The sequence below is a fragment of the Gossypium raimondii genome, chromosome 7 (assembly GCF_025698545.1).
Source record: "Gossypium raimondii isolate GPD5lz chromosome 7, ASM2569854v1, whole genome shotgun sequence".
Taxonomy (NCBI): domain Eukaryota; kingdom Viridiplantae; phylum Streptophyta; class Magnoliopsida; order Malvales; family Malvaceae; genus Gossypium; species Gossypium raimondii.
Window position 1 is genome coordinate 33384717 of NC_068571.1, and position 72089 is coordinate 33456805.

Consider the following 72089-nt stretch of genomic DNA (forward strand, 5'->3'; position numbering starts at 1 on the left):
AAAAAATTATTCTACAGATAAAAATCAAAAGGAAACTGAAGGAATACACCCAAACCATTATCGTAATAACCTAAAACAAAAAAAAAATTGGGAGCAAATAATAGAGCAAAAATTAGAAACACAATTGTCACGCTTAGTTTTTTTAAAGGCCTGGAATCAAGAAAAGAATTGGGACTAAATTGAAAGAAACCTTAAGTTGGGTGACCTATGCTGTAAAGTTTGAAATGTTGGTGGCTGAATGGTAATTAGTTGGGTCCCAAATCTGGTTTAGTTAAGTTGGAACCGGTTGGTTCCTTAGTGGGAGATGGAATGATTATTGAAGAATGGTTATTTACGGAGGTGGTGACCAGCATAAGGGGATATATATAAGGAGGATTATTATGTAGGTAGAATTCTTCTCCTCTTTGTTTTATTTTCTTCTCTTTCGCATCATCTTATTTAATTGTTCGAGATAAGAGAAAGTTAAGGAAAGCTCTGCAGGGGGCAGTGACCATGAGGTTTGAGCTCTACATCGAAAACCATATACAAATTTTGGCATGGTAGGCAGCCGAGTCTTAATCATTTTAGGATTTGGGGATGCCCGACCCACGTATTGGACAAAGATGCAAGAAAGTTGGACTCACAAACAGAATTGTGCATGTTTGTAGGATATCCAAAGGGAACAAAAGGTGGATTGTTTTATAACCTGAAAGAGCAAACAATTATAGTGTCAACTCATTTTACTTTTCTTGAAGAAAGTTACATGAATGACTTTAAACCTCAGAGTAAAGAGGTACTTGAGGAAATTTCAGGAAATATACAAAATCTTACTGAAACGGTTCCAGAACCAACTCCTAATAGTAGACCTATAAACGACCAACAACATAGAGTGCTTCGTCGCAGTGGGAAGGTCTCTCGTAGGCTAAGTTCTTTCAATCTGCAGACATATTTTTAACATTGAATCTACTGAATAGGAAGATGCTAACCCACTTACATATGACGAAAGGATGCATAGTGTTAATTCCAAGCTCTAGGAAATAACTATGAAAGCTAACGTGGACTCTATGTATTCCAACTCAGTATGGGAGCCTGTAGACTTACCAGAAGGGATAAAATAAAAATGGTGTAATTTGAACTACATAAGGAAAAGAAATGCAGATGGATGAGTGAAAACTTATAAGGCCAGGCTTGTAACAAAAGGTTATACTCTGAAAAAAGATATCGGTTGCAAAGAAACCTTCTCTCTAGTTGTTATACTCAAGTCAATGCGCATAATGTTATCCACGAGTTGCGTGAACGGGTCGGGTCGACCCTGCAAAAAATTGCAGCGATGCCGCGACACAGGGGTTCCGTCTCACGACATCTCTGGCAGTTTGATGTTGTTGCAACATCGGGGTTCGATACAGTGACACACTTTGACATTTTTGAATTTTGGGTCTACTATCTTCTGTGTCACAACATAGAGGTTCTGTGTTACAACATCATATGATGATTTTCTCAATTATTCAATTTTAGCCTTGGTGTTGCGATACGTGGTTATCGTGTTGCAACGTTGACTCTGTTTTTGTCCAAAATTTTAATTTCCAAAGTGTTTCAGTTCCTATAAAACGTAAATCTGATAAAAATTAGAATTTAGACTAAACAGTTAGTTACATATGCAATAATTTACATAAAATTAGAGGTCAATCCAAATTTTTAGGTTTTACTACTGAATTCGTCCAACAGCTCATTTGATGCACACGATGATGCTTTTCTATTTCTTTCAGTGTTAGTCCATTCACCATCATGCCACTCCACCTGCTCTCGCTTGTCTCGTTCTTTAAACCTATTCTTTCAACCCGCACTATTATCGAAAATATTTCCCTTGACTTAGGGTAGTTAGGTTTAAGGATAGATATTTTATTACGATGCTCCCTTAACTTCCTCCTATTTTCCTCACTCTATTGGTGACCACATTTAAAAAAATTGTTTTACCATTGATCTTCATAGTTAGTTCATTTTTTTTAGATCGATGGTGAACCTTGATGTAGCTAGAAAAGGTCTACCTAACACAATGGGTATCTCATGATCTTCTTCAGAGTGAAGGATCACAAAGTTAGCGAGAATTATGAAATTACGCACCTTAACCAAAACATTTTCCAATGCTCGCTGAGGTTGTACTAACGACCTATCGGCTAAATGTAATGTAATCTAAATATTTTTAAGGTCCCCTAACCCAAGTTTTTCGTATATTAATAGAGGCGTTAGGTTTATGCTAGCTCCTAGATCACATAGAGCTTTGTTGAAACGCATATCCTCTATCTCTATAGGTATTGTAAAACTCCCCAGGTCTTATAACTTCAGGGGAACCTGTCTAGATATTAACACGCCACAGGTTGCGTCTATATTATCCTACTCTCTAATTTTAATTTTTCTACACCTCGACATAATTTTTTAAGGTACATGGCGTACTTCAGAACTTTTTCAATTAATTCTATCAATGGTAGGTTAACATTTAATGATTTAAATAAATTTAGAAAACCTACAAAATCATCTTTATCCCATCTTTGTCTTCTTGCAACCGTGATGGGAATGTTACCTTTGCGATTGTAGGTTCCTTTTTTAGTTCTTCCTCCAACTCAACTGCCAGTTCAGCTACTTCTTCCAGCTCTGGTTAGTTATCGACTTCTGAAGGTTCTTCATGAAGATCATCAATATTCCCCTTATTTGTCTCCTGAGTTGGGTTTTCTACGCTACTCAACACTTTACCCAATCAGAGTGTGATTGCTTTCACATACTCCTTCCTCTCTCTCCAAGGATTATCTTCAATGTTACTAGGGCTACCGGTGCCAATTTGTCTCTTGGTATCTCCCAACATACTCATTAATTGACTTATCTGATCTTCAAGCTTAATCAATGTTTTTGCTGAATTTGTGAACTTAGACTGCAACTGCTTCACATTCGTCCTTATTGACTACATTTCCCCTTCGATTCGATCCAAACATTGACCACATAGAATATGATCATTTGGATTGGCCCTGACCTAAGGTTTCTACAAATAAAGAGGTTGATAGTTAACATTTTTAAACTGATTAGAACTATTACCTTCTCCTTGATTTCCACCCCATCTCAAGTTCGGGTGATCTCTCCATCCGAGATTGTAAGTATTTGAATAGGTGATCCCAACCCTATTCCCGATGTAATTCACATCCTCAGTGGGATTGTTAATATAGTGGAAGAGAGGTTTGTCTATTGTTAATATAGTAGAAGAGCGGTTCGTCTCCTCCATATACAGATGGTGCATTATTTGAGGATTTTATGCGGTTGAGTCTGTCCACTAACTGTTGATATCTATCATCATCTTGGACAACCTTCACCGTAGATGGTCTTTGGCCATATGTGTAGCGTTCAGTTGGCTATTAGCAGGATTTCATCGCCATATTCTCTATTAATTCCTACGCATCCTCGTACGTTTTGTTCATTAAGGCTCATTCTACGAATCCATCCAATCCTGACCTTGCATGTGCATTCAACCCATTGTAGAACATTTACAATTGTAACCATTCAAGTAGTCCGTGATGTGGGCATTTTCTAATTAGTGCCTTAAAATTGTCCCAAGCAAGAAACTCTCTCCCTCTAATTTCTTGAATGTAGCAAATTCTCTTCTTAGTTAGACCATTTTGCTAATAGGGAAAAATTTCCACAAGAATTTTCCTACAAGTTTGTGTCATGTCATAATGGACCCTAGTATTTGTGAATCTAACTAAGAAAAGACATTATCTATTAAGGAGAAAGGGAACAGCCAAACATGAATAGTGTCATCGGTGACCCCATTATATTTAAATGTGTCGTAAAGCTGAAGAAACCATTTTAAATGTTGGTTCAGATCCTCCATCATCGTGCCTCTAAATTGCAGACTGTTTTGAATCATCTGGATCATTGCTGGTTTGATTTCAAAATTATTAGCCGTAACGGTTGGCCTCGTTATACTCCCCTGAACCATGTCCAAATTTGGTACTGCATATTCTCTTAGAGTTCTCTTGTTGCGCACCATATGTCTATTAGCGGGTAGCTATGGTGGTGGTTTTAGATGTCCAGGGTTATTATTATTAGATTCATCAAACAACGGATTATCTCGTGGTGGAAAATTTCCTGTAACAAGTGGTAGATTATGCATCTGCTACCTAGTAATTATTCTTTCTAGATTTGTGGCTAGCTCTATAGGTGTGCTCCCCTACTATGAGTCACACACTAAAACCAAAGAGAAAAAAAACAAGGTCGTAGATATGATTTAGAAATTTCCTAAGCATTCCATTAAGATGCAAAAATTAAAATCAATCTAGTAACGCTACCTCTCCGGCAACGGCGCCAACAACTAGATCACCTCCGGATATATCAACGTCCAGAGTAAAAATCCAGCACAAAATATGTTAAAAAGGCGGTATCCACAAGTATACAAGTTAGGTTTTAATATAGTTACAACGGAGTAGGCAAGTACTTTGAGGATATTACCCAAGCGCGGGAAGCTTTAAATTAATCCTAACCTAAGCACAAATAGAACTAATAAGTACTTTAAATAAATTATATTACGACTAAACATAAAAATAGAGTTTTTAATAACTAAATAACTAAAATAATATAAATAGAAAAACTTGGAAGATTTGCTTTAGAAACTTAGTCAGATCTGAGCATGGGTGATTAGCTCGCTTTGGTAATCCTAATTAACTGTATCTTCGGGTTTCTTGTTTAATCAACTAGTCGATACCCTATCAAGATCTTTCGATCTTCCACTAGAATAACGAGTCAGCATGAACTACTTATCTCTCGACCTCACAATCCAGGCTGGTTCGGGGCTAAAATGTCCATGGATAAGCCATATCAATTTTGGGTTAATTCCCACCTGAATGACTTCCTAGGGTCGTCAAGCCTAGGGTTTATGTTCTTCCTCTCCCAAATAGCTGATTCGTTAAGAGAACCTTACAAAAAATTTAATTAATCATACTTCCACTCGCTAATCCCCCCATAAGAGGATTATTTCCTCATTGATCTCATAAACATGATAAACTTGATGTACAAAATAGACATGAATAATGAATCAAGAGAATAAGGTTTAGAAGAAGCTTGAATTCTATTAAAGATAATGTCGAATACACACAGAGTTTGATTGAGTTCCATATATCAGATCTCCCAATAAAAACAAATAACAGAAGTAGAAATAAGCCTAAAACCTAATAAAAGAGAAAACTAAAGACTAAAACTATGAAAAAATTTATACAATATGAAAGTTGTTCATAACATGTGTTAAATGAGTGTATTTATAGACTTAGAATGGTCATCGTCCTTAACCCTTCGTCAGCTTCCGCTCTCATGCTTAATGTTTGATTGTAGGAGCCAAAACACCCCTAACTCGTGATTATTTCCCGTACAGAGTCGATGTCACGACACATGACCTAATGTCTCGCGACATCGAAGGCAGTATGCTCATTCTTCCAGGTATCTTTAGGGGTGTGTCATGGCATCCTCAGCCTACGTCGTGATACCGAAGGTAATCTTGAAATTATGCTATTCTGCTCCCTATGTTGCAACATTCAACTCCCCCTGTTGCAACATGTCGATTAGTATTAAGTTAACACACCTTCTAATGTTATCCTGCACACTCCCAAAGTATATTAGCTCACCTTTAGGCCTCATTCGGCCCCTAAGGTCAATAAAAGGCTCGAATTACACGTTTTATTGAATTAAAATAAAGTAACAAAAGCTTACCTAAAACCTAACTAAAGTGTTTGTATTCAAGCTCCTCAAATGCGAAAACTTATTTAATTTGCTACACTGAATTACAACAGATCAATAGATAGAGATTGAAGCAATATTTTGGAGGCACTTTCAAATCCAAAGTCGAGAAGCAAGCCTTAGAATGTGAAGTTATATAAAAAAAATCTAAGGCAAGGCATGAGAAATTGAGGAGCATTGGAATCAAACATTGGACAACTCCGATAACATGACTTAGATCAACCACTAGAAGTTAATTAAGTTATACGTATTGTAAATTATTCTTTTGTAGTTAGATTTTAGAATTCCATTGTTAAATTGCACGTTAGAATTAGGAGAAAAAAGGTTTTTAGGAGCAATGGGAGATATCGAAGCCAATTGAGGACAATAATTGATGATCAGAGAACATCGACAAAACTCAAAAGGATGGAAACAAGTTTGTGACGCAACACACCAAAGCTATAGCACAACACAACCGTTTCAAAAGTAAAACCATAGAAATCAATCATAATGGCATGACATAGGACCTCTATGACGCGACACAACCATCTCACAGCCAATTTGGGAAATATTTTTCGTTGTGTCACACTATGCACATGCTATAGGACGACACGCTAACAATTTTCAATAGGGCTCAACCCATCATTCGGTTAAAAACTCGTCAGAAGTTCTATTTATACACACCGACCCTAACACTAAATATACACTTTTCAAATGCCCTATAAGAGTGAAAAACTCCCTTCATCTCAAATTTTAGCTTCAATCTTTCACACCCCCAATCCTCAAATCCTATAAATAATCTATCCATCTTTCTCTTCTTCCTTAAATCATTGTCTACTCGTCTTCTATTATACTCCACATCTGTTGAGGAACAATCTTCGTCAGCAATAACCCGAGATTTTGTAATCTAACTTTTTTTATTAATTTTAACCATTTGGATTGTTTTTATTTTGTCGTGATGGCATCAAGGAAACAACAACACACCACCGAGGCACTGATCAACTTCGATGTCAATCGCTTCATTAAGCTAGAAGTGGAAAGGTTTACCTCCAAATGAGTGATCGATCATTCATTCAAAAACATTGATTCGACCCCACCATGTCTGCCTACAACAAGATTTGGGATTTGGTACGAGATTACTGTTGCAATAACTGTTTCGCAACCCCAATTGAACTAGCGATCAACACAATAGTTTATGAATTCTATGCTACCCTAAAAGATCAAAAAAATCATAGACAGCAAGGTGAGACGATTACCCACGTCACTATTTGAGGGAAAGAGGTGTTAATTTCACCGCACGAATTATACAGATTTTATGATGCCCTATATTATTCCCACGATTATCTTGAAAATATAGATTGATTTGCATTTGAACAACTAGATATGGAGTGAATTATTAATTATTTAACGGAGGATCATGGCGAGTGGACTCACAATACCAACATCGAGGTGCCCTTAAATTCAACACAGCCATCATGTTTCCGATGGCGAAAATGTGGATGCAATCTATTTGCACCCGCTTGGCACCTACACACAATGCTTCTGACGTCACCGCGTATAGAGTGGTAATGTTTTATCTAATTTTATAGAAAGACCAAATTTGCATCGGCCATTAGATCTACAAAGAGATGCTGAAGTGCATACGGAGTCACAAAAAATGTTTGTATTTTCCACACTTGATCACAGCCCTATGTAGATAAGTGAAAGATGTCTCCTGTCGAACCATTCAGGCGACCGACAAGGAGAACATGTACAACCAGTTCGTTAAACTCCAAAGAAAGCAAAATCAGGAAGTCAAATAGTGAACAAAGCATAGGAGGAATACCTAAAGGCCTGGTAAAAGGAAGACTGAAGCACAAACGTCATGGATGACGGGATTGACAGACATGTCAATTTTCAAATGGAAAACACGTTGGATGCAAGACATAGGCTATATTCTGAGTCGCCTTGTGCAAAAAATGGATGGACAACAGTAACACCACTACCATACATGTTAATGAGATTTTTACCATCGGGCAAGGAAGAAGACAATGAGTAGGAGACAAAACTTGATACTGACTAGTTCTACACAATTTTTCATTTCTTTTTAATTTAGACAATTTTCTCTCTTTTTTATTCAGGATGATTGTTATTTGTTTATTTTGATTTTTATTATTTAGAATTTTGGTATTATATATATTTCATTTAGTTTTTCTTAGTAGAAACCCCAATTTCGTTGCATGAATCACGTCATTCGAGTAATCTCTTTCTTTTATCTATTGTTGCACATTAAAGGCAATGTGTCGAATAAAGTGTGGGGTGACAGAACATTTTTAAATTTTGTTTTCTTAGTTTTAGTAGTTTTTAAAATTTTTATTTTACATGTTTTCTGTTTGCTTGAGCTTGCAGAAATACAAGTGATTGGTTAGGAACATGTCAATAGGATTTTGTGAATAAATTATAAATTTAGTTTGACAATAATTTATTCTAAATTTCTAATTGTAGACTACTTAGTTCAATTTACTACAATGTAAATAGATTTAAGATGTTAAGTATACCACATGATAAATAGGTATATAAATAGCATGCATTCTTAATTAACTTATAGGTTGTAGAAATTGATAGACTTGGCTAGTTTAATCCATGAATAGAATTATTTAGGAATGATCTAAGGCATTGTTGTTAGACAATTTTTTGAGCCAAAAAGCTATCTCGTAAATATTTCTCCTAGTACCTATTTTAAGCCTTAATCCATTTTCTTGATGAACCAAAAATAAAACCCTAAGCCTAAAGAATTTTCTATTTGATCCTTTATTTCTTTGTCCTTGTGTCACGGGGCTAGATCTTTCGTCTCGTGATCCGTGTGGCCTTAGGCGATCCATTCACTCCAAACTCGCCTAAGTCAACCTTTCCTCCCAAAAGTGAGGATTCCTTTAGAATTCCTCTAAGGCACCAATTTGTATAGCAGAAGCGATTATGCCAAAAGAAGCTACAAATGAACAACCAAAAGTCAAAGAAAGAATGCACACAAAGTGTTTAAGTAAATGCTCAAAGAATTCTATTACTCTTAAGAATTCAACATACAATGAATGATTTACAAGTAAGGGGAGGCTCTCTATTTATAGTTGAGCTCCCCCAAAACCGAAGGTCAAAATCCAATTACATCGATGGATGAGATTAGTCTATCCCTTAATTTTTGGGATTTACAATATTACATTATATCATATCAAATCTACAATACATGATTCCCCTATTTACTAAAAATAGCCTATGTTGTCATATCTTCATTATCGGGCCAAACAGGCTTATATCTGACAGGCTTCTCCAACAGTTCTTGGAATCGGGCCAATTCCCGTGGGCTAAATGATCCCCATCTAATCAATCAACCTCCATAGGGCGTATCTTGTGCCATGGTCATGATCTTTGTATTTTGGCCCTTGACATTCTCCCCCACCCATTCTCGTAACGCCCTCGTTGCGGCTTTCAAATGGCACTAACTTGATTCACCTTGGAACTCTCTCGTTGCCTTGGCCTCTTCCTAACTTGTCTTATGATTAGGTTGTCCCTTCTTTCGAAACTTTTGCCTCTGCTTTCGTCACCTCTTAACTTGAACCGTTGTACTCGTTGGTACATCACGTTGGCAAGAAGTCTCCGCTCTAACTTACCCTAATTTTGACTTGTTCCCATTAGAATTTCCTTCATTCTCACATCATGGCTTCGTACTGCCCATAGTCCCTCGGCCTCCTTGCTTAAGAACTTTGAAAGGGGCCTACGACCTTTCCAAGCTAACAAGTTAGAATTCAAAACACTATTAGAGTGTTCACAATGTACCTTACTCGCAACATTTATTCGTTTCAATTGCTTTTGCATCGCTTCTTTCTCCTCGAAGTCTGATACACAACCCACATTTTCCGAAGGTGGCCACTCCACAGTCGAATTCACAGGCCTCAAATTGGTCTCATGCTCCACTAACTTTTCCGAAGGGGCTTCCGTAGCATTCTGTTCTTTCGAGTTAATTTTTCTCTCGTACGAAACATGTTCAACTAGTTGGATTAACGACAGCACCTTGGTCCCAACCTTCATATCCCGATGCACCGACAAAACAATCTTTGATAACGGACTAGTGACACTATGAATTTGATCAGCCTATGGATACAGAACTATCTGAATCCTGTCAAGGAATTTTAAGCCAAGTACATAATCATAATGAGCCAATAGCTCAAATACCACTTGTCACAGGGCTAGATCATTCGTCTCGCGATATGCGCAGCCTTAGGCGATCTGTTTGCTCCAAACTCGCCTAAGTCATCCTTTCTTCCCAAAAGTGAGGATTCCTTTAAAATTCCTCTAAGGAATCAATTTGTATAGCGAAAGTGATTGTGCCAAAAGAAGCTACAAATGAACAATAGAAAGCCAAAGAAAGAATGCACACAAAGTGTTTGAGTAAATCCTTAAAGAATTCTATTACTCTTAAGAATTCAACATACAATGGATGATTTACAAGTGAGGCGAAGGCTTTCTATTTATAGTTGAGCTCTCCCAAAATCGACAGTCAAAATCTAATTACATCGACGGATGAGATTAGCCTGTTCTTTAATTTTAGGGATTTACAAGATTATATCATATCATATCAAATCTACAAGATATGATTCCCCTATCTACTAAAAATAGCCTATGTTGTCATATCTTCATTATCGGACCAACCAGGCTTCAATCTAACAGGCTTCTCCAATAGTTTTTGGAATCAGGCCAGTTCCCGTGGGCTAAATGATCCCTAACTAATCAATTGACCTCCATAGAGTGCATCTTGTGCCATGGTCATGGGCTTTATACTTTGGCCCGTGAAACTTGCACAGATTTAGACGTTTGGCTATTGATATTAAGGGATTAGCTAGATACATCCCGGTGGTTTCAAAAAAAGAGAAAAAATTTGAGTGAACTAAGGAATTGTATAGTATAATGAGTATAAGATTTTTGAGCTTGTAGAAAAATAAGGCAAAATGCCAAGTCGAGAAAATCTCAAAAAAAAAATAAAGTGAGTTGGAAAAAAAGTATGCTCACAAGAAAAAAAAATTACAAGCTTGAATGATTGTTCTCATTAATACTATACAATGCCTTAGTAAAAGGAGAGATAAAGAAGGTGAGAGAAGTGGATATAACATGGTGAGTTATATGTATACTCGGGGGAGTATCGGGGACAATATAATGTGCAAAACTACTTTCATGCTTACCCGTTTTGTCAAGCCTGTTCTTTGAATTCCAACCCAACCTAGTCGCAGAATATTATAAGCTGAAAAGTCCTATGTGACTTACGTAGTGCTCTATATGAATGAAATTGTGCCAAGAATTCATATTTTTACCGATTATATTCATTTGAACATAATTGTATATTTATATATTTGTTTTGATAGAAATCTATACTTAACATTCTTTTATTTGTTTGTTTTGTAATTTAGTGAACTAAACCATCTAGTTTTAAGAATTGTGAGTTAATTGTATATCATGCTAGAGTTATATGTTTATTTGCATTACCTTGTTAATATACTTTTGTCCAATTTCCTGTAACAAGCTAGTTCAAGTATATTTTCTTTTCGTTGCATGTTTATTTCTTGTTTTCAATTTAGTTTGTTTTTATTTTTTATTTTGTTTTGTTTAATTTGCTTGAGGACAAACAAAGACTTAAGTGTGGGGGTATTTGACTTGTTGTCAAATGTAGTAGTTATTTTGGTATATTTCCACACTTAAGGAGCTTGCTTTCTAGGCAATTTAGTATTTAATATTATATTTTTTATATTTAGTAGTTAGGATTAAACATTAATAAAAATAAGTGTTTTAAACACATTTTGTGAGTGTTGTGACCTATTAGGCCAACACAGGTCTTAGGTAGTGCTTATATGTGTAATTGAGTGTGTAGGATGATGATTTATATGCCCAATTGACGTGGGAGCAATGGACAAGTGATGCACAATCTTCTCAAGCCGGCAAAACATGAAATGAAACAAAATAGGCGTGGAACACCTACTTTTTCGCGCCATGCAAGGCCTATGGCACGACATAGTTTGACGTGCTACCCAAGTCTTCCAAGGCTATTTTTGGCTGAACAATTAACCTTATACGAATATATAGGACGTGTCGAAAACCTAATACGGGATACCAACACTTCCGTAAATAAGACCTTAGGGTTTGATGTAATTAAGTCATCTTAGATGCACTTAAAAGCCCTAATAGTTTATGAGTAGGATTAGATTTAGTTTTCTTTCAGTTTTCATAAACTTTTGTTTTTCATCTTGGAATCAGTTTCGATTCAAGATTTCTTTTATAATATTTAAGTATTTTAGTTACTTCTTCTTCGCAAATGACAATTGTTGATTATTCCAAACGAGAGATTCATTACTCCGTGCTCTACTCGACATAAAATCTAGGATTATTCTAATCTCTTTTCTCTTTTGACTCAATCGTGTTTTTTACAAGTTTTATTCAATTAAGATGAAGATTATGAATAACATGAATGGCTAAATCCCTTAGGGGAGATTAATGAGTGGATGGGGACGTGATTAACGGAGAATTTAGGATTTCTCGAGAAGACTAATTGGTATAGATTACATGTTTCTAAACCCTAAGCTTGACAACCCTAGGAAGTTATCATAGGTTAAACGAGATCGGGAGATAAATTTAGTCAAATAAAATGTAGTTTATCATGGTTAAGAAAGTGAGGTCAGGATAAGCGAGTATCAACCAATCGATTAATTAGTTAAAGACCAGGAGGTAATAATTGGTTAATTGATAGGTAATCCACCCTAAAACCTTAATCCGCAGTTAATTTCAAACTCTAAAATGAGTTAATCTTCTTGATTGGTCTTATCTGTTTAGTCATTTGTTTATTTATTTTAGTTATTTAATTTCTCTTATTAATCTCTTTTATGATCCGTCGTAATATAGGATTTAAATTTTTACTATTTATACTTATTACTGTAAAAAGATTTTCTATATATTTATTTCATCCTCCCTTGGGTACAATCCTCAGAATACTTTCTATGTTCCGTTGTACATTACTATCATATTACAAATTGACCTGTATACTTACGGACACCATCGATTTATACTATAAACAATAACATGTTTATAGGTAGATAGTATGGTATTCAACATTTTGACTAACTATGGTTTTTTGAGCTTTGAGCTCCCTTTATGTTGCAAATTTCCTTTTTTTTCTTGGATAGATTGTAGAGGTGTTTGATCTTTAAGGCTTAAATCTTTATATTTAATATTTTCATTCAAGTTGTGAATTTTAGAAAATTCAAAGTCAGCCCCTTTTTATTTTTGTACAAAAAATGATTATTTATTCTATATAGATATTTAAGGTCATTCTTTTGAAATTGGAAAAATTTTGAAGTGGAATGATGATGATGATGATGATGATAACTGTTATTGTTAAGTAAGCAGTAGGTGGAAAAGAGAGAGTTTGGGAGGAAATCAACTTGTTTATTCAATACGCAAAAGTCTTTTAAATAGGTTGTATAGCTAACAAAGAAAAACAGAAATATGCAAAACTAACTCTTAAAATCTTAGAAAGCATATCAACTTAAATCAAATACTAACTACTACCTATAAATAAGGTCATAATAAACTACTGTAAATATCTAACAAACCCTTTACACTAATATTAATTTCTAATATTAGTTTAAACTAAGAACTTTTTGTCTTACTAACTTCAAGTATTTGTCGCAGCTTCTGAAATGCTTTAATTTTAAGAGCCTTCGTAAATATGTCTGCGATTTGATCCTCACTCCTTCAGTAGACCATATGATTCTCTTCATTATTCACATGATCTCTCCAAAAGTGATATCGTACATCAATATGTTTAGTTCTCCCATGCAAAATAGGATTCTTGGACAGCTTTATGGTTGAAATATTGTCACAATAAATAAGAGTAGGCCTTTTTTGTTTGAAATGAACTTCCTCAAGAAGCTTTCTCAGCCAAATGGCTTAACAGACACATGCTAATATAGCTGCAAGTTTTGCTTCAATTGTTGACAGAATAATTGGTTGTTTTCGTGATGACCATGAAACAGCTCCTGACCCTATCTTAAAGACATAACCAGATGTACTTTTCCTATCATCTTGGTCTCCTGTGTAGTCACTATCTGTAAACCCAATCAAATTTGATTTTTCTCATCTCTTGTATAGAATTCAATAGTCAGTTGTACCTTGCAAATATCTAAGGATTCTTTTTACTACTTGGAGATGCATTTCCTTTGGATGTTCCATGAATCTACAAAAGACATACAACATACATTATATTTAGCCTTGTCGTAGTAAGATACATCAAGCTTCCCATAATTTGCTTGTACAAAATACTGTCAACGTCTCTTCCAATGTCATCTTTTACCAAATTTAAACTTGTCTTTGCTTGTGTATAAACTGGATTACAGTCCACCATTTGAAACCTCCTTAGAATATCTTGCACATACCTCCTTTGAGAAATAAAAATACATGCATCTGATTGAACAACCTGTATACCCAGGAAATAATGCATTCTTCCAAGATTAGACATATCAAATTCAGCCATCATGGATTTTTTAAAATTTTCAAACATAGTTTGATCGTTCCCAGTAAACAACAAATCATCAACATACAAGCAGACCGTCAACATTTTCCATTTTTACAAAAAAACGTACACTCATAAGGACACTTTTGAAAATCATCTTTGAGAAAATAAAGCCTCAATACAACTATATCAAGCTCGAGGGGCTTGTTTAAGTCCATACAAAGCCTTTTTTAACTCATACACTTTATGCTCTTCCCCAATCTTAATATAGCCAGGAGGTTGTTTAACAAATATCAACTCATTCAAATCTCCATGCAAGAATGGCAACTTGACATCTAGTTGAAAAATTGGCCAAGAATTTTGAACAGCCAAAGCGATCACCAACCTAATTGTGTCATGCCTAGCAACTGCAACGAATACCTCCTTGTAATCAATGCCTAGCTCCTAGCTAAAGCTTTTTGCTACCAAGCGTGCTTTGCATTTTTCAAATTCACCATTCTCCTTCAATTTCGTCTTATAGACCCACTTTACATCAGTAGTTTTATGTCCTTCTGGAAGCTCAGCTAACTCCCAAGTTTTGTTTCTTCCAATGGTAGCAATTTCATCATCCATTACTCTCATCCATTTAGACTATTTAACTACATCTTCAAAAGTTACAAGATCACAATCTGTAAAAAAGTAAAATACGTAAGTGGGTCTTCAAATTGGTTGATCCTTGTCACTTCATAGTCCCTCATCCATGCGGGTCTTCTTCTTAGACGTGGTGATGTTGGTTCTATTGCAGCTTCAGATGAGCTTTGAATTTTTGCTTGCTCATGAGGTGGTTGCAAATTATCCTCAACTTGCATCTCTAAACCTTCTCTATCAAAATCTAATGTAATATTCTGTTGAACTTCTATTGTATCCCAATCTTAGAAATTTTCTTGATCAAAAATTACGTCTCAAATGATGACAATATTCTTAGTGCTAAGATTATACAATTTGAAAGCTTTAATACAAACACTAACACCAAGAAAGATGCATTTTTCTCCTTTGTCTTCCAACTTCTTTCTTTTCTGATCAGGAACACGGGCATAAGCAATACACCCAAAAATTCTAAAATGACTGACATTAGGTTTTCTTCTGCTCCATGCCTCTTCCGGTATCATATTTTGGACGAAAAAAGTTAGATTCTTACTTAGAATATGAATGCTCCAGTTGACAGCTTCTAGCCAAAACATCTTTGGAACTTTGCCCCGTTGCAACAAACTTTGCACCATGTTAAAGATCGTTCGATTCTTTCTCTCTGATACACCATTCTACTGCGGTGTGTAGGCTACTGCTAATTTCTTTTTAATGCATTGCTCTTCAAAAAAAATTTTGAATTTATGCAAATTATATTCTCCTCCACAATCAGTCCACAGTACTTGTATCGGATGTCCTGCTTCTTTCTCAACTATTTTTTTATAGGTTTTGAAAGTTTTTAAAGCTTCAAACTTTTCCTGCAAGAAGTAAACCCAAGTTTTTCTACTCAAGTCATCAATGAAGGTGATATGATATCGTTTACCTCTATTAGAAATGGGATTAATTGGCCTACAAATATCATAGTGCATTATCTCCAATGGTTTTCTTGCTCTCTCAGATTTCTTGTTTGAAAATGGTTCTCGATGTTGCTTACTGAGAACACATTCCTCATATACATATGCAAGACTAGAAAGATGTGGGAGACCAGCTACCATTTTCTTTTGTTGAAGCATTTGTAAACCTCCAAAAATAAGATGACCATAACGAAAATGTCATAGCTGCACTGGATGGGTCGAACTTGTTGCATAACATGGACTGAGTAGAATGATTGATATAGAGAGAAAACATTCGATTCGCTGTCATATTAACTTGAGCGATTAATCCTAATTTGTCATTTAGGACTCGGCACACCCCATTCTTGATTATGATCTCGTAACCCTTCTCTTGCAGCTGGCCAATACAGCAAAACAATACAGTATTGAACAAACCACATAATTTAACTTTGGTGTCAATGAGCAGAGAATTGTTTTGACTACAACCACATCCTCTATTCTCTCCCCAAATGTTCTCATCTTGCTGATGATGGCCATCGTTCTTGAAAAGAAGTCAGAGACGGACTCCCCAAATTTCATCCAATGAATTTAAAACTCTGAGCGAAGTGCTTGAAACTGTTGCCTCCTTGCTGTAGCTGATCCTTGGAATTTCTTTTCCATCGAATCCCAAATTCCCTTTGATGTATGTTTGCAAAGGATGGTTTCCAAGGCTAAACGGTCAATCGCTTGGAAAATATAATTCTTTGCCTTAAGATCCTTCAATTTCAAAGCGTCAATTTCTGTTTTCTATGCATCCGTTATTGTTGTGCCCTCAACCAACTCTGGTATTCCTACAGAAAGAACTTGCCAGTACTCCTTAGATCTAAGAAAATTTTCCATCAACATATTCCAATGATTATAGTGACCATCGAAGCAGGGAATCATTGGTTGTACAAAATTATCAGAGACCATTTTTTTAAACTATCGTTCACCTTTTTTTTTACACAGCTTTGATATCACTATTACTGTTAAGTGAGCAGCAAATATAACAATAGATGAAAGAGAGAGTATTTGGAAGGAAATCAACTTGTTTGTTCAATAAGCAAAAAGCCTTTTTAAATAGGCTATACAGCTAACAAAGAAAATAGAAATATGCAAAACTAACTCCTATAATCTTGGAAAGTATATCAACTTAAATCAAATACTAACTATTGTCTGTAGACTAGGGCATAATAAACTAGTGCAAATATCTAACAATAACTTTTTATTTGTAGTTTATATTTGTTGGGTTGAATAATAATAATAGAAAGATAAGGCTTAGATTCTGGAAGTTGAGTTGTGGGTGAATTAGTTGATAAGATGAATATGGAGAAGATGAAGAAGAAAAGAGAGGAGAGATGAGATTTTATTTTAGTTTAATTTAATTTTTATTTAATATTAATTTTAAATGTTCTTATTTGATTGAAAATGTTGCATATCATAATTTGATTGATTCAAGGGTTTTTTTTTATGAGAGTTAATAGTTAGACTAAAAGTGGCAATAGTATCATAGTTTAAGTATCACTTTTGACAGAAAAAGTTTATGTACCAACTTGAGAAAAATGATATAATTTGAGTACCAATTGATGGATTAAGCCAAATAAAAATAAAAATAAAAAAGATATATTTTAAAATTTAAAAATAAATATCAATCATATAATTTTATTTTTCAAATCCTGCATATTTTTTAATCACAATTAATTATTTCTTTTATATATTTTTAATTTTTATTTCCTACTTCAAGTTATATATCAAAAGAAAAGATATTTTTTATGCGAAAAAGATTATTTATTAAACCTAAAAAATAGTAGATGGAGTAACTTCTTCAAAGATTTTTCTTTTGTTATTTCTTTTAATCCAAATTCTTTTGTTACTTAAAAGAATACTAGAAAATCTTAGTATTTGAGTTTTTTTAATATGGTATTTGTGTTGTTATTTTTGTCTAGTGTGGTACTTATATTTAACAAAAGTTATATATTTTAGTACATAAAGATAACAATGTTAATTTTTTTTGTGTTTAATTCGGGTTTTAGGGTTAATTTGATGAAAGTTAATTGTTAATATTATTATCTTTGTATTTTCATGATTTTTTAATAGAATAAATTTAACATTAATTGCGAATCTGTTTAATTTTGCATTTAATTTGTCAAATACTGATAGAAGTACTTTTATTTTAGTTTTATGGTTGATTTGATAAAAATTAATTGCTAACATTATTAGCTAATTATGAATTTTATCAAATATACTCTACCACAAATTGAAAATTAAAAACTTAACAATGTTCGCTTAAGTACCAAAACATATATTTTCTGTCAAATATAAGTACTATGTTGGACTAAAAATAACATAAGTAGCACATTTAAAAGTGCTAAACTTAAGTACCAAATTATGTATTAGATTATTTATATATTCAATTTGTATTATGTAGTATTTAAATAATTTTTTGACAAATTGATGTTTAATCCATTTATTTTCAGTAAAAAAATCTTTATTATTAGTGTAAATTAAAATTAGAGTAATTTGAAAATCGCGGGCAGTGCGTGGAGGGGGATGGGCAAGGTCCACTCATTGGCCTGGCTTACATTCCGCCTCAGGATGTCTGTATAAAGTTTTTATTTGTAACTAATTGGTCCAAATTTTTAATTCAAAGCCTAATCCAGCTCACTTCTACTATCTCAAACATTGCCTATTGAATTAAATACCACACATTTAGAGGAATTAAAGAACGGCCTAACTCTCATGAGCAGCTTTTACCCAGGGATTGGAACTTTCTTAATACCGAAATAATGTTAGGAAGAGCAGTTGTTGGAGGAATGGTACGCGATGGTTATAGTAGATTCTTACGGAATTATTCAATTTTTGACGCAAAATTTTAGGGGCTTAAAAATAATCCAACGTAGAAGTCATAGCAATGTGGTTATTTAATCAGATAATTTGGAGATAGTCAAAGTTATTTATGGCAATATTTCGAAGATCTCAAACTCTACCATGATCAGAAAAATATACCGTATTTTGCCCAAGAAAGTCAATGAACTTTAAGATGTATCCTGAGGGGGCAGAATCAATTTGCTGCCTATCTTATCAAATTAGCCTTTAAAAGAAAGGAGGATTTACAGCTGGTTGACACCCCTCCAAATGCAGTGTTAAATTTCCTTAAATCAAATAAATAGATGAATATTTGTACCTCTTGAATATTTCATGTAATTTAATTTTATTAGGTCTCTTTTCACCAAAAAAAACCGCCAAACTCAAACAACTTGACTAGTAAAACTTCACAAATTGAGATTTATTATAGTATATGGATTTGTCAAATTTAAAATAACTTAATAAATTGATTACAACATATTTAATTATTTATCATGTATTTACGTTTTTAAATAGTTTTACGGTTATTTTGTAATTCAAATCTAAATTCTACCGTGGATACCCATAAATATCAAAGTTTAATAATAATAAAACAAAGCATTCTGAAAATTAACTTTTGAAAACAAGTATTTTGAAATATAATTAAAATAGCTAGAAACCTAACTTTCTGTATGGGTCTAAGGTTCTTGCTTAGTGACGGTAGGAGAGGTATCTTTGTAACCATTATTTTATCTCTTTTGGTGGGGTTAAATTATAGAATAAAACACTTTAAATATTTCTTTTGTATATTTGGAATTTAATCTTCTTATTTTTATTTTCATGAATTTAGTCATTTGACGTTTGAATCTAAAAATTCAGTTTCAGTTGCTAATACTATTAAAATTCTTTTGTGAAATCTGCTAGTATGACATTTAGAAATTAAAACGATACTCACTTGATAGTCATATAACAAAAAATAACAATGGACTTGAGTTTAACAAAAAAATTTAACAATTCATAAACATTTATGTTAACATTATAATCAGAATAAAACATTTAGGCTAACTCATAACATTACAAAAATTAAATCTCAAATTTAAACGTAGTATAATAAACAAAACAATGGACAAGTGTTATGTGATCGCCAAAAGCAATGGGCACATGTAGTGTTAGAAGATCAAAACGTTGGATTGTAGCACAGTTTCATTTGGAATTTTTACAAGCAAATATGGAGCATATTGCATATTGCATATTGCAAGTGTAATTACTTTTGAATTATTTTCCCGCTTCATAAAAAATTTTAAGTTACAAATACTGAACCATAAATTTAAATACAGTAAAATGATTCTTACTATTATTTGTTGTATATAGATAACACAGTTCACTTATTAAATAAATATTTTTCATTTAACAGAAAATAACAATTTCAATAAACATCTCATAAATAAATTTGAATCCTCTACATTGTTAGTAGTTGATTGAGATTTTACTTTAATGGCATGAACATTATTGCTAATACAAGATAATATGGGTTAAGTGTGTTTTAATGGGAAAAAGGCTAGTGTTTGCTAATTTGCTATGTAAATCTTGAAGAGCAAATTCTTATGCAAGATCAACTTTATTTTAACATGAGTTTATAGATAAAGATGTCTCGGAATTTAGAAGGTAGCAATAGCATGACGTTATTTACAGTTCACCTCCTTTGGAAGTTTAGCTTAGCCATAAAATATGTAAAAATAGAGGCAAAGAAAATCGGGTAAGCACACAGTAAAATAGCTGTAAGGGGCAGATCCTCATGTTTGAACCCATAGTGATTTTCTAAGAACGTACTGATAGTTTTGCGTTCTCCAAATGCTATGATTTCCTTATTTATATCTCCATATTGAGAAGTAAGGAGACCTCTCAGTGCCCAAGAAGTTGGAACCATCCAATAGAACCAAACCCACCATTTAGGCAACACCTGCAAGAGTCAAATGCATCATATTTCAAAGTAGACCTCTTAATTTCACTTTGTACTATTTCAAATTCTTATTTGCATATCAAAATGTAGCCAACAGATGAGCTTATATTTGAAAGGACAAAAAAAAAAAAAAAAAAGGGAAAGAATTGCAGTTTTGGTTTAGCAAAATATGAAATAGGCTTACAGGTTGTGGTATGAGAAAACCAGAGAACAAATTCACAATCATGATCCAGTAACTCCCAAATACTGAGGCCATTTTGTAAGTTGGAGACAAAGAAACAATGGCCATGCCCATGTATTTGTAGGTGAGCAAAGTACAGAAAATGTTATAGCAATACCAAGATACTTTGAAAGCTGATCCATACAAGTTGACTGTCGGATATGAAATTATCAAGAACAAAGTTGCTTCAAGGAAAACATATGGTATTTCAATTATGACCTGCAATTGCAAAAGTGAAATTCTTTATCAACCTATTGGGAACCCAAAATAAGTAGGATGTAGGAGTAGTTTTGGACCTGTGCTAACGAATGTACTTTAGACGAGTACATTCCAACAAACCGTTCTCTGTACTCGATAGTCCGCTGACTAGTTATGATTGGAAGAGCCGAAAACAAGTTGCTTGCTCCAATGCAAACCATAAAAACATATGTTGATCCCATTATGTTGAACAAATCCTGGTCATTATCTCTTCAAGAAAGAGGATCATGATTTCAACACAATGTCATATGCTTAAATTTAAAAAGTAATAACTCAGCTTTTGGATAAACTCTCTATGCATATTCTTTAACCAAATTCAAACACTAAAATAAGTGATAAGAAATCATTGTAACAGTGATTTTGGTTGTATATTTTAGGGGTAGAAAGAAAATCTTGATGATGATGATCCAGGGATGAAAAAAAAAGAAGTATATTTCTGAATTATCTTTCGTGGGGAGTTTAAGTGTTTAACAGAGAGGAGATATATAAATACCAAAATTTAGAGAAATTTTCAAGTAGCTTACACTTTTTGCCCTTTGTTCCAAAGAAGTGCTCCATATAACACAGATGATACCATGGCTAATATCATGCGCCCCAAGTTATATGTGGGGTTTCTCCAATAAGACAAATGTTGCTTCCAGAGGCATGTTTTGAATTGTTCCCATCTATTTTGTGAAAAGCGTGTAGAAAAATGTAGTTCCTTTGAACCCTGTGCTGGAACTCTCAACTCTTGAACTAGCTCTTTGTTTCTCCTACTCAAAAAATTTCCAATATTATGTAGTGGAAATATATTATTTCTAAGCATTTTATTTTGAGGGGTGATTGTATGATTCAAAGGTCCTAAACATATCGATTATGGTCAAGCTTGAAGGTCATAAAAAGTGGTTTGACTTATCATGGTGAACTTACTGATACAAATGAGATTCTTTGTAGATATGGGCAAAATCCACTCCAAGTTCAGCTTCAGAAGAAGGATTTGTGACCTCTAACATCCACGTCGCTGGATTGTAGTTGTCTTTTATTTTCGGCACCCCTGGTATTCCCTACTTGAAGTTTTTTAAAAGCATTAGTATATATTTTTCTTATTGATTTGGTTGGTGGATGAGTCCAGAATCTACGGGATGTTAATTTGGATTACCCCAAAGTATTCGATAAGCTTACAAGAATTCTGGCCAAGTTCTCCGGAATATATTATTTGCCCCCCTCTTTTCATCAAAATAATCTGCAAGATGCATTTATGATATGCGAAATAGAATAATCATGCCAGCCAGGAAGGATCAAAGTTATAACCTCATAATGACTTTGTCAGATAGCAAGTATATGTTGAGAACAACTTTTGGAACAAGAGTTTAACAAAATAAAACATTTATGCATGCATCAGTTAGTTACCTCGTCGAATGCCTCAAAGATGTCTATACTTGGCTGATGAATGGTACATACAATGGTCCTCCTAGTATTAACTATATTCTTCACCACTCGCATGACAACGGCAGCTGCTCTAGCATCTAAACAGGAGGTGGGTTCATCCATAAATATTATTGATGGATTAGAAACAAGCTCTACTGCTATAGTAAGTCGTTTGCGTTGCTCTGCTGATATGCCACTAACACTAGGGACGCCAACTAAAGCATTTTGGATTTCATCAAGCTCAATCATTTGAAGGACCTCTGACACAAATTCCTGTTAAATGCCAGAATCAAGTACGCCTTTTGATAAACTTTCATGGTAAGACGAGAAGTTCTGTCTTGCAATGACTTCATGTTTGATGTCTTGCAAAATGACTTAATGGTTGATGTTATAAATCATATTGGTTTATGAGGATTTCCATAAAGTTTGGGCACTCTTACCAATCTTTTCTGCCTAGGAATCTCTGCTGGTAGGCGTAACCAAGCTGAGAATATCACTGATTCCTTTACTGTTATTTGCGGAGAGTGTACATCAGTTTGCTCACAGTACCCCGATACTCTTGCATATGTCTCTTGGACTTTGGGGTATCCTCCAACTCTTATATCCCCTTCAGTATAGCCTCCAGTTTTTCTTCCAGATAGAACATCCATCAGTGTTGTCTTGCCAGCTCCACTGGCACCCATCAATGCTGTAAGAACTCCAGGTCTAAATGCACCGGAAATATCTTGAAGAAGATGTAGTTTCTTATTTAAGACTTTCTCTCTAAATTTCTGGAAAACAAATAAGACAAATTGAAAATATTTCTAATTACATTGAAAATATTAAGGATTCTGTTGATAAATCAATTTGTTACCTTGGGAGTATCCACAAAGTAATGCACATTCTCAAATGATAGTGTTATAGGCACAAAAGGTAAAACCATACTCGTAACTTTTGATGCTACATGAACACCAGGCAATTGGTTTTCTTGGATGGAATTGCTCAAATCTTCTTTTCTTTTCAGATAAGAGAACCTTTTATGAGAAACAATAGCTTGAGATGTCCCAGTCTTTTGTGCTGCACGAATTATCATTCCTCAAACATAACTTAGAACTACAAATGATTAAATTCTTCAAATTTTTATTTTTTTATCATTTTTTTCTTGAATCCACATGAAATCAAACTTACGCTTTGAATAAGTAAGAGCTAAGGTGAATGCAATGTTAACAAGAAACCACATTCCCATCAAAGCTGCAACTGATATCCAGTAGAAGTGTTCACCAAAGTTTAGCCCACGTTTTAGTAGAGTCTGATGCCCCAAAGTCTCATTTGAAGATGAAAGCTGAAAGGGAACAACACGACCAGAAAACATGGAATAATAAGTGCTGATGTTTTGACCTTTAATTAAATACAACCATGGGTAGTTTTACTTCTTTTACCTTTTGCCACCGAGGAGACAGAAATTCATTCACTGAGATTCCTATTTCTGCATATGAGACAGGGGAGATCCAAAAGCCCCATTTTATCCAAAAAGGCATCGATGCTGCAGTGAGGAAACGTCTATTATAATTACATGAATACTTTGCAAAAACTGAACTTAGAATTTCTTCATGCTAATAAGGTTGGCCTTACACAGGGGTATTATGAAGCCACTAAATAATAATGTTGCCATCACTGTAAATTGACTAACAATTGATGCAACGGATAGTGTTTGAAATACAACAGCAATCAATCGAAAAATTGAGAGTGCCACTTGATGAAGAAGGAACTGGATAAAAAGCTGACGGAAGAACCTAAAAGTAACATATGGACTTAGAAAACTTATTGAAAATTATATTTCTAACATAACAGTAGAAAAATTTCCAAACCTTTCTGGTTCTGGACTGTAGCCAACCCCAAAATATGTAAGAGTTGTCCAAAGAAAAGTATCTAAAAATGAGAATGGAATCTTTAGAATAGCAGAAGGAATCGAATAAGCCCATGAAGGATAGAAGTAAAAATCTCTTTGCTTGTAGAATATGCCAAGCCTGGAATTAGTAAGTGCCAACTCTGGAATTCCAATGGTCAGAAGTCTCAAAAGACCAAAAAATAAGCAAGCCATGAACTTGCTTGCATGGAACTCATCAATCTTCATTCGAGTGCGTATAAATATTGACACAGCTACCAATGCCACAAAAATAAGCTACAAGAAGAAACCACCCAAGGCGTGTAAAAGTATGTTTATTAATAATTTTTCATATCCACATTGATTCATAAATCAATAGTCATGCTACCTGTGATGATTTGAGCACATACAAACACGAGTTACGCTTGGTAAGAAGCCATTCCCTAGACAAACATGCTTTGAATAACTCCCATTTTCCCAATGAATGGATGTTAAATGACAAAGCATTCTTGTGATTCTCAGTTTTGTTGAAGGGTGTGTAGATTTCTTCATGTAGCCTCTGTCCTACATGAAACTCCTTGAATGCAGCTATAAATTTGTGAGTAGAAAAATAACTATAAGGTCGGTCCCTATGAAACCAGTATTGTGCTTGATCTTTTTCGGAGAGTACCTATTGTTGAATAAATCCATTTTAAAACAATGTTTCAAGAATTCAATGCAAATGTTTTATACTTTGAAATACATACTTCTTGCAAGAAGTCAGCGAGGCCTTTTCGTTGTGGGCACCTAAAGCCGCAATATTCAAAGAACTCTTGAACTTCACTCCGAGGTCCTTGGTATACAATTTTTCCTTCTGCCATTAGAATAATGTCATCAAAGAGTTCGAAGATCTCTGGAGTTGGTTGAAGAAGTGAAATTAAAATCGTGGCCCCTGTTATATGGGCCAATTGTTGCAGACAGGTTACAATTTGAAAGGCGGTGGAACTATCTAAGCCGGTTGATATTTCATCCATAAAAAGTGATTTGATCGGACCAACCATCATTTCCCCTGTTAAATGAAAACATTAAGCAATTATTACAAATTACAAAAAAAAAAAAAAGAAGCAATTATCACAATAATTTAATTTTCTAACTAGTAATTTTGCTGATCATATTTCATGAGTTTGCTTTTATCACACTTTCTTTTTCCTTTTATGGATTTTGCTAATAAAGTGCCATAAGGACATTTTCTAAAATCGTTACTTATGGTAATCTTCACTAAAATTATGAATAAAGTTTTCAATATTTATATTGAATAGAATATCTTTTCTGTTGAAGATATATATATCGATGTACATCACCCTACACTAATTAACATTTTACTATAAGTAATATATTGACTAACAAGTTTGCTTGGATATACCACTAATGTCTGCCTTTAAGCATCTAGTCTTCATATGTTTTGTTAGTGAACTTATATAAATTTATCAGCGACCGGTATAGATTACAAGCACAAACCTGTCGTCAGCCTTTTCTTTTCACCGCCAGAGATTCCTTGGTTCATTGCATCTCCCACTATTGTATCAGCACAAATATCCAGTCCTAAGATCTAAAAATCATAAATGGCAGCAAAATCTTTAGGGAAAAGCCTTTTAATTCGCAGCAAGACTTGGAAACTATGATGAAAGTCAAAATGAAGTGGACTACACTTAATTTGTTTATGCGAATAACCTTTAATATGTAGTCTGTCTGAAGTGTTCTCTTTAATCCTTCTACTGAAATTGCCTGCCACCATAGATTATTGTCAAAGACAGCAACAATGGAAATGGTCCATTACCGTGTTAGATAACTGAACCATATTCTTGTAAAACTGGTTACCTTCATATAGGTGTCTATATCAGGTTCAGGGATGATCCCAAGTAGCTTCTCCCGTCTACTGAGTTCTTTCAAAATATCTTCAAATCATAAACAAATTTAAATGATGAATATAATGGTAAGAAGGGTTGATTGTTAATGTAAGATGGAGAACAAAACAGTTTACATGTACCTGCTCTGTTCCCAATGCCCTGACAACGTGCTGAGAAGTCGATTGTCTCTCTTACAGTCAAGTCAGAACAATGCAAGTCGTATTGACTTATATAAGTCGACGTTTTGTGAGGAACAAACTCACTGAACTTGTAACCATTATACGAAATTTCCCCTGAGACCTGAACTTAAAAAAACCCATCATAACCATTCTATCACGCATCCTTGAAGCCATGAACTGGTTAGCTAAGTAAGAACCGAACCTTGAGAGACGGGTCATGCTTCCCTGCAAGTGTCTGCAAAAAAGTTGTTTTTCCACAACCGGGAAGGCCAAGCAACAGCGTCATCCTGATTTAACATTAAGGTTTATGAACAATGTTATTGCCCAATTATTTCAAATGAAGAATAAAAAACCGAAAGGCACATCGTCGATATTTACCTGGACGGCTTTATGATGCCGCTCACATGGTCGAGAATCTTGATCTTGTTTGGTTGAGACACGCATCGATTAACGTTTCTAATAGCCTGCTCAACATAAAATATCTCCACATCACTAGGACCTTAGATCAATTATAATAATTGTGCATAACGGATTTAAATTTGGCATTGTTGGTTTAGAAAACGTGGGTATACAATGAATAATCATTTGTACTTATATTACACTTAAATGTACGGTATATTAATGAGAATTTCAAAAAAAAAAAAAGTGCTACTTCAATACAAGTCAATCTAAAAAGTCAAACTATAATATGCAATGTCAAAAACTTACAGAGAAAATGTTTGTGATGGTGTTCCAAAGAGTAGGCATATGGGGCTTTCCATGAACCACTTTACATTCTGCTTCCACATTCAGATTCTTGAATCTCACTTCGATTGTTGGCAGTTCCAAACCCACCCTATTGACTCCATGTCAGTTTTAATCATTAGACCTCCAAAATAATAATAATAATTTGGATAGCATCTGAATCTTTAAATCTATAACTGTATATAAAAAATAAGATACACAATTACTATTGCAAATATTATAGATGTGAGGCTTTAATAGTTTGACCTGTGCCATCTTTTTCACCATTTTGTTGTCTCTGCTCGGTGGGTAAGGAAGGGAGAAATGAAGAGAATAAAGGGAAAAAAATTATGTTTATATTTGTGCTTTTTATATTATGTACTTTATAATTTTTATATAGGACTTTTTTTTTTATGTATCTTTTGTCAAATTCATTTATATCACATTCATTTTATTTTATGTCGTCCCACATTTTAATTATTTTATTTTCATAATTTATCATCCTTAATTTTAAATTTACTTTCATAAAATAATAAAAGATTAAATGATAAATTGGTACTTAAAACTATAAATCTTTTCTTATTTTGGTTTTCTTTTGTTAAAATTGATACTTAAACTATTTTATTCCCAAATTAATATATATGTCACAAGTGTTAGTTAACAATGGTCAGTAATGATGTGGCTTAAATACATAGAGACACGTGATATAGAGAGCCACAGAAGCACTTCCTCTTGACTAGGGGTGAGTATTTGATCGAGTCGAGTCGAATCGAGTCAAAAAACTTCGAGTTAGTCGAATTGACAAATCATATTTTAACAACCGAACTCAATTTGAATTTTTTTTTCAAATCAAGTCGAGTCGAGTTAATGAATCCTATTATTTATACTCAATGTCGCATTTACATGGACAGATTATTTAACTAGTAGGCGAAGTACAAGATTATTTAACTACATAAATAATATAATGATTTTGCCTTTTAACTTAATATGTAAACATTTATCAAAACGAAATAGTTTTGCCTTTTAACTTAATAGTTTTGACTTTTAACTTTAGAAAAGATAAATATTTATCAAAACGATATAATTTTACCTTTTTTTATTCAGAATTTCAAATAACTCGAATTGTGTAATTCATATTTGAGTTAAACCGAAAATTTTGATTTTTTTTATTCGAGTTAATCCGAATAACTCGAACTATTCAACTCAAAATTTAAATTTTTTATCGAGTTTTCGGATCGAAACTGATTTTTCTCACCCCTACTCTTGACTATCATTAATCGATCAACCCTGATCAATTTTTAATTTAAATATTTTTATTTTTTAAATTTATATATATTGAATTTTTTAATTTCATATAATTGTATATAATTTTTTATTTTATATAGTTTAAATATTATAAAATGAACTTGTATAATTTTTAAAAAATTATAATTTTAAATTTTATTTTGAATTTTTACTTTTTTATTTTTAAATTTATATATCTTTTAACTTTTTATATAAAGTTTTTAATTTTAAATAATTAATATATCATAAAATAAATCTCCATAAGTATATATATTTTTTGAATTTTATATATTTTTATTTCTATAAAATTTTCCTATATATTTGGAAATAATAAACTTAAATAAATGCACATAATAGCTTTTAATTGGTTGGAATTGTTTTAACGGATGTAATGGTTTGGAGTTATTTGGGTAACAAACGTACCAATTCTAATAAAAGTTAAGGTATTAATTTAAGAAAATTAATATAACTATGTACAAAATTATCATTTAAGTCATTATTAAAATGCGATATGCAATTCAAATAATATTTTCATCAATTTCATGACACAACTTTTGTATTTGTTAATGCCTTAATAATTCACTTTATGTATATTTTTAATATTTAATTACTAATTTTTATCTCGTGCGATGTATAGGTGAAATGTTTATTTGAACAATGAAATTTATTATATTTATACTGAAGTTTATCAAACAATATGTTAAAAATCAGTAATATGGTAAAAAATTTAAATAAAATAAATTTCAATATTTTTACATTAGAAATAGAAGTTGCTATTTGGATTAATTATTTGTTGTTTTGTGTAAAGTATAATTTATTGGTAATTATAACACATTTTTAAGTAACAAAGTATTTGTAAATACTTAATGAAAAACGTATAGAAATAAAAAAAATTAAAGTAATTGTTAATACATAAAAAATGTAATAAAATTTCTGTAATTTTATTTTAACCTTTATATATAATAATAATGGTTAGAAAAATAGTTATTGATGCAAGGGTTTAAAGTTTATATTTAAATTTTAAAACATTTAATTTTTATTAAGAAAAAGTAATAAGTAATTAGAACCATATGATATATAATTAAGAATTTATATTCAAACATAAATAAAATTCAAATAACTAAAACAAAAGCATCTAATTGAACGAAATCAGGATGAAATTGAATCAATAAGGACTCATTTGAAATGAATGTAAGACTAATTGGAAGAAAATGTCAAATAACTAAGATGTGCGGCACAATTTTCATAATTTCCAATGATATTTATTCTAATATTTTTACTTTAATTCTTTTTTTTTATATTACTTACTTTTAGATAATTCTTAACCATTTTCCCTTTTATAGTAAACTACTACTCAAAAAAAATATTAGTTTATTTTTACAGCATGTTTGGTTGGGTGTAATGGATAGCCATTACAGCCCTATTCTGTGGGTCTCACCTAATCATCTGTTTGGTTGGGTGTAATACCCTATTACAGGCTTATTATTTTACGTGTGTATTCTTAAAATTGGCTGCTTTCTACTCCCTTCCAAAAGCAGCGTTTAGCTATTTCTTCCCTCTGTTCTAATTTTCTTTTTCTCATTTTCAATTTTTGCCCTCAGCTTCATCTTCTGCTTCTATAATTTTCTTTCCAACCATTTCTACGTTTCCCTTTTTTTCCATTGATTGCAAATATATATATAGATATTATGAAGGACATTTTATTTTAAAAATAACATTTTTAAATTATAAATATTTATATTTCTATTTTTAGAAAAAACCTTGTAGTATATTAGATATATGATTTGTGCTGTGTTTATTCTATTTTATAATGTGTTGTATTTTAAATTTTATATTGTAATTTTTATTGGATCTCAATGTATCTTTTAATTTGCATGATAAATCATAATTTTTAAATTTAATTTTAAATTAAAATGGATAAATGGATACAAAATATCCTAATCCAAACATGTAATAAAAACATATTTGGATGATAGATATTTAAATTTAAACTTATTATTATTAGAAAAATAAAATAAATGAAAATCATGAATATTTGTTTAAATCCAAATATCATCCAAATCCGAAGTTAAAATTTTGGTTGAAAGAGTAAGAAAAAGGATAAAAATTGAGGGTATTAAAAAATTAAATTAAATTAATAAATTTTCAAACAACTAAAAAGGCAACTCTTTAATAAAGGTTATAGAAAACTTAAATCGAATGTTTGCTTAAAAAGCAAAAGCAAATTTCTGATTTGGAAACGTGAGAGAGACAAGGTTGAGTATCTTGCCTGACCATTCTTTCTTTCAGTCTGTTTAACAGGTTGAGATGGTCCTTATCGATTACGGTAATAAGATGGTCAATAAAAACACGGCGTTCCAGCGCTCCAAGCCCTGTAACATCAATCACCTTCATGCCTAAATCCTCGTTTAACAACTTTTGATCAAACAAGGAGGTTCTCATCCGCTTCACAGTGGGTAGTCTTTCGACTGCAGCCCACTGCAACTCCACTTCTTCATCATCATCCATGCGTCTCTCCAGCTCAGCTACTTCCACGCCATTTTCCCCCATATTCTTCTTCTCTGTTGCCAAGTTGTAACAAATTGTATTCCTTATCGTTCAGAGTTTGTGCCGAATCGATATTATCCTTGATTTGTTTTGTTATGTTGTAGTTGGAAGGTGAACCACCTTGTATATATACTTATGCAGCATGAAAGACAAAGCAGCAGGTTTTACCATTTCTTCTATGAATTATTACAATAAATATATCCCAGTTTGGGCAATTGGATCATCCTTTATTTAATTTATGGATTAATTGCTTGACATTTATTATTCATTTCATTCAAAATATTTTTTCTAAAATGATTTTTAAAAATGATTTAATTTTCAAAATTTATTAATTTTTCTAATATTTAAATGATTTTGTGTAAAATATTTTCCATAAATCATTTTCAAAAGGACTTATTTTTGTGTAAAATAATATTTTAAAATAATTAATATCACATATAAGTTTAATAATAAACAATGTCTAATTAAAATTTATTTTAAATTATATATTACATATGTGAGAACAAATGGCGACACATTTGAGTTGGAAGGAATAAATGAAACTTAGCATGATTTAAATGAATACTCATAATTATATAATTAAAATATTCATATTTTATGCAATAAAATATATATTTATAAATTTTAATATATATTATTAAAATAAAATATAATATTAAATAATTTATATTAATAATTTATTATGTTATTAAATATAAATAATTAAATATGCATGTTTAATAATATTCAACATTATAATATTTAATTTTAATATTTTCATATTTTTAACATTTTAAATATTAAAATAAAATTTATTATAACAATAATATTAGACTTTATTCAAATTAATTTTTATATAAAAATAAAATTATTTATAAAATGAGCTCTTTTCCGAAAAAAACTTATACTTTTAAAAGAGTAAGTTAATTTATAAGAAAAATAACTTATTTTCGATTAACTTATAAGTCGTTTTACGTTTACCAAATTGTTTTCCATAAAACAAATATAAAAATATTTTTGTAAAACAAACGCATTATTAACTAATTTGATAATGTATAAATTTAAATATTATCAATGCATCAAATGTTTTATAAAAAAATTATACTCCATACATAAATCTATATCCAATAAATAAATATGAATTTTAAATCAAAATAAATAAGAACTATACTTAATAATAAATGACGATTCATTATCACAATATATTACATGTCATGGCCTTTTGGCGGCAGCTATGGCTAGGTTCGTTAAGAGTTAAATGACGTTTTTAAAAATATAGATTTACGGTTTTCCTTTTAAAGTTAATATGTAATTTAATATGTAATTTGATTCATGAATTTATTTAAAAGTATTTAGTTGGCGTTTGAATTTTTTTATATTTAGTTGGTATCTGAACTTATATTTTAGGTTTTTCTAAAAAAAAATTTAAAAGTTTTGTTATTTACGAAAATGACCCACCTTGAAAATCATGTACGTAAATGACCCGTTTTGAACAATAAACCCCAGTGCCACCGTTGCCATTTGCGGCACCACCCATCATAATCACCCAACGATTGCCCCCTTGGAATAAAAATTTATTTCTTTGGGTGCTGTCATTGACATTGGCGACACCAGTATAAGTGTAACCTCCCCAACTCAGCCTAGACATTAGACCTGCATTCGGGAGATTACATTGGTCACCGAGGTGGTCCAGTAAGCTATCGGGGTTTATAAAATAGACATTTTAAAACGCTTGTTTATTTTTAGTGAAAAAAAAACTAAGTCTATTTCCGGAAAACTTATGAGTTAAAAGAAAACCATTTAAGTTTGCAAACTTATGTACATAAGTTTACTTTTGAAAACCTCATTTATTGCCAATTTATTTGTTACTCGAGATTTTAATTATAATTTAACAGTGGAGAAGTAATAATTGACTTTAGCTTTAGTTAAGTGAAACCAGAATAGGTTTAAGCTAAAGTAATTCTTAATCCATGTCTTGTTATCCTAAATTCAAATTGAATATCATGCATGCTTAACTAATCCCAAAATGGAAGTCTCATGCCACAATTCAAATAAAGCGATACAATTCTCTAAATAACTGGAATTTCAAATAGAAAGTCTTAAAATACTTAATAAAAATTGATCTGAGCCAAGCCAAGCACTCTGTATGCCGAGTTTGCATCCTAACCTGGTGGGTTATCTGTAAAGATAGAAAATAAAAGGGGAGTGAGCTATTAAGCTCAGCGTGAGTTCAATCACAAGAAAACTAGTGCAAGCAGCAGATCAATTAAGCAGAATAATCAACTCATAAAATAAATCACAATTAATTAGCAATATAGAATATCAGTAATTCAGATAAACTAATCAACATAACATCTCAGTGTTCATAGCCATGTGTATGTCTTATGAATACAAGGAAATTTCAATTTATCAGAAAAAGTTCCTACCCCACCGTTACACACCACAATAGGAGTTCCCCAGAACTCCTCTTCCTTTACACCACAGTGTGGTGAACCACTAAACGTTGCAGATGAACTACTAATACGGTGTGGATAAACCACTATTCAGTGCAGATAAAAGTTGCTAATGCGGTATGGATGAACCACTAGAGTTTTTGATAAAAAGTTTTTGCAAACAAGCTACTAGTAGGTTGTGGGTACACAACTTATTTGCATATTAAAGTTGCTAGTACGGTGTGGATAAACCACTAATCGATGCAGACAAGCTACTAACACTTCCTCCGTTCATATCGTCTCACCCTATGTAATGCAATATGGCATGCTCAAAACAAATTAATACAGTAGCATTTAATTATGATTTTAATAGAAAAATACGGTAGCAATCAATATGCTTATGATGGTTTAATACAGTAGCAAATAATACGCTTATAACAGATCAACTCAGTAGCAAAAGTCATGCTTTATTAAGTTTTGGTTTAATGGTAACATAAGGCATGTTGTATGTACAATCACAAATACATATTCAATAGGTAAACATATTGTTCACATATCATGCATAATTACATAGTAACAATAATTCAATCAATCAAATCATGGATTCTAACATTAATTATATTATCAGGGACTCAATTGAATAAAATAAAATACTAAAAACTATTCAGGAACCATTCAGGAACTAATATGCACAAAACATAAAATTCTGGGAAAAAATAATAAAATTTGTAAATACAGCACATACAGCCACGTGACCAAACCATGTGGGAAGTCCTGAACCGTGTGGAGGTGTTACACGCCCATGTAGCTAGGTCGTGTAACAGATGAGGCCATGTGGGAATTGTAAAATCAAGGTGCAAGGAAGACATGACCATGTGGCAAGCTATGTGAAAGGTCTTAGGCCGTGAGAGAATCTAAAAACCTAGGGTTTCAAGGGGCCATGGTCGTGTGGTCCACATGCCCATGTGGCTCTATCCCGAGGTAATATTTGCCTCGATTCACTTGTAAAAGAACATACACTTTTCTCCAAGATTTCGAGCGACGTCCCTCACATTCAAATATGGTCCGATGCACCTGTAACGGGTCCTTCAAACGAAATTTGTACACAGGTTAAGGTTTATTTGCTAAGATTTATCAAGATTCAACGATATTAACGAAAGATTCGTCAAGAATCGTCAAAGATCAACTCATTGATTTGAAAGATCAATATCAGATAGAAATTCTATGAAATTTGAGGCACTAACCTTAAGATCAAGATGCACTTACCGAACTTGATGGAATTACGGAGGCTATCAACGAAGAATTCAACAATCAGTAGAGAATCAATTTATTGGGGATTGATTTGATATCAAGAGAAAAAATAATTTTAGTAATGGAATAACCAATTTGATGAAAAGAAAAGGGGGAGAAAAGAAAAGAAGAATTTAAAGGGAAAAGAGGTAGAATTCAAGTTGAAATAGAAAAGAAATCAAAATCCTAGGGTAATTACGAAAAGAGATTAAATATCTAGGTTTTCAAACTTTTTAGGACTTTAGGGTAATTTACCTAAAATTTCGGCTGAAAGAATTAAAAGGTATGAAATAAAATAAGGGGGTGGTTTGAACTTGGGCAAGCAAGAAGGAGAGTGCTAGTGGCCGTGGAGACACAATATACTCACAGATGAAAGTTGTCAGAAGGTTGTGCTTGCACAGTAAAACGGACGCAGATGGAATCTGCTTTTGCTTTGGATACACAACGCACAATTAAATGCAGTTATATTGTCATATACTTCCTCCTTACCATATCGTCCCCCATGCATATGCAATGCATTCAATATTTATTACATTCACTCATACAATCATTAATTCTTTCAACATTTTATTTCATTTCATAATGATGACATTCATGATTAAATCCATCAATCAATAGTTCAATCAAATATGCATACGAGACGTTCATTCAAAGATTTATAACATTGATAATCATAAAAACATTCATGGATCAAGAAAACAATAAAATAAAAAAAATAAGTAAGATCATAAATTCATTCATTCATTCATTCATATAATCATTCTAATAATAGTCAAGGACCTAACTACATAATGTAGTTCTCTAAATGCCATTAAAAACCTAATCGAGGATTGATTTGAGTAAAATAATAAAGGTTATAGTAAAATTGTACTCTTTTTTGAAGAAGTGTGGCAAAACTGTAAAATCTGGAAAACCAGTGGAAAAATTTTAAAATCTGGAATAATAGTGGTAGAATTGTAAAATTTGGAAAACCAGTGGCAGAACTGAAAATCTGGAATAACAGTGGCAAAACTATAAAATTTGGAAAATTAGTGACAAAATTGTAAAATTTGGAAAACCAGTGGCTCGAGACCTTAGGCGACTACCTCATGTTCAGGTTTGATACAAACACCTACTAGGGTTGATCTTGATAGAAATTCAACAACCTAATGACTCGAAATTCAACAATTTGGAAAAGAACAATTGATGAGGTCTTGATTGAATTTTCAAAAGCTTTAGGAATATTTTTCAGTAAAACGTAAGGATTTTAAAAGAGTTTTGAGACAGAGAATAATGAGAGAAAACTAGGATATATAGAGAGAGTTCAGGGTTTTAATCTGATGTCGAAACCATTTTTAAAATTTGAAAAAACGGGAATCGACTTTGAAAATGCAAATGGGAGTCGCCACCGATCTTTTATTGAGGTGTGACTGGTTCACCATAAAAATAGATTTGGTCTGCGAAATATGTGAAAATAAGCTTGGGAGTTGGTTACGCGCGAGGAAGGGTCAGCATACTCGTAACGCCCAAAATTGGTACCGAATTGATTATTTGATATCTTAATATTGAAACTTTGAAAAGATTTTAAAATACGATCCTTTGGTGGGAAAACTTGAATAAACTAAATTGATTGATAAGACACCCTTATTCCGCAAAAATAAATTGCCACACTCAGTGAGTTAGGGTGCAACCAATCAATCCTCGAAATTAGATTTGTCATTTTTTTTTAGAAAATCATGTGTTTTAAGAAGGTTATTTGATTATCTAAGTCAATCGAGAAATTCGAACCCAGTAAGTTAGGGTTCAATTTCTCGAAATTCTTAAACGTCAAACATTGCCTTTATTTTAAAATGGAGATAACAAAATGTCGTATCCAGTAAGTTAGGATCCAATATTTTGAAATCTTAAGAACTTCATTTAATAATTGCAGGGTTTCAATAAAATGGGCGCTTAGTTACCTAAATTCATCAGGAAGAATCGAAGCCCAGTAAGTTAGGGCACGATTTTCTCGATAATCTATGAATGCCAAGCCCTTTTTAAAGATTATGAAATAACAATTATGAAGCTTAAATAAAATTTGACTTTTACAAAGGAACATGATTAAATGACGATACACATAATGTAGAAGATAAATAACAATTTAAACTTAAACTAGATACAATTAAACAAATAGGCAAATACAAACATCGACTTTAATCATATTACACAAACATCCATATTAAAATTTAGGCAACCAACAATTCATAATCAATTTAAAACAACAAAAAGTCAATAATAATAATGAATAGTACAAATATTTGATACAATTTGGTAATAGAACTAAGAAAGTAAATAAAAGGTTTGAATGAATTTTAATGAAAGATTTAAAAACGAAATGAAATAAAAGTGAATAACTTTAAAATTAATGCCTACATTTTTATTTATATAAATAAAATCTAGTATAAATAATAGTATGTACATAATAATATATAGAAGTTAAAATAAAACAACAAATTTAAAAGGAATAAGGATTCCATACATAAATATATCATTTGGAATTAATAATGTATTATTATATATACATACGTATAGTAAAAAATATTATTCATACATATATATACAAATATATAAATTAACTTTTATAAAAATATAAAATTAATTATATGTATAAAAACAAATATATAAAGAAATACAATAATAAGAATAAGCATGATAATAAAAATACAATAAATTTACTAATAAAATAAATAAAAAAAACTAAATAACAAGTAGGACTAAATCGTAAACAAAACCGAATTAGCAGGGAACAACTGAGATTAAAGGAGAATGGGGGACCATGCTACAACACGCGTATTACATGGGGCCCGATTGGGAAATATCCCGCTTCCCCAAAATGCAGCATTGCAAGCTGGGTCGAAATGCAACGATAACAAAAATACAGAGCAAAATTTAAAAAATAAAAGGGATCGATTTAAACGCGCTGTAAAAATAGAAAGGGGCATTTGAGCAAATCGCCCAACGGAGGCCAAAACGCGCGGATCCTTCCCTAGATTGGGTCACCGCGCGGGTTGCTGGGGGTTAATCGGCCAACACGACACTGTTTAAGGGCCACTGAAATAGGCCCTAAACGGTGCCGTTTTACGCGCTATAAAAGGCCCCCCATAACCCTAAAAAATAGTCTGTTGAAACAGACCCTAGCCTCCACCCTCCTCCTGCTAGACGACTCGACTCCACAGATCCTCCCACCCCCACTCGACTCCGATGACAATGGAGAGAGTGGTTGCGGTCACCAGGTATATCCCTCTTCCCTTTTTTACTGTTCTTATCCCAACAAACTATCAATAGATGCAAAAAAATGAAAGAAAACCAAAGAAAATAATCTCCTAAAGACAAGAAAGGAATCACCTTTTGGTATTGCGGTTTTTTTTGTATTCTCAATGCGTAAATCGTTTACAATGTTCGAATGGCTTTTTTATAGCTCGATTTACAGAAAATAAAAATAAAAAAATACAAGGTTCACCCCTATTCTGTTATCTCTCTATTGGCTGCTGCTTCCGTGTGTTTTTACAGGTATTCGGCCAGCCTGGTGGTACGGGGGTAGCCGTACGGATGCGTACGTGGCTGGGAGGCGTGGTGGTGCACGAGCGAGAGGAGCCTAACTTGACTGCGACGCAAATTGTTCCAGAAACCCTAAGGTTTCTGGATGTTTCAAGCAAAAGGGCCACTTCGAGTTGGGCTAGGGTTTGGGTCTGTTGTATTGGGTCAGGGTAGAATTTGGCTGGTGTTAGGCTATACATTGGGTTAGTTTGTATTGGGCCTAAAGTCTGTTAATGGACATTTAAAATGAATTGCTTATTGTTGTTGTTTTTTTTGTTTTTATTTTAATCTAATTTAATGTTTATTTTTGTTTGTGCTTTTGGGCCCGGGCAAATTTGGGTTGTTACAGTTGCCCCTCTTTGCTCATTATCGTGTAACGAGAATGAAGCAAAGACTAGTAAAGCCAAATTTGCCTGGCCATACGGGATTTTGATGTTCTTCTTCAAGTAGCCTCATTCCATCCTACTGCATCTTCAGAGGTATAGGAATTGGTGCCTCGATCCACTCCGCCGCAACATAGGATTTGTGGCTTGTAGCTTCTGAAAAGAACAAAATTTGCTATCTCTAGTCGGCAAGACTTGATGCGATCTGCTCTACTGCAACTTTAGATAGATAAGATCCATGGTTTTAATCCACCCACTGTAACTTCAGGGAGTTAGGATTGGTTTCTTCTGTCTGCTCCACTGCAACTTCAGGGAGATAGAATTATCGGTTTCAATCTGCTCCACTGCAACCTCAGGGAGATAAGATTTGCCATCTTCGATCTGTCCCACTGTAACTTCAGGGGGATTGTAGCTTCAACTTGTTCTGTTTCAACTTTAAAGATATGTCTGATGTGATCTGCTCTACTGCAACTTTAGAGAGATGAGATCCATCGTCTTAATCCGCTCCACTGCAATTTCTTGGAGATAAGATTTGTGGTCTTCGATCTGTCCCACTGCAACTTTAGGAGGATAAGACTTGCTTACTCAGTCTGCTCCGCTGCAACCTCAGGGAGATAAGACCTGATGCGATTCACTCTACTGCAACTTCAGAGAGATAAGATCCATTACTTTAATCCGCTCCACTACAACTTCAGGGAGATAGGATTATCGGCTTCAATCTACTCCACTGCAACCTCAGGGAGATAAGACTTGTTACGATCCACTCTACCGCAACTTCAGAGAGATAAGATCTATTACTTTAATCCGCTCCACTACAACTTCAAGGAGATAGGATTATCGGCTTCAATCTGCTCCACTGCAACCTCAGGGAGATAAGATTTGCCATCTCCGATCTGTCCCACTGTAACTTCAGGGGGATAAGACCTGCTTACTCGTTGATTTGTTTTCTAGGGAACATAAACTTTTGATAAACTTAATTATGCCTAAAGATTAGGATGGTATGATAAAAATGAATCAAATGCTCCTAACTAGACATATGAATGATGTTTGCATGAATGCAAGATGCTGCTGTATTACTCAAAATCTATTAAGGCTTTTGTGATGACCGTACTTTAACGCCTTCCTTCCCGGCTGGTGCTTTCAATGAAACACTTAATTAAATTGCCCCCACTGTAAACTTCCAAGTTTAATCCACTGGGATGCAAAAGTTGTATCTTCATTTTCAAGATGTGACTAAAAAATGAGGAGATCTGGCTTTTCAACCCTTTCCCATCGCACTTTGAAAGATACCCACCGTGTAATTCTTTGGTTTTTATACCATTCTCAAAGTGCCACATCAAATATTTGCGCGCGAAGAAATTTCCTCCAGAAATTTCTTCTTACCAACTCACGATTATTGCTGACATCTTGTTCAATCTATGCTTTCTGAATAAAATCCAAAAGGGATTGTTTTAATTCATACTTTTCCTTTTTAGATTTTTGACCTTTAAACTTGGTTCATTCTAAACAATAGTGTTGTTTCAGGTTACTGTATTATTAAAACTTTTCAGAGTCACATGCAAAACTTCTTTTGTAAAATTTTTATTAGTCCATTAATCATTATTCCAATGCAACATGTTTGCAAAAAGATCATAATAATGGATAAGAATAAAGTTGGTTCTGATCATAACTCAAAAGAAATAAAATATCGAAGATAGCGAAAGAAGAATAACAAAGAAGTTGATTGAGAATGTGTATCTTAACAAAAAGAAAAAGGTATTTTCAAGAATAACACATTCAATAAAATAAGAACTAGGTGCCCCCAGTTATCGCAGCTTGAATTTCTCTGTACAAACTTTCTAAAGACCATTCTGAGTTTGATATGTGTTTAGGAGATCTGCAGTACTCTGTCAATGCTCCAAGATGTCGCATACCCTTTCTTGTTGGTTCAGGTATAGCAAGATCATCATATGCCCCAATCAAAATTTGAGCAGCTCAAATCACCTAATGCCCCATTCCGATCAATATTTGAGCCGCCTTTTTGGGTTTTCGACTCAAGCCCCCTTTGGTCTCAAGGCGCCCTTTGCGGGTTTTCACCTTAGCCTCTCTAAATCTCTCTTCTTCTTTTTTAGGAAGCAAAGCGCCCTTTGCGGGTTTTCACTTTGGTCCCTTTTTTCTTTCAGGTGAAGTATTTCTTAACGGAATCTGCGTTTACGGGGTTTGGCAAACTTTTACCATCCATCTCACTTAGGATCAAAGCTCCACCGGAAAAGGCCTTCTTTACAACATAAGGACCTTTCCAATTTGGCATCCATTTTCCTCTAAAGTCTTTTTGCATAGGAAGAATCTTTTTTAGCACCAAGTCTCCTTCACGAAATTCTCTAGGGCGAACCTTTTTATTATAGGCTCGCATCATTCGTTTCTGGTACATTTGCCCATGGTGAATGGCTCTTAACCTCTTTTCTTCTATTAGGTTCAACTGGTCATATCGAGATTGGACCCATTCAGCTTCGTCCAACTGGAGTTCAAATAACACCCGTAGAGAAAGGATCTTAACTTCAATGGGTAATACTGCCTCCATTCCATAAACTAGAGAAAAAGGTGTTGCCCCGGTAGAAGTTCTAACAGATGTTCGATAGGTAAGGAGAGCAAATGATAACTTCTCATGCCAATCCTTGTAAGTTTCAGTCATTTTCCCCACAATTCTTTTAATGTTCTTATTGGCCGCCTCCACTGCACCATTCATTTTTGGACGATACGGCGACGAGTTATGATGTTTGGTTTTAAATTGGCTGCAAACCTCCGCTATTGTGCTATTGTTCAAATTCAACGCATTTTCGGATATGATTTTCTCAGGCATTCCATATCGACAAATGATCTCCTTTTTCAAGAACTTGCTGATTGCTGACTTCGTGACATTTGCGTATGAAGCAGCTTCTACCCACTTGGTAAAGTAATCAATGACTACAAAGATGAAACGATGCCCATTAGAAGCCTTTGGTGATATCGGCCCAATAACATCCATACCCCACATGGAAAACGGCCATGGAGAGGTCATGACGTGAAGTGGTGAAGGGGGTTCATGCATCTTGTCTCCATAAATCTGACATTTATGACATTTCTTAGCATGATTAATGCAATCTCCTTCCATAGTGGACCAATACTATCCAAATCTCATGATCCTTCCTCCTTTTGTATAGCACTTCCCCATCTAGGACATATTCAATTGCTATTCTTCTTAGAGTTCTCTTGTCATTCTCTGTTGCTTGACTAGGGTACTCTCGATTCTTCACATACTGTAGGATACTCTGATACCAAGGATGATCATCTTTTCCCTCCTCCTTAATACTGTAGCAATGAGCTGGGGTTTCGTAGATACTCATCTGAATAGGCCTCATTACCTCAAATATGTTCACCTGAATCAATGAAGCTAGAGTAGCCAATGCATCAGCCATTTGGCTTTCCTCTCATGGGAGATAATAGAAGGTGATATCGTCAAACTCATCAACCAATTCAAGGACCAGCTTTCTATAACTGATTAACTTAGGGTCACTAGTTTTCCACTCCCTTTTGAGTTGGTATATCACCAATGCAGAATCCCCATACACTCTTAGCATTTTGATGTTCCACTCAAATGCTGCACGAATGCCCATAATACATACTTCATACTCTGCCATATTATTTGTGCAATCGAAGTCCAACTTGCTAGCCACAGGGTAATGATCTCCACTCGGGGATACCAAGACTGCCCAAATTCCATTACCCGTAGCATTTAACCTCCACAGGTGATCCCTTTGAGGATTTTTTTCAGTTTTTGCCACATACATCAAGTCCTCGTTTGGAAAATCGAAGTTCAAAGACTCATAGTCCTTCAAGGCTCTACTAGCCAGAAAATCAGCTATTGCACTCCCCTTTATGGCCTTCTGATTTACATATACTATGTCAAATTTAGAGAGCAGGATCTGCCATCTAGCCATTCTCCCGTTTAAAGCAGTTGATTCCATCATATATTTTAAAGGATCCAACTTTGAAATCAGCCAAGTCGTATGATACAACATATATTGTTTTAGTCTTCGTGTTGCCCAGATTAAAGCACAACACAATTTCTCAATTGATGAGTATCTCATTTCACAGCCAGTGAATTTCTTACTGAGATAGTATATTGCCCTTTCTTTCTTTCCCGTTTTATCGTGTTGGCCCAATACACATCCCATGGAATTCTCAAACACCGTTAAATACAATATCAATGGCCTATCCAGACTTGGCGGTGATAGCACGGGAGTATTAGCCAAATATTGCTTTATCTTATCAAAAGCCTCCTGACATTCCTCATCCCAATGGCCTGGATTATGCTTCTTTAAAAGACGGAATACTGGATCACATTTCTCAATCAATTGTGAAATGAATCGAGCAGTGTAATTCAATCTTCCTAGGTAACTTCGGACTTCTTTCTGAGTGTGTGGAGGAGATAGGTCTCGGATTGCTTTCACTTTGTCTGGGTCAACCTCAATCCCCTTTCTGCTAACTATGAAGCCTAATAACTTCCCTGATCTGGCTCCAAACGTGCATTTTGCTGGGTTAAACTTGAGCTGAAATTTCCTCAATCTCAAAAATAATCTTTTGAAGACTTGAACATGCTCTTCTTCAGTTCTAGACTTTGCAATCATATCATCAACATAGACTTCGACCTCCTTATGCATCATGTTATGAAACAAAGTCACCATAGCTCTTTGATACGTTGCTCCCGCATTCTTCAATCCGAAGGGCATTACTTTGTAACAAAATGTTCCCCATAAGGTAATGAATGTTGTTTTCCCCATATCTTCGGGGTGCATCTTTATTTGATTGTATCCAGAAAAGCCATCCATGAAAGAAAATAATGAGTGTCCCACCGTATTATCTACCAAAGTATCAATGTGAGGCAACGGAAAATTATCTTTTGGACTAGCCTTCTTCAAGTCCCTGTAATCCACACACATTCGTAGCTTTCCATCTTTCTTGGGAACAGGGACGATGTTTGCTACCCAATCTGAATATTTGATCTCTTGTAAAAATCCAGCATTGAACTGCCTTTTGACTTTTTCTTTTATTTTTAGCACAACATCAGGTCTTATCCTCCTGAGCTTCTGCTGAAATGGTTTACAATCTTCTTTTATGGGCAGACGATGTACCACAATGCTAGTACTTAGCCCGGGCATATCTTGGTATGACCACGCGAAAACATCTTTGAACTCTCAGAGTAATTCAATGAGGTCTTGTTTTGTCTTTGCGGTGACATCAGTTCCAATTTTCACCTCATTTCCTTCCTTCAGGCTCACAATTTCTAATGATTCCTTATAAGGTAGGATCTGCTTATCCTCTTGTTCTACCATTCTCGACAAGTCCGGAGATATACCACAGTCTTCGTCATTTTCAAAGTCATGAGATCCCTCTAAACACATGTCTTGCTCAAAAAGAGGCTCCGTGTTTGAAGCAGCGTCACTCATGTCATTGATATCTGAGGACCTATGAGGGAATATATCAAAGAATATACCAAGAATATATAAATTTATGAATAATTATTTGTACAATAATGTTACAAATGAAAGAATTATTTGGAAGACAATAAATCAAATGAAAAATATTTACTTGCATGAAAAGAATAAAGAATAATTGCTCGAAATGAATGTAAAGATGTATTTCATTAAAATAATGATATTCAGGCTCAAGCCTATTTCACAAAGGATTTCCTATCATTTCCAGGCTAAAAACAACAAAAATGTTCTGAGCATTACTCTGAATAAGCCCTAAAAACTACAGGGATTTCTTCCGCAGTCCAATTGTTTAGCTCGGTCCCAGGTTCGTAAGGACAGATCTCCAACAAGGCCTTTTTCTTAGTTGTTTCTATAACGTTGATATGAAAATTTTCCAACATTTCTTCAATGCCTTCGCTTCTGAACACTCCTCGCTCAGGGTGAATAAACCCACCCGACACAAAAGATGCAGATATATGTGGAAAGGTCAAAGGCTCCCACTTAACTTCATATCCGTTCAAATGTGCCCTTCTTCTCTCTTGTCTTTTCTCTGCTTCTTTCTTCTTCTGCTTTATGTCTGGCTTGTACCCTAAGCCAAAACTATTGAACTTTCCCTTCAGCATCGGTGCTTCAATCTTTCCTTGAAGATATTTTCCCAATCCTTTTTCGGGTGAAGCTCCTCTTCCTATCATCAATCGCAACCCCATCTCTGTGGTCCTGGATATTTTGATCGGAATTTCGCTTCCTTCAAAGAATAAACATCGCGTTCACAAATTCTAATGACCGAAAAGAACATTCCACTACCTCATCATTGATTTCCACATAAGGTGCATCACTGGTTACTGCTGCGATGATATCTTCCTCCGAATTTATTGTTATCAACCGACCTTCTGACAATAACTTCACCTTCTGATGTAGAGATGAAGGTACTACCCCGGCTGAGTGTATCCATGGTCTTCCTAATAAACAGTTGTAGGAAGGTTTAATATCCATTACTAAGAAGTCCAACTCATAAATAGTTGGGCCAATCATTAATGGTACCTCAATTCTCCCCATAACCCTCTTTTTTGTTCCATCAAATGCCCTTACTATACTCTGGCTTGCTTTCATGTGTGAACTGTCCACCGGTAACCGATTAAGAGTAGATAAAGGCAATACGTTCAGTGTAGATCCATTATCAACCAAGTCCCCTGGCAGTGTGTACCCCTTGCATCGGGTAGTAATGTGCAAAGCCTTAGTAGAACCTCTACCACCAGACGGTATTTCGTCATCATTGAAGAAGATAAAATTGTCAGCACTTATATTGTTGACCAACCGATCCAGCTTGCTTACTAAAATATCATCAGCCACATATGTTTCATTTAGTACTTTCATCAGTGCACTTCGATGTACTTCTGAGCTTAGGAGCAAAGCTAATATAGAAATACGGGCCGACTGTTTGTGCAGTTGCTCCACAACACTATATTCATTGTGTTTCAAAAACTCTTTTGCCTCCTCTTCTTTTATTGGTTCATTAACCAATGGCTCAACTTCCACTGCCTTCCCTTTCCTCTGTTCTTTCTTCAAATTCTCTTCTCTTGACGATTCTGCTTGAGCGTCATATCGTTTCCCATTGCGCGTGTAAGAACCTATTTCCTGATTTGTCTCCGCTTCTCTTCCCAAGATTGTCACATTGCACCCATAATTCCACGGCACCATTTTGCTATCCTTATATGAGAAATTTAATGGTTTCTGAATTAAAATTTTTGGTGTTATATGAAGCCTAGACTCATTGCTCCGAGGTCATGAAATGATGATCACAGGATGATTCATTTCTGTAGTCTTCGTTGCCGACTCTAATGTGCAAATATTTCTTTTACCCTCCACTTCTTCATAAAACTTCATCTCTTTGTTATCCATCATGTTTTGGACCAGAGCCCTGAATCCCTCACATTCTTGAATCTCATGTCCTATTTCACGGTGGAATTCACAATAGTTTTGAGTCTCATACCTTTCTTCAAAATCTGAAATAACTAGCCCTCTCTTCGCCATTTCTCTCCAAACCCATTTCAAAGGAGTTTTTACTTCAGCAATGTCGTTCTTGACTTCTTCTCCCCTACTTTCGCCCGTCATATTCACTCCTTTATCAGCATGATTAGGTAACGGATCTTCCGCGTTAGGTGAGTCGTCCAATTTGACAACACCCATGCTGATGAGTCTCTCAACTACCTTCTTGAAAGTCGTGCAATTCTCTATTAAATGCCCTGTAATTCCCACGTGGTAATCACATTGTACGTTCGTATCATACCATTTGGGATACGGGGGTTGCAAAGGGTTTAAGTAAAAGGGAGAGACAACGTGTGCATTGAACAACTTCTGATACAGCTCATTGTATAACATCGGAATTGGTGTGAACTAGGGCTTCTCAGTACCTTGTCTTACGCCAGATTCTTGTCTTGCTGAACCTTGTTGACTAGCAACCACCTTTCTTGGCTGGTTCACCCTAATCGACTTATTGTATGCATTCACGTTGTTTACCTCATTTTCCTTCCTTCTCGAGGCTGGCCTTTTGTTACTCTCTCATGTTTCTATTTTAACATTTCTTATGGCATTCTCAATCATTTCACCATTCGTTACTATATCTGAGAAGCTTCTTATTGCACTTCCCAGCATGTGCGTGATGAATGGGGCCTTTAAGGTATTGATAAAGAGCATCATAGTTTCTCTTTCTAAGAGTGGCGGTTGGACTTGGATAGCAACTTCCCTCCATCTTTGTGCGTACTGCCTGAAGCTCTCGCTCGGCTTCTTCTCTATGTTTTGTAATGTAATTCTATCGGGGGTCATATCCGTTACATAGCTGTACTGTTTCATGAATGCCTGTGCTAGGTCTCTCCATGAACCAATCTTGGTACGACTCAATTGATTGCACCATTTAGACGCTGCCCTTACCAAACTGTCATAGAAACAGTGTATTAACAACTGATCATTATTAACGTAGCCAGTCATCCTTCTACAGAACATGGTGATGTGGGCTTCGGGGCAGCTAATTCCATTGTATTTTTCAAATTCAGGCATCTTAAATTTGGGAGGAAGTACTAAATATGGGACTAAGCTTAGATCTTTAGCGTCGACTCCCTGAGTGCTATCAGCACTTTTCAAGGCTTTGAATTTTTCCTCCAACCATTTATACCTATCTTCTCACTGTTTTGGCAATTCCGCATTTGCCTTTCCTTCTTCAGCTATTTCATCAAAATCGGGAATAATAGGATTAATTGGGTTTTCTTACGGGCTTAAACTTGATCGTTCCTGGAAAATTATGGGGATCGTGACACTAGTTTGTAATTGTTGCGGCCTAATTGTGACAGACGGTCCTTTTGGGTACATTTCAGTTTGGGTTTGTACATTTGGTGGAGTGAAACCCAGAGGATATAACGGATCCTCACTACTTTCTCCAGGATTGGCCATAGGGCCCTTTCCCTTATCTACTCCTCCCGTCAGTAGATGGGTCAATTCAGCCATTGCATCTTTTTGAGCTTTGATCAATTTTTCCATCATGTCCTCTTGAACTTTATCTAGTCGCTATTGCATTTGTACTTGTAACCGTTCTTGCATATCCTTTTTGCATTTGCTCCAGTTTCTCTAATCTTTGGTCCATTTCCTTAGTTTTTTGACGAGTACCGTATTGATGCTTAATTGGTGAGCTTTTGTCAGTTTCTAGGTTAACTGTAATGATTTTAACCAATTAGGGTCTTTCGGTGGACTTTAATGCATATGATGCAATGTAATGCAATGCATGAATGCAAGAAGGCGTCGATTCTAATTCAATTTCATTTAGAAAGCTTCATTTAGAAAACAAAATTCTTTACATAAAATAGATTACATATACAGTTTTGCCCTAATGCTCAGAACTTTAATTTTTCTAAATAGCGAAGCAAGCTCTTTTCTCCGATCTGATTCAAACTCGTATTTTACACTCAAAGTGTCAGCTTGTACTGCCAAGGTCTGCAAGTAATCGGCTACCTCCCGAATCTGGGCCACGGCTTCTCCCATAACGTGATCTCTGTCTCTAACTTTGCTCTGATAATAGTAGAGCTGCTCTTTCTGACGTTCTTCATTCGCTTTGAAAAATTCAACCCGCATCTCATAGTCTTGTAATGTCGCCTCTAATTCTTCTACTCTTTTCTTTGTTTTCTCAATCTTGTTCAAGCTCGCTCTTAGCTCCACCGTGGTATTACGATTTCGGTAATGATGGAGAGACCTTTCAAGTTCAACTATTCTTGCCTTTAATTCATCCGTCTCACTCCGGCTTTCTAACAGATTCCTCTCTAAGGCCTTGTTTTGTGACTGAGTCTCTTGGCATTTCTTTTCCCATCCATCAGCCTTGTTTCTTTCTTCCTGGATCTCCTGTCGCCATTGCTCTGAAGTCTTTCCCAGTCTCGCGGTTCTCATTGATACTCGTAGCTTTTTGTAGTCTGTCTTTAAGCTATCCAGATCCTCCTCTACTTTATTATTCCCTTTCTTTAATTTTTCAGCTTCTAACTTTTGGACGTCAGCGTCTAGCCTTAAATGCATCTTCTCTTCTTCCAACCGCTCTATCTTCCTTTCGAGTTCTAAATTCTTTTTTTCAAAATCTTGTTTTATAGTCTCCAACTCTGATGGGATCACTTGTAGGTACTCTTCCATTGGTCGAACACCCTCTAAGTTTAACTCCGGAATGTTATCATTAATTCTCTTGCTTCGCCACTCACCGTACTATGGAGTTGTCATCGGATCCACAGCTAGCCTTTTCATCCTATGAAACTGATTCCAAGCCTGAGAAATTTCTTTCACCTTTTCCTTATAATTGTCTCCTAGGTACGAGAACTCACATTGAGCTAAACCATGCGTTGCTGGCACAAACTATCTTGAATTGTATTGCCTTAGGACCAACAAAGGTGCATACCCGACGGCTCCCCAAATCCCAAGCAACGGAATCCAATCAAAGCTCCCACAACGGTAGAGAATTCCATCAGGAATCATCCAATGAGCTCTCCACTCCACATCATCCTCTTGAAGATTTTGCAGAATTGCTATCTAATTTTCCTCTGATATATCATCCCTTCTTGGCATAGCCACTATCTCGTTTAACGGGGAGTAATGCCCAGAGAAAACTCGATACGAAACTTTGTCGACCTTCTAGAAATGACTATGGAACCAAGCTATCAACAATTGCGCACAGCCTATAAATCTGCCTTCACCCGCTCGACTACACGCATTCAAAGATCTGAACGTTTCAGCCAAAATCACAGGAACAGGCGTGACCCCTTTACCCAACTGATCAAAGAGATCTGAAACCGCTTCGTCAACATGCCCCAATGCTTTAGGGAAAATCACTAACTCGTAGATACTCAAAGAAAACACATCGACCTTCTTTTTCCCATCAGGATGTGCTAGGATCAAGTCTCACAAATTCCTCCATGGAATACATTTACACTCCCCTTTCTGCTTGATCCTGGCCATGATTCACTGCTCACTTATGCCAATAATATTCATCAGTTTCTTCCAAAATTCCGTGACATATGCGGCTCTAGAATATGCTTTATCCACCTGAAGCCTTGGACAATGTAGTAAAGCCGTATATTCCTCTACCGTAGGCACCAGATCTACTTTTCCAAGAGTGAAACAGCTATATGCAGGGGTCCAATATTGAGCAAGGCCCGAAACAAACGCTTATCCACCTTGATATCAAGCAAATACGGTAAGTCTTCATAATTAAAGTAGAACAACTACTTGGTCTCATCGTTCCACTTATCCCATATCTCTTTTAACTCCTGAAAGCAATTTTGCGTCACACTAATACGAGTATAGTCCCACAGCTCTTACACATAATCCTTAGCTAGACTGTCTCCTTTTTCCAATTGCACTTTCTCTGTCCATATACGGACAATGGCAATGTCTTCCACCTTATCAAGAAAGCCGTTCTCCATGGAAAACTTCCTAATTTAACAATCGAACTTGAATCGACACTCTTTCGAATATGAAATGACATGCAAAAATAGCAATAAAACACCATAAGTCAGTATAACAAAATTTTCAACAAATACGAGAGAAACAAGCATTTATACGGGCAATCCCTAGGGTTTGGGGGAGTTCTACCTAGGTTGGGTTCCTAGGCTATCTATATGCGATTTTGGTTTTAATAGTCAAGGTACCCGAACCAGCAGATTCCTCGATCTTCACCCATTATAGGCTCATACAGACCGAGCTCGGTTCAGGGGAATACATTTCCCTATGGCTGCACGGAGATGAAAATCTTACAAAGACATAGGTACGTATGTATCCCGAAAGTGATTCACTATCCTGCACGGAGGTGAAAACCTCACAAAGGAGTAGCTTCTCACTCCCACTTAAAAAGGGTAAGACTAAACAGTGTTTATGCACTATGATGCCAAGGTATAAAAGCACAATTTACAATGATCATACAAATAAATGCAAAGAGAATATCGTAAAAAAAATTTTACAACCCAATTTTTAATTTTCGACAATAAGACAAAACAATCAATTTTACAGCCTGACTCTCTTGGTGTCCCCAGTGGAGTCGCCAAGCTGTCGAAACCATTTCTAAAATTTGAAGAAACGGGAATCGACTTTGACACTGCAAATGGGAGTCACCATCGATAATTTATTAAGGTGTGACCGGTTCACCATAAAAATAGATTTGGTCTGCGAAATATGTGAAAATAAGCTCGGGAGTCGGTTACGCACGAGGAAGGGTCAGCATACTCGTAACGCCCAAAATTGGTACCGAATTGATTATTTGATATCTTAATGTTGAAACTTTGAAAAGATTTTAAAATACAATCCTTTGGTGGGAAAACTTGAATAAACTAAATTGATTGATAAGACACACTTATTCCGCAAAAATAAATTGCCACACTCAGTGAGTTAGGGTGCAACCAATCAATCCTCGAAATTAGATTTGTCCCCTTTTTTTAGAAAATCACGTGTTTTAAGAAGGTTATTTGATTATCTAAGTCAATCGAGAAATTCGAACCCAGTAAGTTAGGGTTCAATTTCTCAAAATTCTTAAACATCAAACATTGCCTTTATTTTAAAATGGAGATAACAAAATGTCGTATCCAGTAAGTTAGGATCCAATATTTTGAAATCTTAAGAACTTCATTTAATAATTGCAGGGTTTCAATAAAATGGGCGCTTAGTTACCTAAATTCATCGGGAAGAATCGAAGCTCAGTAAGTTAGGGTACAATTTTCTCGATAATCTATTAATGCCAAGCCCTTTTTAAAGATTATGAAATAACAATTATGAAGCTTAAATAAAATTCGACTCTTACAAAGGAACATGATTAAATGATGATACACATAATGTAGAAGATAAATAACAATTTAAACTTAAACTAGATACAATTAAACAAATAGGCAAATACAAACATCGACTTTAATCATATTACACAAACATCCATATTAAAATTTAGGCAACCAACAAATTCATAATCAATTTAAAACAACAAAAGTCAACAATAATAATGAATAGTACAAATATTTGATAGAATTTGGTAATAGAACTAAGAAAAGCAGATAAAAGGTTTGAATGAATTTTAATGAAAGATTTAAAAACAAAATGAAATAAAAGTGAATAACTTTAAAATTAATGCCTACATTTTTATTTATATAAATAAAATCTAGTATAAATAATAGTATGTACATAATAATATATAGAAGTTAAAATAAAACAACAAATTTAAAAGGAATAAGGATTCCATACATAAATATATCATTTGGAATTAATAATGTATTATTATATATACATACGTATAGTAAAAAAATATTATTCATACATATATATAAAAATATATAAATTAACTTTTTATAAAAATATAAAATTAATTATATGTATAAAAAACAAATATATAAAGAAATACAATAATAAGAATAAGCATGATAATAAAAATACAATAGATTTACTGATAAAATAAATAAAAAAACTAAATAACAAGTAGGACTAAATCACAAACAAAATCGAAATAACAGGGAACAACTGAGATTAAAGGAGAATGGGGGACCATGCTGCAACACGCGTATTACATGGGGGCCCGATTGGGAAATATCTCGCTTCCCCAAAACGCGGCGTTGCAAGCTGGGTCAAAATGCAACGATAACAAAAATACAAAGCAAAATTAAAAAAATAAAAGGGATCGATTTAAACGCGCTGTAAAAATAGAAAGGGGCATTTGCGCAAATCCCCCAACGGAGGCCAAAACGTGCGGATCCTTCCCTGGATCGGGTCACCGCGCAGGTTGCTGGGGGTTAATCAGCCAACATGACGTCGTTTAAGGGCCACTGAAGTAGGCCCTAAACGGTGTCGTTTTACACGCTATAAAAGGGCCCCATAACCCTAAAAAACAGTCTGTTGAAACAGACCCTAGCCTCCACCCTCCTGCTGCTAGACGACTCGACTCCACAGATCCTTCCACCCCCACTCGACTCTGATGACGACGGAGAGAGTGGTTGCGGTCACCAGGTATATCCCTCTTCCCTTTTTTACTGTTCTTATCCCAACAAACTATCAATATATGCAAAAAAAAAATGAAAGAAAACCAAAGAAAATAATCTGTTAAAGACAAGAAAGGAATCATCTTTTGGTATTGTGGTTTTTTTTTTTGTATTCTCAATGCGTAAATCATTTACAGTGTTCGGATGGCTTTTTTATAGACCGATTTGCAGAAAATAATAATAAAAAATAAAAGGTTCACCCCTATCCTGTTCTCTCCCTATTGGCTGATACTTCTATGTGTTTTTGCAAGTATCCGGCCAGCCTGGTGGTACGGAGGTAGCCGTACGGACACGTGCGTGGCTGGGAGGTGTGGTGGTGCACGCACGAGAGGAGCCTGACTTGCCTACTGCGCAAATTGTTCCAGAAACCCTAGGGTTTCTGGATGTTTCAAGGAAACGGGCCACTTCGAGTTGGGCTAAGGTTTGGGTCTGTTGTATTGGGTCAGGGTAGAATCTGGCTGGTGTTAGGCTATACATTGGGTTAGTTTGTATTGGGCCTAAAGTCTGTAAATGGACATTTAAAATGGACTGCTTATTGTTGTTGTTTTTTTTTGTTTTTATTTTAATCTAATTTAATGTTTATTTTTGTTTGTGCTTTTGGGACCAGGCAAATTTGGGTTGTTACGTCTAATAAGATAAAAAAATAAGGAATAATAAATCATAATCAAAAATAGGAAACACAAATTCTAATTAGGATTTTTAAAAGGATTAATTTGAATTTCAAATTAAGATAAGTATTTAAAAAGATAGTGGAATTTTAATTCTATTTGAATTTTGAAAAAGGATAAGATATGAATTATAGATAAGATTAAGCAAACTTTAGGGGGCTATTTTGGTAATTAACCCATTCTACTGAAATCAACAAAAATTTGGAAGGAGTTAGCGTGACTTGAACGTGCCAGTGGAAAAGAGTAAGGTTAACCATTAAGCTACTACCCATATCATATTCTATTTCTACCATATTTAAATCTTTCACTAACTTGGTTCCCATCCTTAATGGCTTGAAAAATATAGAGGAAAAATGCAAAAAGTGAGATTTGGAACTTAGCTACTTAAATAATTTCTAAAGATTTTAACTATTAACATTAAGACTCAATTCATGCTAATTTTAGTCACTTAATTGTACATATCTATTTCATGCTCAACTTACCTATTCTTTATTAGTGTATACTTTTAATCAATTATTTAACTTATTCAACTTTATAGTTTTTAACACTTTCCTATTTTAGTTCATAATAATTTATACTCATAGTCAAGACTCAAGATTAATATTTTTAATTTATTTTTACTCATTTTCCAATTCAGTCCTAATTTAATTAAAACACACTATTTTCAAATTAGACCTCCTAATCAGATTTTGTTTTAGATTAATACAATAACACATAATTATTCTAACCTCCTAAATTTCAAAGTGTTAGAGCACTTCTTAGAGGTCCTATGTTCTATCCACTCCTCTTTCATTTCTTAACCTTTTATTTTCAACAAACTAGGTTGAAAACCATACTAAATCAAATATTATTTGAATTAAAAACTCAACAAGAATGGGCAACAACCTAAACGGTTAAGCATTACCTTTCCCCTTTGTATCCCTAAGATCGAGCCATGCCATTTTCTCCCTCTATTTTTATTTTATATTTGGCAACATGGGTAAATTACCATGTAACTCCCTTAAAATTTGAAAACCCTAGCTATTTAGTTTAATCTTTCCCAATTAGACATGGTTTTTGATTTCTTTCAAACCCTAAATAGAATTCTTTTCTCTCTCCCTATTTCTTCTCATATTTCTTTTCCATCCTCTTCTTGCATCAAAATTTTCTTCCTATTGCTGAAATTATTTTGCTTTCCATATTAAATCAATCCCCGGTAAATCGATTTTCTACCAATTTTTGAATTCATCAATAGTTTCTGTAGTTCTATCAAGTTCGATAAGTACATCTTGTTTTAAAGTTTAGACCTCAAAATTTCATAGAATTTCTATCTAATATTAATATTTCAAAACAATTAATCAACCGCTCACGGTTCTTGAAAAATCTTTCATTAATATCGATGAATCTTGATAAATCTTGGAAATCAAACGTTAACTCGTGTAAAATTTTCGTTTAAATGACCCGTTTTAGGTGTATCAGACCAAATCTGAGTGCGAGGAACATGGGTCAAGATCCTAGTTAAAGGTGTGTGTTCTTTTACAAGTAAATCAGGGCAAATCGTGCTTCAAATTAGGGCCACACTACCTCTCATAGGGCCATGTGTAACTGGAACCCTAGGCTAGTTCGAATCTCACACCACCAAGAACCCTCCACATGGCCTGCCACACGGTCGTGTCTTCCTTGTAACTTGATTTTGTAATTTCCACACCGGCACAATCTATTACACAGCCTAGGCATACGGCAGTGTAACCCCTCTACACAATCTATAGCACCCAACACAGCCTCGCCACGGCCATGTGCCCTTATTTTTAAGAATTTATAGTTTTGCCCAGAATTATATAATTTGTTATGTTTAGTCCCTGAATGGTTCCCTAACTATTTTTAGTGTTCTATTTTATTCAATTAAGTCTCTGATGATATGAATAAGGTTAGAATCCATGGTCTAATTGACTAAATTAATATTATATATATTTGCATGAATTGTGAATTATATATACATGTCTATGGTATATGTATTTGTGATTGTATGTACAACCTATCTTATGTTACTATTAAACTGAACATATGATAAGCATGGCTTTTGCTAACTGAATCGATCGACTATAAGCATAATATTTGCCACTATATCAAACTATTATAAGCATAATTATTGCTACCGTATGGTTTTGTTAAAAGCATATTAAATGTTACTGTATTGATCTGTTATGAGCACGCCATATTGCATTGCAAGGGGTGGAACGATATGTACGAATAAAGTATTGATAGTTTATCTACATTATTTTGTTGTATATCAATAGCCATAGGTAGAGTCTATCTGTGATGTTATTTTTGTGTACCCACAGCCATAAGAAGATTCCATCTGCGACGTCTTTCTATGCATCCACAACCCATCAACAGTTATTACTTGCAATCATGTTGCGCATCCACGGCCAGTGGCATAATTTACCTACATTATTTTGATGTGTACCCATAAGCAGATTCCATCTATAGTGTTTTGTTGTGTGTACACAACCATTAACAATTTACCTACAAAATTTTGGTGGTTAAGCCACAACTCAATGTGTTGGTGGTTGGAGTTAAGGGGAACTCCCATTTGTGGTGTGTAACGGTGGGGTAAGATCTTTTATATTAAAATTGAAACTGTATAGCATCCGTAAAAACATGTGCATACAAAACTAAAAATCTTGATACGGTATATATATACATATATATATTGATGAATAATCTGAAACATTGATATTTTGATATTGCCACTGTAAATTATTTCTGTGTGACATATTTCTGTATGCTTATACTTTTGCACTGACTTTCTTGTGATTGAACTCACATTGAACGTCATAGCTTACTCCTCATTTTAATTTTCTTCTTTATAGATAATCCACCAAGGTAGGACGCGAACACGACATCCGGAGGGTCTCACTCAGTTTTATTTGTTAAAATATTTTAGGTTCATTATTTGATATTTTAGATTATTCGAATACTGTAATATTTTATTCATCATACATGACCTTTAATATTGATTTAGGTTATTAAAATTAGGAAACTTAATTATCTATGCATGAGATACAATCTTTTATTAAAACTAAGGTAGGTGTCAATTTTTTTGCTGTTAAATTATAATTAAATTTTTTGTGTAATAAATAAATTGGTAATTAACTAAGTTTTCTTCTAAAAATAAAATAAAAAGTTGTAAAATGACTATTTTATAAACTCTGATAGCTTACTAGGTCATCTCGGTGGCTAATGTAATATCTCGAATTTGGGTCTAACATCTAGACCAAGTTAGGGAGGTTACATTATAGTGCTGACATGGTCATTAACAACACTGACGTGGCATTCTATGTCGACGACAGTTGCTCAAATCACAAAAAAGAAAAAAAATCAAAAAGAATATTTAATTTATTACTAGAATGAACCTGGACAAAAAAGTTGTCTAGGTTCATTTGTTTCAAAGCTTAATTTCTTTTAAAAATAAAATTTTTTTATAAATTTGTAAAAATTATTAAAATTTATAAAATTTTAAATAAAATTTAAAATTAATAAAAAACCATTTAACAATTAAGTCTAGAATGAATCTAGACAACCATATGCTTAGATTCATTCAAGACAATTTTATAAATTATATAAAGTTTAAAAATATTAAAAATTAATACTCTTTAAAAATTTATATGTGCATCAATGTTTTAATTCTATTGGTACTTTTAGGATGTATAAAAAGTAAAATATTTTATAAATTAAATATAATTTTATAAATCGTTTGAATATTTTTCTTAAATGTATGAATATATCCAATTATTTAAAAATTAGACTATAAAATAATTGATACACTTTTTAATTGGGTATATTCAACATCAAATGAAGCCAGTGGACGAATCAATCAGAGTAGAGGCAATCCAATAACCCATGCAATAAAAATCAAAGTCAACATCAACAACTAGACGAAAAATATATAAATTGATATCGAAGATAATATAAACAATAATCATAAAAGAATACTAAAAGAAACAAGACTTAATACTAAAAAGAACCAATAATGAACAATACTAAAAATAATAATATAATAGGAATAATCAATAATAGGAATAATAGTGCAAAGAATGATAAAATAAATAATAAAAATGATCATAACAAGAATAAGCATAATAATAAAAATACAAAAAATAAAACTAGTAAAAATAGGAATAATAAGAAAAATGAAACGAAAAGCAAAAATAATAAATAATAATAAATCTAAAAAGAAAAAGGAAAGGCAAACAGTGGGGGACCGGCAGTCGACAGTGGGGACTGGAGGGTGGGGACGACGGCACGAAGGAAGTGGTGCACACGAAGGAGACTGGTGGTTCGCACGGCTGTGCGAGAGAGGGAAGGAGCACGAACGGTGGGAGAGTTGCAGTGTCGAAGGGAGAGGGGGAAAAAGAAAATGGAAGGCGCTCAGAGGTGGGGGGCAGGGGTGCAGTGACGTGGCCGGTTTAGTGAGGGAAAGGTTTGATGACGGCTAGGGTTTAGACAGTGAATGGAATTCGATGGCATCGGGATGGTGAGGAGTTAGATTGAACGGTAATGGGGTAGAAGAAATAGAGGACAAAGTGAAAGGGAAAGGGAAGAAAAACAAATTTAGGGTTTGGGTTAAAAATGGGACACGGTCATGTTTAGGCCCGTGTTGGGCCACACGACCGTGTCTGTGGCCCGTGTAACTCACTGACTTGTAATTAAATTTGAAAAATTAACTTCAGTATTCACACGACTGTGTGGATCACCTTAGGCCGTGTAACAATCGAATTTGGAAAAATTAAGTCCCAAGACTCACACGACCAAGGACACGCCTGTGTGTCTAGGCCGTGTGACCTACATGGTCATGTCTTCACACCGTGTAACTCATTGTACAACACTCCCTTGTGCATATGACCTATGACAAGCCCGTGCTTCCAGGCCATGTGTGCCACACTATCGTGTCGCCAGACCATGTGACTCACTGTAGAACACTCATTTGTGCACATGGCCTAGGACACACCCGTGTGACCAGGCCGTGTGGGTTAAAAACACATTTTTTAATTGAAAAATTAATTTAATTAATTTCAAATTAACATGCATAAAATTAAAAGAATTAGAAAAAATTAAACACTAAGATTGCCTCCCGAGAAGCGCTTATTTAAAGTCTAAGCTCAAATTTACCTTGTATGCGTACGATTATAGTGGTTCTCGAAGCCGAAACTCCTCTTTCTCGTTATCAATTTTAATACCAAGATAAGGCTTGAGTCGAGTATTTTTTTTACCTTAAATGTGTCGAACTCAGAATGTGTTACCTTGACTATACCGTAGGGGAAGACGTTCAGTACCATAAATGAGTTCGATCCGTTTGACTCAAGCTCCGAAAGAGAGATTCGTGGATCCGATTTGTCTAGCAGTACTTTGTCTTCAACCTTAAAATGCTTCGCTTTAATCACATGCTCATCATGGCGTCGCTTTGGCTCTACATCATGTTTTCTCGATTTCTCCTCAACATACGTTCGCTACTCATCTAGTTTATCGAGTTGCACCATTCACTCTTCATAAGTTGTTTTGTTTCTGTCACCTTGACTAAAATATGGCTCCAACACATTTTCTCGAGGGATTTCCTGCAAAGAGGGTTGAGCCATCTGGTTACTAACATTAACAAAACGTTTTATATAATCTCGCTCACTAGAGACTCTCACAGAATCACGTGCTTGGAGAGTAATTTTTTCGTCGCCTACACGAAGCACAAGTTCACCCGTACCAACATTAATAATAGTCCTTACAATGGCTAAGAAGGGTCAACCTAAGATCAAAGGTACCTCACTATCCTCATCCATGTCTAACACAATAAAGTAAACGGGAAATATGAATTTATTGATTTTAACGAGTACATCCTCAATAATACCCCTAGGATATCTAATGGTTCTATCCGCTAGTTGAATACTCATTCTAGTGTGTTTGAGTTTCCCAAGACCAAGTTGTTTAAACAATTTATAAGGCATGACATTAATACTATCCCCTAAATCAGCCAAAGCATTTTCAATATTTAAATTACCAATGAGACAAATAATAGTAAAACTCTATGGATCTTTTAGTTTGTTGGGTAGTTTGTTTTGGAGAATGACCAAGCAAACTACATTGAACTCCACAGTCGACGAGTCGTCTATCTTCTTCTTGTTTGTTAACAACTCCATTAAGAATTTGACATAATTTGGCATCTGCGAAAGAGCTTCAACAAACGATAAGTTAATGTGTAATTTTTTTAAGAGTTTAAAAGATTTATCAAATTGTTCGTTCGTGTGGTCTCCCTTCATCACGTTTGGATATGGAACTTGAGGTTTATATTCTTTGACAATTGACTTTTGTTATTTCCTATCTTCCTCAACCTCATCATTGTTCACCACATCTTCTTGTCTCGGTTTCTATTTAGGTTCAACTAACCCTTCCACGTCTCGAACAGTAATTGCGTGAAGCTGCTCCTTAGAGTTAGGTTTAGCATTACTAGGCAAGCTACCTTGTAGTCGTTCCAAAATTAGTTTACCAAGCTAACCCATTTAATTTTTGAGTCCTTGAATCAATGCTTGCTGAATTTTCAATGCTGCCTCAGTGTTTTGAAAACGGGTTTCTGACACCGATATAAATTTTGTCAACATCTCCTCAAGGTTCAGCTTCTTCTCTTGCTGATAAGGTTGTTGAAAACCCGAAGGAGGTTGTGTTCTTTGATTTCCTTGGCCACCCCAAGGAAAGTTGGGATGGTTCCTCTAACCTGCATTATAGTTATTACTATAAGGGTTATTTTGAGGTCTAGCATTATTACCCATATAGTTAACTTGCTTATTCTCTGTGCTAGGACTGAAGGGTAAACATTCTGATTAGTCATTCCACCTCTATTTATATCGCATTGTATCACTAGATTCTCCTGCGTAGAAAAATATAAACTATCAATTTTCTTATTTAGTGCTTCCACTTGGTTTGATAACATGGTGACTACATCTAAATTAGAAACATCGATTTCTTTCATTAGTTTTGTCCTCATGACTTGCCACTGATAATTATTCAGTGCCATCTCCTCAATAAACTCATAGGCTACCTTGGGTGTTTTATTATTCAGTGTACCACCAGCTGTTGCATCAATTAACTGCCTTGTTGAGGGATTCAAACAATTGTAAAAGGTTTAAACTTGTAACCATAAAGGTAACCCATGATGAGGACACCTTCTCAATATATCCTTGTATCTCTTCCATGCATCATATAAAGTCTCTAAATTGATCTGAACAAAAGAAGAGATGTCGTTCCTCAACTTGATCATTTTAGCCAGTGGGAAGCACTTCAAAAGAAACTTCTCGGTCATTTGAGCCCATGTAGTAATGAAACCTTGTGGTAAAGAGTTTAACCATTGTTTTGCCTTGTTTCTCAACGAGAAAGGGAACAACCGTAAATGAATGGCATCATCAATGGCGCCATTAATCTTGAAAGTGTCGTAAATCTCTAAAAAATTGGCCAAATGAGTATTTGGGTCTTCATCTTGTAAACCATCAAACTGAACATACTATTATACCATCTAAATAGTGTTTGGCTTCAGCTTGAAATTATTTGCAGCAATGGTAGGTTGCACAATACTCGATTCATCCCCAATCAGAGTAGGCTTGGCATAATCATACATAGTGCGAGGAGCAGGAGCTGCAAGAGGTAGTTGAATATTCTGATTATCACCTATCTCCTTAGTAATATTGTTGTCCTTTTGTTCGTCTACTATATTCTATCGACTCTGCCTTGCTTCTTTACGATTTCTTCGAGTAGTACTTTCAATTTCATTGTTGAAAAGCAATGGTCCCGACGGGTTTCTTCTAGTCATAAACCAAAAGAACTTGCCAAAATCAAACAAACGAAAAATTAAAATTTGAAAATTAAATTAAAAGAAATATATAAAAATAAAATAAAAATGGCTAAATTAATAGAAATAAAGTGTTCCTAATATTTCAATCCCCAGCAACGACGCCAAAAACTTGATGTACCCCGAAACTAACTAAAAATACAACAAAGGTAAGTGCACCTATCGATAAGTAGTATAGCTACGGTGAGTAAAGATATCGTATCCACGAGGACTAAAAGTATTAGTAATTACCGTTTTCCTATTATTTAGTCGACAAATTGGAGTTATTGTTTTAAACTAAGATTACTAAATTAATTTAACTAAAGAACTCAACATAAAATAAATCAGGAAAATAATTGAATAATAACCAATGAGAGAGACAATACCCAGGAAAGAATCCACCTAGACTTCATCTATTATTATGAATTTGATTTAAACGATTTATTCACTTGGTATCTTGATATGTAGAAATCCCTAAATTATGCTAATATCTCTTTCGAGAATAAGAGCAACTGACTCTAGGTTGATTAATTGAAATCTCTTTCTAATTAAAACCCCTATTATCGCATTAACTCGATCTATGAAATCCCCTATTAGATTTGACTCTAATCTAGTAGATTTATGTTGTCCTATTTCTAGGATTGCATGCAACGCCACTCAATTATACTATATCTACTTTAAACAGGGACTTTTCCTTCGCTGATTTAAGCACATTAAACATGAATTAATATCTCAAAAATATTAAGACAAGATATAAACACAAATAACTGAGAACAAGAATCAAGTATTTATTGCATAAAATAGGAATAAAACAATAGAATTCATCATAGGGTTCATCTTCCCTAGGTATATAAGGAATTAGTTCATCATTGTGTGTAAAAACATCTTAAAGTCAGAAAAACCTCAAGAAATAAAGAAACTCATAAAAACTTCAAAAGAAATTAAAAGGAGGTATTCAACCTTGATGGAAATTTGCTTCAGAGTTGGCTCCAATGGTGTTCTTCGAGTTGTTTTCTTCAATATTCTCTGATGGCTCCCCATTCTCATCTTTTATTTGGTATTTATAGACTTTAGAATGCCTAGAAAGCTTAGAAATTACGTTTTTCCGTGTGTTTAGGATGCAAATCGTGAAATTGACACGGTCTACCACATTGCCGTGTGTCCAGTCAGTGTGGCTCACAAAGCCGTGTGGGAAGGCCCAGCCCGTGTGGCTCTTAAAATCTACTCTATTTGTTCGATTTTAGCTTGTTTTTCACTCCTTTCGCTCCCAAATACTCTTAAGTATAGAAACAATAATTTTAAGGATTAAGAGCATAATATTCACTAATTTGCTTAAAAAATCATCCAAAAAGCGCATTAAGAACGAGATTAAAATATGTTACTTTTATCATTTATCAAAAGCTCTGGGAGATTTCTACAACTCTGGTGGTTTACCCACAGACTATTTGATAGCTTTTGTCTGCAAACATGTTGTGTATTCACAACCATCTAGCAGCGTATTAACCTGTAACATTGGTGGTTCATCCATCCATCTGGAAGTACTTATGTGGTTTATCCACAACCTGGTATATAGGGATGGACGAGTTCTAGGGAACTCTTACTATGGTGTGTAGCGGTGGGGTAGGATCTTTTCTTTGAAATTTGAAACTGTGTTGCATTCACAAAGTATGTGCAAATGATTCTGCGATTTCTGAGACGGTATATATGTATATCTATATGTGTATTGTGTTGATATGATATTTCGAAATTTCTATTGCAAATTATTCTATATGATGTGATTTCGTATGCTAGTCGATTGAACTAATTTTCTTAGGATGGAACTCACACTGAGCTTCACAGCTTACTTCCTTTAATTTTCATCTTTACAGATAATCCACTAGGTTAGGACGCAGACATGACATCCAGAGGGTCTCGGATCGGTTTTGTTTAATATTTTAGATATATTATTTGATATATTATTTTTATTATTCAGAGACTATAATTGTTTTAAATTTCGAAATGTGATATAGGACTTAGGATTTAGGTTTTGTTTTTATATTTCATGACATTTAATTTAAAATTCTAAGATGCTTAAGTATGATTATTAAGTAGTTGTGCATAAACCCTAATTTTTCTTAAAAACATTAATATATATCACTTTTTCCTCTGCTAAACTATAATTAAAATTTTGAGTAATAGGTAATTCAGTGATTAATCAAGTTTTCTTCTAAAATAATTAAATGTTTTAAAATGACTATTTTCAAAATTCCAATAGCTTATTGGACCATTTTGGTGACTAATGTAATCTTTCGAATTCGGGTCTAACGTCTAGGCCGGGTTGGGGAGGTTACATATTTCCCTAAATATTGAAAAAAGCGACCTACTTTGCAATCTTTTTTCGACTTTTTTTCCCTAATTTACCCTATCTATCTATCTATAACTAGTTCCTAGTAAGAGTTAATAAGAATATTTTAGGTAGTATTAAAATCCATAGGGTATTTTAGATATAAAAAATTACTAGGATAATTTAGACACTAAAAGTTAACAAAAGCAATTTAAGTTTTGTTTTAAATAATTATTTTTGTTATTATAAAAATATAATTATCATTTACTCTTAAAGCAATTAAGCCTAAATTTGAAACGTTAGAAAACCAGCAACTTTTTAATTTCAGACGTTAGAATTTTTAATATAATATATATATATATATAAATATATATCCATATCAACATATAATATATGATTTTTTTCTGTATTTAGTTTAATAAAAGTATTCATTTTATTATCTCAAGTAAGTATAATGTATTCTTTATATTTTTATTATTTTTATGTTTTTTCTTTGAAAGTTTAAAATTTTCTTTATGAAAATTAAGTTAATTGAATTGCTTTTTTCAACTAAAATGATGTATTTTTTCGTTATTAGCTATTTAACTCAAATTTGAATTTCTTTCTAAAAGTAGAGTCATCTTTTAACTGAATTTGATTTAATCCCGTAGGTCTTTAAAATTTATCTCATTGTTTGTTTATTTTTTTAAAAAAATTGATTATCTTAGTATATTTACTTCTATATCAACTTGTTTATATTTTTAAATATTTATGAGTTTTTTGGACCATTATATAACTATGATTCATTTTATTTTAAAGTTGTTCCAAATCATATCCATCTAACGATGGCTCTCGAAGATTTTCTATTCAATGGAGTCATTGAATTGAAGTTAATAGGAGTATACTTGTTATTTTAAGAATATACAAAAGTTTGGTATTTCATAAACAATAATAAAGTTATTTGGTTTTATTATACCAACCTTTTAATTGTGATATTATAGTTTTAATATTGCTTTAAGTATTATTTTCATTATTATTTATTTATTTATTTTTATATTTTAAGAGTTATATTTTACTATTTCTTGATTTTTTTTTTTTGAAAGTTGCGACCTCTCAATTTGTGTCTGATAGAGAACGAATATCGCGAGAGAAATTCACGAAAAAAGAAGAAGAAGAAGAAGAAATTTTAGAGGAAGGAGATCAGAATAAATGAGAAAAAGTTGTGACGGTATTTTCATAACCATTCCCTCTAAAATAGAGAAAATAATAGACCAAATAACATATTGGCAATGGTCAAAACTGCCTCCAATAATCCGCACCGTTTCAATTAAAAGACTTGGACCAAAATGGTGTGTTTAAGACTTCTCTCTGCGCATCGTTTAACTAAAATAAAATGCAGTGTTTTGGCAACTAGAAAATCATAAACAACATTATAATTATTTAACATAAATAACAGAAATTTCAAAGATTGCACCATTTCCCTCCAGCAGCATATTTGTTCCATATCAATATCTCCCCCCTCAAAGTTGATCCTTGACCTCAAGGATCAATTGTTAGGTATTTCTAGCAAAGCTCATTGAGTTTTCCCAGGTAGAGTCTTCAGGAAAAATGTTGGCCCACTCCATTAGAACTTTGGTTATAGCTTGGTTCCCTCTTTTTTTACCATACGCCTCTCTAAAATCTTGACTGGTACCTTTGGAAGATCGCCATCAGTTCCCACCAATGGTAGCAGTGGTGAAGTAAGGGCCTAGCCAACGTGCCTTTTGAGCTGAGACACATAAAATGTCAGATGGATCCCTGATTCATTAGGTAGTCGCAATCTATAAGAAACCTGGCCAATTTTAGCCTCTATAGGATAGGGACAATAGTATTTAGGTGATAATTTCTGGTTAACCACCATTCTGAATGAGTGTTGTTGATAGGGTTGCAACTTGAGATATCACCAAATCACCTACTTGGAATTCTCTCTTAAACCTCTTTTTGTCAACTAGTTGCTTCATGTGCTTTTCAGCCATCTTCAAATGAAACTTAAACAATTGTCTTGTTGCTTCCCTTGCTTGAAGACTGCGATCGACAATAACAACAAGAGAGGAACCAATTAGATATGGCTGATGCAACGGGGGTCATTGGCCGGGCTTCGTAGGGTGTGGTCTAAATGGTTGTGTGGTATGCAGTGTTATACCACCATTTTGCCAACGAGAGCCAACTCACCCAATCACTTGGCCTTTTTCCAATCATGCATCTCAAGTAGCCTTCCAAGCATCTCTTCAACACATCTATTTGACTATCTATTTGGGGATGGTATGCAGTGAAAGCTACAACTTGGTGCCTATTTGCTTAAACAGTTCCTACCAAAATGTGCGAATAAAAACTTTATCTTGATCTGAGACAATGGATTCAAGCACTCCATGGAGTTTATAAACCTGACATAGAAACTTATGAGCTACATTCATTATAGTAAAGGGGTGAGAGAGTGTTAGAAAATGCCCATACTTGGTTAACCTGTCAACCACAACCAGTATAGTGTTCTTTCCTTTTGAATAAGGTAACCTTTCTATAAAGTTCACGCTAATAGCAACCCAAGCTCTATCAAGAATGGGAAAAGGTTGAAGAAGACCATGAGATGCTGACAAGTCTTCTTTACAACTTTGGCATGTTGGACATTCCCCCACCTATGTTTTAACATTTCTTGATAAACCCTTCCAAAAAAGTATGCTTGACATTCTGTGTCTGGTGGCATGAACTATTGAGTGTTCACCAGTTGAACCAGCATGAAATTAGTGAAAGAGATCCCCCCCTGAGGTCAACATTATCTTCAACAACAACCTTACCCTTTCTCCTAAAGGTTGTACCATCTCAAGTGAACTTTGGATGTGTAAAAGACTATTGTTGTATCCCCTTAATTAATTATTGCAACTTAGCATCAAGCAATACTGATTCCACCACCCTATCTCATAGTCCAGGCCACACAATGCTGACCATGCACTGAACTAACTGACCCTCATTTTCATGTAACCTCCTAGATAAGGCATTTGCCACAGTGTTTAAAGTGCTCTTCTTATAAGTGATGCAGTAATTGTAGCCCAACATATTTGCTACCTATTTCTATTAATATAGGGTGATGGCTTGTGTATCAGATAAGAACCTGAGAATTTGGTGGTATATTCTTATCAAGAAAGGTCTCCCCACAAGGTACGAGTGCCATTTATTTACTGCCAAGAGTACTGCTAACATCTCCTTTTCATAAATCAATAAAGCTTCTGTAACACCCCAAATGACCTAGGCTTTATGGCCAAATTCGAGAGTGTTACGAATGAGGGTTTTGAAATCGACGATACTTCGATATAACCATGTTTAGTTATTTGAAAAAACGTCCAAGTTTTATAAAACATATTCATTTATATATATTACCGAAACCGATATATTTGATAAAACCACGCTCGTGTTTTCAAAAATAACATTTGTGCACTCAAAATCGGTATTTTGTCGAATCATCGCAGTTTAGAAATCAGAACGCAATCTAACCTAAAAAAATTCAAACCAAACAGTCCAAAAAGACCGGAGAGTCCAAAAATTACAAAACTCTCACGAAAACTAGAAATTTCAGTAAATCGTAAAACCATAGTAACAATGAAAGCAGTTCATGTCAAGTGGTCACCGCTGAGCCTCCGTTGTACCGACCCACCTATGTCTGTGGATTACCTGAATGGAACAGACAAACAGATGTGAGTTTTCGTAAACTCAGTGTGTAATCCAACAGAAATTGTCCTGCAGCACACACCGAATTTCATATGCGGTCCGATACAGATTCGGACCTAAGTCCATAATAGTAACAGATATCAGAATCAAATAATAGATCAGACGTACAGAATCCTACCACCATCCTCTACACACCATCTCCGTCCATCCTATCACACCATGTGGGGATAAAAACACCCATTCATCCCTACACACCATATAGTGTCGATGCGGTACATAACAGATAATATACAGTCAAGCTACCAGAATATAGGCGAAAGGTTGTTGTACAGATCACTTCCTTTACATATACAAATCTCACCCCAAACACAGATACAGGATACAGATGCAAAAATAATTGAATAAACATGCCTAACATGCTCATATATAGATAAATACATACTTAACAGTGCAGTCAGGCATACATATTAGTTTCCTACTCAGATCAGTATCAGAGTATTAGATCACATGAAATAAGGTTTGGTTAGCCCTTACCGGCCTTACGGTAGGTCCACAGTCGATTGGAACGACCCGTGCAACCCGAGGAAAAATTTTAAAATTCTGGGCCTACATGCCCGTGTGGGCCCACACGGCCATACTCATATCTTCACACGGTTGTGTCAAGCGCACGTCTACACCTTCCTCAGTCACACGACCGTATCTTGCGCACAGCCAGCCATACAACTAGCCACACGCCCGTGTGGCATCGATAGACCCAATTTTTGGCTTTTTTCGAACCTCGTTTTCTCACATTAAGGGTACACACTTGGTTCAATTTCGGAGCACTTGCAATCCTAAGACCATCAAAACCTATAATTCGATTAAAAACACTAAATCCATAACTAAAAACGATTTACAGCACTAAAATCCCCAATTCACCGAAACGCTCACCTTTGAAGAACAACGCTTCTCAAACCAAATTCGCTGAAGAATCGATCGTTTCTAGCCCCTCTCTTAAACAATCAACCAAATCCAAGCATTCAAACTCAACATACACGAAATTTGCAAGTTATCACCCATAACAGAAAATCCCTAACATGCAACATAAAGGATAGAAAGCTACTTACGAAATACCCTAACAGTAGAACAGACAAATTTAAGCACCCAAACGATTAAACAGAATCGATAGACTCACCACGCTGCTGTTTGACCAAAAGAAAGGAAGAGAAAAAAAAGTAAAAAGAGAGAAGAAAGAAGAAGAAAAATAAAATGGGAGATGGAACAAAATGAAAGTGAAACTAGGGAAAGGAAAAATTTTGGAAGGAGAAAAATTAAAATTAATTAATAACATATCCCTAAAATCTCTCAACCCCCATTATTCCACCATATCCACCACTAACCAACTAATAACTACCCACTTATACAGTGAGACTTCCAACTTCATCCAAACTCTCTTAGTCAACCGAAGTAAAAACTATCACCCTCACTCATGCAAGGATTCGAACATAGGACCTCCAACAAACTAACTCCTTACCACTTGAACCAGTAGGCTCATTCTGTAGGACTTGAACCCAAGACCTCCTACTCACACCCAGAACACTTAACCACTGAAGCAGATACATATTTGTGTTAGATTTCACAAGAACAAAAATAAATTATCGGTGCATTATAGCTTGATGCCTAACACCCAATCCCTTGTTGAAATATGCTATTGGTTTCCTTTTTTGTTGAAGAATAGCCAGAATTCCCTATTGGCTTACATCTACATCCACACAAAATTGTTCTTGAAAGATAGGAAGTGCTAACATAGGTGCCTGACACATTTCCTGTTTTAACTCATCAAAGGTTGCTTGCGTATTTGTGTCCCATTGCCAATCAACATTTTTCTTCAACAATGTAGTCAAAGGCTTGGCTATAACCCCATAATTTCTGATGAACTTTCTATAATATCCAGACAACTTGAGGAACCCTCAAAGATCTTTAACAAACTGTGGTTTAGGCCAATTCAAAACTCTATCAGCCTTGGATACATCCATAGAGACTGAACCATGGTGAATAATGTGGCTAAGATATTCTATCTGTAATACCCCGAAAATTACTATAGTAAGAAAGTAAGATAATATTCCTGATATAGTAAAATAAGGAAATAAAGTGATAAAAAGGGTAATTTTGAGTTATGTCAACATTAAGAAGTAAATTATAACATATTAATTCAAGGATTAAATCGCAAAAGTGAGAAAAGTTTTGTTGCCCAAAGGTAAATACTCAAAATTTGAGGGGTTAAAGTGAAAATAAGAAAAAGTTGAAGGACCAATCGTGCAAATATTTTAAGGTTGGAATAATCTAGAAACTAAGGAAAATGGATGAATTAGGACCAAATTGAATAGGTGAAGAATTATGAGCGACTAAATCGTAATTTTACCAAATTAAGTAATGACTCAAGGATGAAATTTTAAAAGATCATAAAGGGAAAAATGGTCATTTAGAAGAGAGAGAAATCTAGAAGATAATGATGATGTTGGAGATATTTTAGATTAATTAAATAAATAAATATTAATATTTTAATTTGATTTTTAAATGATATTTTATTATTTTATTATTTAGTATATATAAGTGGAAAGAAAGATGAAAAGGAACCAACCCACCATCTTTTCCATGCAATTCACGTTAGAATAGATGAGAAGAAAGAAATTTTTGCTTTCTTTATAATTTGGTCCTTCCACCAAAAAAATTCACCATTTTCACTTAGAAATCAAAAGAATTTCCGTAGCCATCAAGAGAGAAAGATAACAAGGAGACTATGGGGAGCTAGAATATCAAGTTGGATTCAAGAAATTGAAGGTGGAGGAGAGAGAAAATCAAATTAAAGGTTGAAATCAATAGGACAAGGTAAGAACATTGAGATTTCAATATATTTTTAAGTTTGATATTATTGAAATAGCATGGAAAAGATGTTATAGTAGAGTTTTATTATATAAATTCTTATGTTCTTGATATATTAGTGAAGAGAAATAAGTGAAAGTGATGGGAAATATAATAGAGAAACGGAATAAGGAAGTTATAAACTTAGTAATTAACATTTTGCACTAAAACAATTTTGGACAGCAGCAGTAGGTTAAATTTGAAAAATCACCATAAATTGTGGAAATGAAATTAGAGAATGAAAAAATATGAAATTAAAGCTTACTGAGTCTAGTTTCTCATAGAAGAAATAGTGTAAGTAATGGAATTGTAAATCATTAGATATAATAGATTTTGTGAGACAAGGTCAGAATGATTTCGGGTTCCCCTATTCTGACTTTGGAAAATTATAAAAATTGTACAAAAATAATTATGGTTTATAATTTATATGTTTAAAATACTTAAAGAGTCTATTTTCAATATAAATAAATGGGGATATCATCCAAATTCTGTACAAGCAGATAATTAATTTTTAGTGAAGAAGGGTCGGAATTGTCAGACAGCAAAACAGAGGTGACTTTAAAGAATAAACTGCAATTATTGGCTAAACCAAAAATTCTGAAAATTTTATGGTAAAAATATATGTGAGTATAGTTTCAGGAAAATTTAGCAGATCCTAATTTGGAGTTCTGTACCTCAAAATAAAAATAATTTAGTGGCTATGACTCAAATGGACAGTTTTGAATAAATTTACAAGTAAATAGTAAAATCATAGATAATGTTACTTATAAGCATATTATATAAATTAAGGATGTGGAATGGAGAGGAGGAGGAGGAATATATATATATATATGAATATTCAGCTAGCATGGATAATTTGCACGTTTTATGCTCAGGGACTAAATTGAATAAAAGTAAAACTTTAAGGGTAAATTTGTAAAATGTCAAAAAGTGACCAAATTGCATGAAATGAATTTTTTATTATTTAAATTAGTAAATTGAATGAAATATTAATTTATATCAAGACTGGGTGGAAATTTGAGAAAAATAGAAAATTTCCTAAATGTCCCTGAATTTTGGTATTTCTGCAATTTAGCCTGGTAAGTTCGTATGAACTATATTCTGTATAATTTTAATTGAAGTGAATACTATTTGGTAATGAATATTATATATATATATATGTGTATGTGTGTGTGTGTGTGTGTTTTATTATTGGAATTGAATTATTATTGGTAATATGTATTAATTATTTGATGTATTGAAATGATTATCGGAAGCTCGATTGAGTTGGAAGCTTGTTGGAGATATATCACATTATCCATTGGTTCTATCGATAATTTTGGATGATTTGGTTCTGGTTATAATGGCATGTACAAGTGAAATTGGTTAACGTTAGCTTATTAATGTTTTGATTTTGATTGGTTATAAATATGAATGCTTGATGAAAAGAAAAGTCTGAAAATTAATTAGTAAACTCTGGTAATGCTCTATAACCCTATTCTGGCGATAGATACGAGTTAGGGGTGTTACACTATCTGAGAGGAATCAAAATTGCACTTACTCATTTTTGCAAACAATTAATTGCTTCTCAAAACCTGTAGAACTTTCTTCAAATGTGACAAAAGCTCACTCCAACTACTTGAGTATACAATGATGTTATCAAAATATACAAGCACTGACTTCCTAAAAAACATTTTTAACATTGCATTCATTAGAGATTGAAAGCTAGAAGGGGCATTGGTTAGGCCAAAGGGCATAACAAAAAATTCATAATGCCCCTTGTGAGTTTTAAAGGTCTTTTTGTGGATATATTGGTCCCACATCCTGATTTGGTGATAACCATATCTTAAATCTAGCTTGGAGAAATGTGTAGCTACCCCAAGTTCATCTAGTAACTCATCAGTAATAGGAATTGGAAACTAGTCCTTGATCAGATTGTACTGCCCCTTGTATGGAAGCGGGTGCATTACTTTCCATGTCATCGCTACGGCTTGATCGGGATCCATTTACTATACAAAAACACATTTTCAAA

The 72089-nt window shown here is 34.1% G+C and overlaps 2 protein-coding genes and 1 non-coding gene across 4 annotated transcripts; 1 reads left to right on the forward strand and 2 right to left on the reverse strand.

Annotated features, from left to right (window-relative positions):
- Nucleotides 1–20271: 20271 nt before the first annotated feature.
- Nucleotides 20272–31083, reverse strand: LOC105795127 (pleiotropic drug resistance protein 3). Of its 2 annotated transcripts, XM_012624618.2 has the most exons (23): nt 30723–31083; nt 27155–27281; nt 26825–26910; nt 26649–26733; nt 26408–26567; nt 26239–26315; nt 26092–26145; nt 25879–25969; nt 25128–25429; nt 24770–25051; nt 24365–24678; nt 24129–24289; nt 23936–24039; nt 23685–23838; nt 23371–23573; nt 22958–23287; nt 22500–22790; nt 22249–22332; nt 22020–22153; nt 21635–21862; nt 21149–21320; nt 20817–21071; nt 20272–20632 (listed from the first exon to the last, which is right to left on the reverse strand). In XM_012624618.2, exons 1-23 carry the CDS (start codon nt 31001–31003, stop codon nt 20366–20368), a joined length of 4242 nt encoding a protein of 1413 aa, XP_012480072.1. In that variant the 5' UTR covers nt 31004–31083; the 3' UTR covers nt 20272–20365. The 2 variants fall into 2 exon arrangements, 1 of the variants encoding a protein (XP_012480072.1); XR_008197635.1 differs by lacking the exons at nt 20272–20632; nt 20817–21071; nt 21149–21320 and having other exon boundaries at nt 21715–21862; nt 22272–22332.
- A 16903-nt stretch (nt 31084–47986) lies between these two features.
- On the reverse strand, nt 47987–48793 carry LOC105762595 (uncharacterized). Its single transcript, XM_012580373.1, has one exon. The coding sequence runs from the start codon at nt 48791–48793 to the stop codon at nt 47987–47989; it is 807 nt and encodes a 268-aa protein (XP_012435827.1).
- An 11706-nt stretch (nt 48794–60499) lies between these two features.
- LOC128042777 (small nucleolar RNA R71) lies at nt 60500–60606 on the forward strand. The gene has a single exon (XR_008198288.1). It is a non-coding gene; the product is annotated as a small nucleolar RNA R71 (small nucleolar RNA).
- The last annotated feature ends 11483 nt before the right edge of the window (nt 60607–72089 follow it).

Coding starts and splice junctions, on each gene's coding strand:
- LOC105795127 (XM_012624618.2), bottom strand. CDS start 31,003: ATGGGGGAAAATGGCGTGGAAGTAGCTGAGCTGGAGAGACGCATGGAT. Junction 26,734..26,824: donor GGCATCATAAAGCCGTCCAG/GTAAATATCGAC, acceptor ATGTTAAATCAG/GATGACGCTGTTGCTTGGCC. Junction 24,040..24,128: donor TGGCTTCATAATACCCCTGT/GTAAGGCCAACC, acceptor TCCTCACTGCAG/CATCGATGCCTTTTTGGATA.
- LOC105762595 (XM_012580373.1), bottom strand. CDS start 48,793: ATGGAAGAGTACCTACAAGTGATCCCATCAGAGTTGGAGACTATAAAA.